The 55,059-nt window shown below is 42.9% G+C and overlaps 3 protein-coding genes and 1 long non-coding RNA gene across 4 annotated transcripts; 2 read left to right on the plus strand and 2 right to left on the minus strand.

Annotated features, from left to right (window-relative positions):
• The first annotated feature begins 10,662 nt into the window (after positions 1 to 10,662).
• Positions 10,663 to 22,305, plus strand: LOC124703676 (probable pre-mRNA-splicing factor ATP-dependent RNA helicase DEAH4). The gene is made up of 16 exons (XM_047235898.1): positions 10,663 to 10,889; positions 11,245 to 11,337; positions 11,418 to 11,522; positions 13,396 to 13,613; positions 14,675 to 14,727; positions 14,820 to 14,936; positions 15,536 to 15,627; positions 16,289 to 16,375; positions 16,503 to 16,717; positions 17,671 to 17,763; positions 18,650 to 18,773; positions 18,859 to 19,000; positions 20,341 to 20,410; positions 20,807 to 20,964; positions 21,559 to 21,734; positions 21,828 to 22,305. Exons 1-16 carry the CDS (start codon positions 10,663 to 10,665, stop codon positions 21,976 to 21,978), a joined length of 2,121 nt encoding a protein of 706 aa, XP_047091854.1. The 3' UTR covers positions 21,979 to 22,305.
• Positions 22,306 to 22,423: 118 nt separating this feature from the next.
• LOC124701326 lies at positions 22,424 to 22,832 on the minus strand. The gene is made up of 3 exons (XR_007001990.1): positions 22,728 to 22,832; positions 22,579 to 22,654; positions 22,424 to 22,476 (listed from the first exon to the last, which is right to left on the minus strand). It is a non-coding gene; the product is annotated as an uncharacterized LOC124701326 (long non-coding RNA).
• Positions 22,833 to 36,119: 13,287 nt separating this feature from the next.
• Positions 36,120 to 40,235, plus strand: LOC124699800 (exosome complex component RRP43-like). The gene is made up of 7 exons (XM_047232044.1): positions 36,120 to 36,323; positions 36,432 to 36,501; positions 36,603 to 36,708; positions 37,217 to 37,283; positions 37,850 to 37,925; positions 39,278 to 39,567; positions 39,972 to 40,235. Exons 1-7 carry the CDS (start codon positions 36,153 to 36,155, stop codon positions 40,065 to 40,067), a joined length of 876 nt encoding a protein of 291 aa, XP_047088000.1. The 5' UTR covers positions 36,120 to 36,152; the 3' UTR covers positions 40,068 to 40,235.
• A 794-nt stretch (positions 40,236 to 41,029) lies between these two features.
• On the minus strand, positions 41,030 to 42,787 carry LOC124699801 (dolichol-phosphate mannose synthase subunit 2-like). The gene is made up of 3 exons (XM_047232045.1): positions 42,656 to 42,787; positions 41,475 to 41,619; positions 41,030 to 41,379 (listed from the first exon to the last, which is right to left on the minus strand). The coding sequence occupies exons 2-3, from the start codon at positions 41,562 to 41,564 to the stop codon at positions 41,221 to 41,223; spliced, it is 249 nt and encodes an 82-aa protein (XP_047088001.1). The 5' UTR covers positions 41,565 to 41,619; positions 42,656 to 42,787; the 3' UTR covers positions 41,030 to 41,220.
• Positions 42,788 to 55,059: the final 12,272 nt, after the last annotated feature.

Raw genomic sequence — 55,059 nt, forward strand, 5'->3', positions numbered from 1 at the left:
CGGCGATACACCCGGCGATTATGTGCCTGGTGCCGGCGCGCCGCCGCAGCCTTCTTCTCCAGCCTCCGCCGCCCTCCGTCCTTTCCGCTCCGCCGTCGATAGCTTCCGACGCGAGGCAATCTTGCTGCCATTCATCTTCGGTCATTCCTTCGGGCTTCTTCTTCGCAGCCGGCGCCTTCCGCGGCTTCGCGAACGGCGCTTTCGCCCCTATCGTCGCATTGCCCGGCGGCTTCTTGGCCGCTTTCTTCGCCATATTTTTGGGGGCTGTCGGCGGCGCCATGGAATGGGGAGAGGGTAGCGGCGGCGGGTGCACGGCGGGAGGGAGAAAGAAATCGGCGGGATAGGAGAAATGAATCGGCGGCGAGATATGTTTTGGGAGGCCCGTGCGCGGCGGTATAGGCGCGATTTGGCGGGGAGCGGCGGGATTTGGCGGGAGTGTGAGACGAATTTTCCCTGTGCCGCTGACGGGTCGGGCCCGCGTCGGTTGGCCTCGCTTTTCGTTGTGTCCGGCGTCCCCGGAGCGTCCCCCTGTGGGACGGGGACGGGCTCGGGGCGCCGGACACCGTATCGGGCGCGCCGGATAAAAATGGGCTTTGGGGAACGCGGCTGGAACGCTTTTTTTGTCCGGCGCGCTCCAAATCGCTTTGGGGGACGGTTTGGGGACGCGACTGAAGATGCTCTAAGACTGGAATATAGCTGTAAAATTTTAGACGGGTTGATCTGATGAGGGTTGCGTTGTTCAGGGTCCACTGCTTTGGTTGGACGTTAGAAAGAGTGTTTGTACTTGTATTTTTCCGCTTGTAGATGCGTGTCAGAGTCTCAGAGAAGGCCCGGCTCTTGTTTCAAAATGCAGCATTGCGTTTTCCCATATGTGCACACGGTATGTATATGACAGCATCTCAGACTTTCAGCTGTACAAGTACAAACAGGTCCGTATGCCACCTCTCTGCACCTGATCGTGGTTGGTGCATCGAAGGCCGTTGGTCTTCATACAAGTTTTAGAATTATCTGCAAATGATTAGGAACAAAGAGTAAGAATATGGGAGCGTCTAGATATCAGGCGATATTTTAGCTATTCAATTTGTATACGTAACTGGAAAAATATAATTTGCAGCCCATGCGCAACTGAAAAAATATAATCACATACGTAACTGAGAAAATATTAGTTACAACTTATGCACAACTGAAAAAAATATCAGTTGTAACTAGTAAGCAACTGATTGCAACCCGTGCGCAACCGGAAAAAAATACAAGTTGCAATATATGTGCAACTGCGAAAAATATCAGTTGCAACCCATACGCAACCGACAAAATATCAGTTGCAACATATATGCAACTGAAAAAAATATTAGTTGCAACCTGTGCGCAACTGAGAAAATATGAGCCGCAACTCGTGCGTAAGGCGTAACTAAGAAATACCAGTTGCAACCCACTTGCATTTCCCATATTAGCACGCACCACGAGACAAATCAAATGGCTAAGAAATTGACATTGACTTATTAAAAATCAGACGCCTGATTTCTAGCAAAATCGTAAGAATATATACCCTACCATTTCTTCTATGAGAACAATTTTAGTTAGCTTTGTCTTGTGTCTACTTATTCCAGCTCATAATTGCCAACATCAAATTTTTTTTTTCCAGTTTGTGGAGCGTGCTAGCTAGAATTCCATATGCATCCATATTTTATGATTTTGCAAAAGGGGAAAAAAATCTTTGTTATGCATGTTGGCTTTGACTGCCAGGTTAGCGTGCCACCTAGACGCCTTGACCTGGGGCCTTGAGCAACACAACCTCGACCTCGACGCTTAGGGGTAATACATTGTGGAAATTATTTTCCATAACGAATCATTTTTGGTTGATCTTTTCGATAAGAGTAAGGTTTGTTAGATTTCACTAAATATTATCCCGCCAGTTCAGAGATCAAACTACACACTATGGTATGTTTCATCCTATGTTTCAATCCATGTTCCATCATGCATGCCATTTCACCAAGTTTTCAGTCAAGTCATGTGTGAAAATATGTGTGAGCACACGTGTTGTGAACAGAGGCATCTCGTACCTTCTGATCTCATGAATTTAAAGCCATTTAACTTTTTTCCCAAACTAAATTACTTGTATTATATATTGAAAATTTATAGGTTTACAACGAAAAAAAGAATCTATGGATATATTAATGTTGGATTTTTAACGGGAAAGGCATAGAAGGGGCACGAAACTGCATTAGTTGAGGGGTACGTGCAATTTACAAAAAGGACCCCAAAAACCATAAAATTCTAGACCAGGTCTTCACTTTTACAAACTGGATCATGAAGAAAATAACAGAAACGCGATCGAGTATGTGGTATGCACCGCAGAAACTAGTCAACCTCTAGGTTCGCGCACCAGTGCCACCGCCGAGGACGCTGCCACCTGGGGTACCGCCACTGTGGTCTCCTTGACCAAGGTTCAAGATGCTCCAGCCAAGGATGAAGAAATCGCTTAAGACAAGCACGAAGAGGCCCCAATGGTCGTAGATAATGTCGTCGTAGAGTTGTTACCATTGAGGAACTCCGCCAGTCGACGTTGCAACATCTGAGGTGCACGAGCAGTCGTGCACCACACCATCTCGTAGAGTGCTCACACCAAAAGCATATGCCAGAATTCTTCCCAGTCGATTCCCCAGGCACCTCACCAATCAAGAAGAAGAGGAAGAAACACTAGATCTTTTGCGAGTAAACGCTCCACGAGCTTATTCAAGCACACTCCCTTAGATCCACCCACCCCCCACCGCGCCATCTACCATGGAAAATCGCTGAGAGGAAATTTCTGCAGGCCATGGTTGCCGCTCAAAAGCTGCCACACCGAGCGAAGGGGAAAGGGAGACTGTATAATGCCATTCCACACACGCACAAACATTACTCTAGTAGACCTACTACTATACACAGGGGCTGGCCTCTCCCCTCCCATCGACTCTGAATAGCAACATTGTCTGCTAGGAGGGAGGGAGGAGCCGGGGCGGTGAGGCGACTCTCAAGGCGATAAGGGAGAGGAGAGCGAGAAAGGGAGAAAGTACTCCTCGTCTAACCCGCCTCTACCCTAGTTGGATTGATAGATCAAGATTTTGACTTAGTTTATACTTGTTTTTTCCTTGTACCGTATCTTCTTCTTTTAAGTATCGCGCTATGTTCGAAGAGTAATTAGGCTAGTTGAGCCAACCATCCCACCCAAGTTTAAGTCCTAGATTTGGCATGAGTACCCTCATTTATCTGGATTTATTCTAGTATTTAACCAACACTAATCTTTTAGTGGTATGTAACGTGTCTGTCAACAACAAGCCGTCTGTGGTAACTTCGTCAACCTCAAGATCTACCGCTCGATACTTTAGAGGTGCTTATAAGGATAGAGTATACGTACGTGTGTGCTTTCTTAACAGCGGGTATATGTGTGTATTTATGAGCGTATGTTTTGTACTGTGTTTTAAAGGAAAGCTCAAGTAACTAGGAGAGTAGTTTTGTTTTTCTTCGGTTGTTGGATTGGGAGGAGTGCAAACGCGCCCGGGATAAATACAAATAGAGAGAGCCCAAACATTTTAAGCTCACATGAGTGTGTGATGTGCTGTTTTTCTTTGCGCCAAGAGACTCTTCCCGCTCCTTTATCCATCCATACAAAAGCGCGAGCATGAGCATCCTTTGTCTTTACGGGACGGTGCGACCGCCTTTCGAGCCATGCGTTCGTCGATCTCAGCTTCTCCTTCTGTCTTGGACAAAAATACGAAATCATAGCGGTCAAACAAATAGCAAGCCATGTGATCGGTGTCTCTCCTCGCTTGCTCTTCCTTATCTCCTTTCTGGGAAAGTTTGCAACTTATTATACGTCACCAAATCCAACAAATCAGCTGTGTGGTAGTACAACTTTCGTTCAGAAATGAGTAATTCAACTTTGTTTACCCCATCCGTTCTTTAAGGGAAGATCTTTGGCTTCTTTCGTGAATGCATGGATGTAACTAGATAATTTTTAGTATGTAGAATTATTTATTTTAGTTTTTATTAGTCTATTTTAAAATATTTAACATGTGCTGCACTTTATATCAAAATAAATCTAGATACAAATTATAGATACTTCCTTAGTGTCGTAAAGGATGTCTCATTTTTTAAAAAAATTTACGTCTAAATTTAGACAAATCTAAGATATTATTTTTAAAACAGAGAAATTACATATTATCTAGACAAATCTAAGTCACTTATTTTGAAAGGGAGAGCTGGCTAAGAGTGATCTTGCACCAATCGCAGTATATATTGCACCAGCGAATTTTGAGCTACTCCAATTAAGCACCTCTCGACGGGATGCATGCACGCGAAACTGATTATGAAGAACCCACCATTGATCATTACAGAGTGGAGTACAAAGCTTGCAGGTTGTGGAGTACAAAGTTGATCATTGGCATATCCGGGGCCGGCCGGGCGACGTGCCGTACACCGGCCGGCAGCTAGCCATGCCACCGGCTTTGCGTGTTGCCTTGCATACACCTCTGTGGAAAGTTCAAACCAAATCGATGATAGATCATTCCATCCGTTTTATGAAAGATGTCTTAACTTTATTTAAAATGATGTATCCACCTGCTATTTAGTATGTAGATATATCTAAATTTAGACAAAATTACGATATATTTTATGGGACGACACGGGAAACAATTACACCCCTAAAATATTGCGCTCCCCAATTATGATAAAAATTTACCAAATAATTAACATATGTAGTCAATATTTCTGAAATTAAGGGTAGAAAAAATTCTCCAATTTTGGGGTGGGCCATGGCCCACCAGGCCCACCATATGCGTCTGCCTGTGGACGGAGGGAATAGCAAATTAGTTTTAGATAAAAGAAAGAGAAGGCGTAGGTGACATATTTTTTATTTACTTTCTAGCTTACCCAAAACTGGTTACCCAAAATTTGCAACATGTAGTATCTGCAAATAGGGCCCATATATATTAGTGGGTTGCTTTTTTTCCTCTTCTTTTATACTTCATTCCCTACATGTTTCCAATTCTTCTTGGTCCCTAGCTCACTCCCATTCATCTGCAGCTGGTGCTCCCACCTGACCGCCCCCAATGGTGATGATAGTGCCCTCCTACCCGCCCCAAGGCTACCAATGCCCCTACCCGTCTCATGGCGCTCTAGTTTTCCTGACCTTAAGCGGCCGCGCCATCGCAAATATTCCTCCATGGTAGAGCTCCGGCGAGAAGGCAGAGGAGGTCAAGTTCCGACTTGAAGAAGGTCGAGCATCGACATGAGGTGATGAGCTCCGCCGTGGCCGAGTTCCTCTCTTCGTTCCACCATGGCCAAGCTTCAACAAAAGGAGGTGAGTGATCGGTACAGGGACGGTGATAAATCAAGCCCAAATTGCACGGGAAGGCGGTGAAGTGAGTCAGGGCCGCGCTTAGTTGGCTAAAATTGGCGAACAAATGTGGCAGAGACGGCGGCGGTGTGGGTGGTTGGGTTCTAGCATCCCTATTTGCTGACATGGCACCTCACCCAAAACTGGGTGGTCACGGGTCATTGGAGCCAAAATATGGTTCTTACCAAAAAAAAAGTGCATGGGCCCACAAATGGGTAAGCCATAGGAGCAATTCTTTTTGCCCCATTACATAAAAGCAATTTTTCGGTAAGGGGAGCATTTTTAGGTAATCTAGTGGATGTAGTATTTTTAGGTAAGGTGTCAGAGCTAGTATCGGAATACCTCTTTTTACAGGAGCAACTTGGGTAAAATCTGGTTTTAGGCAGGACTTATGCGATAGTTTAAAAAAAATACAAAACATGTTCAAATATTCTACTAGAAAACAATGACAACACACATCTATGTCATGTATGCAAACGTTTAAAAGTTGCTGCTTCAAATTTGACCTACTTAGAGAGGCTAAAAAGATAAATTTAGGCGTGAATAGTATGAAACACTATTTACCAAAAGCTGACACACCATTCACAATAGAATTTATTCATTTTATCTCTCTAAATGTAGATCAAATTTCGAGCTGGAATTTCTTGGAGCCGTAGATACAACCCATAGCTAAGTTATACAAAATAAAAACAGAACTTTTTGCATTTTCTAAAAATGATTTCTATGAGCAGATTCCAGGATCTCACCTAATAGAGGGATACTATAGGAGTCTTCCCTCACTTTTACTGGTACTAGATTGGTTGCAATCCAGGACGCCAACACAGCCACGTGCATGCACATACATATCGGGCCACCACCGCCAGAAACGGACACACAAGAGGTGCCGGAAACAGGCCTGTGAAAGAGGGAGAGCGGCTAGTAATCCATGACGACGGAGCAGACAGAGTAACTAGAGAAGGGAGACCACCTGAGAATTCATGGATCGGGAGAATGGGGCCATTGCCATCGCGGATGCATCTACTGCTTCTACCGGGGATCGGAGGGCAAATGAAGCAGACACGACAAGTCAAACAAGGGAACATCGCTGGGCAAGCTCGCCGCTGGACCAGCCGGCGCATCTGTCGCAACCGATCGATGCTTCGGCGTCCAGCCTTCCACACGTAGTACGTGTCCCGTGACCTCGGGGAGAGATGAAAGTGAGTTCGACCTTCTACTGCCAAATCCTGAACCCTATCCAAGCAGCACGTCGTCACCCGGCCGGCGACGGCGGGAATGGCTTAGCCACGGAACACAAAAAGAGCAGCATGCATGCCGCATGCAACAGATGTGAAGATGTGAAGAAGAGGAAGAAGAAAGCAAAGAGGATGAAAATTAGTAGACAAACATTAATTCAAGTATTCAACTCCTATGAAACTGATGAAAAACAACGAGCTCAAGATTATCATATCTGGAAAAAGTTTCATCACGGCAAAATTCATACATCCCTGCCGTGCTAAATCTAGAATACTATGTAGGTTTCCTATTAAAATCGAAAAATCGAGAAGTTGTGCTTATTTCTGATTTAGTTGAGAATTACCTTAGTTCTCAGTCAAATGATATAATATAAGTACTACTTGTAGTAACTGATTTTTTAAGTATAACCTCCTAGAAAAAACTCAGTTGCAAATCTATTTGCATCTACAAAAATCTCGGTTGAAACCACCTCCTAGCAAGAATGACGATGTAGATCCAATGGCTAAGGACCTAACTTGCTCTGCCGGAATTGAAAATAAATATGAGGATTCAAGAAAAAAATGGTTTGAGGCCAGTGGCGGACGCAGAAAAAAATTAGAGGGTGGGCACACTCCTATATTTTTTCTTGCACTAGCCTTTGTGCGATCAAAATTTGCCAAAGGTGACCTTTTCCGATGTATCTCTTTGAACATTATTTTGATCATTTTCATTATTTTTTGAAATAGGTATCTTTCCCCTGGATTATATGGAAGAAATTGAGCAGTATTGGTGTTGAATCAATTGTACTATAGTATCTAGAAAGACTAGAAATTCGTCAAAGTTAAGACATCTTTAGAATTCCCACTCGTATGTAGCCTATCTGAAGCATTTTCCGATTAGTATTACTAATTCTACCATGTCAAATTTATGTGTTAAAAATATACCATTTGACTATTAGCTCATATGTACTAGTGATTTCTGCCGTTAATCAAAATATTTGCCTTGTCTCATGCCGTTCTGTGCATGCAACAGTGTTCAGCGGCATGTGCCTTATGTTTTGCTCTGCTAAATTTCTAGAATTGTTTAGAGCAATAGACACCTGAATTGACACTCACAAACAATGGGAACAAAACGTCCTGCTGGAGTTGGAATGCTGCTCAGTCTGTGCTTAACACCGAGAATCATACCTTCGGAAAAGTCCTGCTGGAGTTGGAACGTTGCTGCACTGTAACTGGATGCTCCGCTGGATTGCTGTTGACGCGTGAAGCGAGCGTTGGCCGTCCAAACTGGCGGCGAGTGGCCGAGCACCGTTGGCCATGGCCGGAAAAAACTCGAGGATGTGCCAATTCGGGCAGCAGAGGAGAGGAGGCCGAGGCCAACAAGAGACCGGATGCCAGTGGGAGGAGCCGGGGAGCTCCGGATTAGGCAGAGAGCGATGGAGATCCGGCTGGTTGGAATGAGTCCGGTGGGTGGAGGGGTCAGCCGCCGGAGCTAGGTCTCCCTTTCCCCATTAGAAGTCCAAATAACCCCTCTAAGTATTTGGGTTGGGACTCTAACCCCCCTAAGTTTAGATTGGGGCATTTAACCCCCTATGTATCAAATACCAGACAGTTTCCGACAATGGGAGCAGCGATTTGGCTCCCGGGAGCATTTGCTCCTGGTTTTTTCAAAAAATCAGAACAAATCAAACACTTATCAAAAAAATCCGCAAACAATGATGCACATACCTGACCATGGCACGCACCATCGTGTAAAATTTCGTTGCAAAATGTCATCATATGCACCCTGGACATTTTTGCCCAGGACGCATACGATGACATTTCGCAGCGAAATTTCACAAGGTGGTGAGTGCCATGGTCAGGTACGTGCATGATTTTTTTCGGAATTTTTTGAAAAGTTTTGAAAAAAAAAATTTGCTCCCCAGAAATCTGGGAGCAAATGCTCCCGGGAGCCAAGACGAATTTCCGACAATTTACCCCCTTGGCTGTTTTGGTAGTTGTTTTGGTCCACGTGGCAGGTGGTTTTAGCCACGCTGGAACTCTGCTTTGGCATCGGCCACAGCACGTTGACGATGGTGGCGTCGGGGAGCGCACATCGCGGACGGTGTGGAGCACCTTCAGGCAGAACTGCTCCGCCATCAGCTCCGCCCTAGGAAGGAAGCAACTGCACGTTGCCCGCTGACGGCCAGTACTTGGGCAAACTGAACAGTCGACTGTCGGACGATTTTGCAAACAATTTGGAAAGCTGCAGCTATAGATCACACGGAGGGCTGATTTCTGTGCTACTAATAGGGAGGCCGAAGACCTCACATCACATCTAACTTGATTAGCTAACGGACAGCAATTCGATTCGAATCTGACCAGAAAAGGGACTCATCAATAATCTGAATTGAATTTTATTTCTGCAAGAATTTCGAGTTCCTATCTGAAATAGGCTAAAGGGCAGAGCACTGACCCAGCAAGGAACACGAGGAACAGCAGGCCGGGCGGCGGATCCGACAAGGGGATGATTCTGCTCTGCAGCAAGGGGCAAGTCCGATCTGGAACCTGTGTGTTGCGGGCAAGAGGCTGGTAGTGACGGCGGCGAGAGCTGGGGGCAGGGGCGGCGGCGACAAGAGCTGGGAGACTGGGAGCGCCGACTTGTGAAAACAGGGCTCGAGGTCGACGGGAGGAACAAGTCCAACTATTCGTGTGAGAGGCGGCGTGGAGCACGTCGAGGACGACGGCGACCTCGGCGTCGAGGTCGCGGAAGCAGGCGGCGAGGTGCGGCCCAGAGCATCGCCCACGCCCGGCCGGCGGCCCGCGTAGAGCTCCCAGAAGCAGAGGTCGGCTGAAACCACTTGCCACGTGGACCAAAACAGCTATCAAAACAACCAAGGGGGTAAATTGACTGGTATTTGATACATAGGGGGGTTAAATGCCCCAATCTAAACTTAGGGGGGGGGGGGTTTAGTGTTCCAACCTCAATACTTAAGGGGGTTATCTGGACTTCTTTCCCCTTCGGGGGAAAAGAAGCTGCGCGTTACTAGCTAATCGGCTGTCAACTAAGCTGTAGATTAGAGGTACTCAACAAAATTCCCAGAATTTAGGGTGGGCCGTGGCCCACCCGGCCCACCCTGTGCGTCCGCCCATGTTTGAGGCATTTACATATAAAATTGATGGGAACACTAGTACAAACCAACCTAGTAGTGGCGTATCCACTAACATAGCGCCACTGGTAATAATATAGTACATAATTTGTGTTGTGCCAGACCGATATGACACCAAAAGCATGCAAAACCACGGCGGCGCCAAAATATTTCCACCATTAAATTAGAATTTCGTGGAAATAAGATAAAGTAATCAGAAATACTCCTATCCTATGCAGCATCAATCCCAATGCATTGCCTCTTAGTGCGCTATATGAGGCAATTGTGTATTTTAAGAGATTGTTACTCCAATATATTATTTCTTCATTTAGTTAATCTAGGGATCATGCATGCGTAAGACCAGGACAGTAATATTTTGTCTATGATCAGCATGCTCCGACCGCGCGCCTTTAAAGAGCCAACCATTGGGAGCGGCCTAAACCTAAAAGATAGCACACCATTTTATACGGTTTCCCTTGAGCTCCCCCTCCCCCACCATATTTGAGGTGGCACCAGACCATGAACGATGAACTCCGCATGAGTCCAATGTCGTGTCATGCAACAAATCCTTTATCCTCTGCTTGGTTCATAGAAATAAGTGGACATGAAACATAGTAACATAAAATAGGAAAATTTGCAGTCCACTTAGATATCCTCGCAGGATAATAGACTTTGACTTGACCAACAATTTTTTTGATTTTTTTAGGATTTAAATTTCCTCTTTTTTTGACATGTTTTAAACTGCATCTTTTTTTTGAGAGAGATTTTAAATTGCGTCTTCGATCTCTGGAGTTATTGAACTGCAGCAGGCTTCTGTTGTTAGCCCAACAGCACGTCGGTTTGAACTTTGAGATGGGCTACGGTGGACGATTTCCCGTTCCCAGCCCAACAGGACGAAACACAAACGAAAAGGAAAAAACTAAACCCTAGCACCCCGCTTCCTCCGGCCATGCCGTCGCCGTCGCGGCCGCCGACGCCGCCGGTGCTGCCGATATCGGAGCACGAGGACGAGATAGTGGCGGCAGTGGAGGCGAACCCGGTGATCGTCGTTATCGGCGAGACCGGCTCCGGTAAGAGCACCCAGCTCTCACAGATCCTCCACCGTCGAGGCTACACCCGCCGCGGCGCAATCGCGGTCACCCAGCCGCGCCGTGTCGCGGCCGTATCCGTCTCAAGGTACCAAACTCTCTCCCTCTCTCTCGTACGCCCATGGTTACATTTGCTAGAGCCTGGGCTAGTTGCGTGAGGTAGGCGCCATGGGGAGCCTATGGTTCTACTTGCTGATGTATCATGCTATCGTTGTTGTCTTCCTTGTCAGTTGTGAGGGCCTCTCAGTTAGAGCAATTGGCTTCCTTGTGAGTTCGTGTCTATATAGCGTGGAGATACCAACCTCTGTTAAATGCAGCATAACGTTCGATAGGAGTATCACTTTATTAGACAACAAAAAAACACTTGAAGAAAATGAACACCTGAAACTGCTCGGTAGGAAATTCACACCAAAACTATTGATAGCAACTTCAATTATTTGCAGGAGGGTGGCACAAGAGCTCGGTGTCCCACTTGGGGAAGAAGTTGGCTATGCAATTAGATTTGAAGACCGAACTTCAGAAAAGACTTCGATTAAGTAAGCTGCAGAAAGCTTGAAATTCGTGTAACATAGATATGCCCTGTGTTTGTGATTGAATGTGTTCTCTCGATTTATAGGTACCTGACAGATGGTGTTCTTCTGCGGGAGAGCCTTTCAAATCCTGAGTTGAGGCAATACTCAGTAATTATCTTGGATGAAGCTCATGAGCGTAGCTTGAACACGTACGGTGATCTTTATGTTAAACAGATGTGCAAGAATCTCTATTAAACTTTAGAGTGTTATCAACTTTTTACATATAATTGTGCAGCATGTCCCTAAACCTTAATCATGTGTTAACTATAACATTTAGTTCATTCGTACTATATAATCTCTCTAGTTAAAAAAAATGTAAGATAATAATCCATAATGGGCCATGCACTGTTCCATAATAGATTATCTTTGTTGCCAGCATATTTTTGTGTACCATTGTATGCCTGTTGTACTTTTCAGTGGCCATTCAATTTTTTTTTGCACTACTGATCACAACTTATATTTGATTGAAGTAGTTTGCCAAGCGCCAGTATAAATGCATAGCATAGTAGAGTAAGAACTTTGGGTCTATCAAACTATTAGGATGACCAAACTCTGTTATTTTGGCAGATCGTGCCATATCGTGTATTGAACATCAGTAACCAGTCTTCAGCTGTACTAGCAATAGAACACTTGGTTATGCCAGTACTCAATCTTTGTGCCATTGAACTTTGATTCTGCATAAATACATTGGGCAATTTATCCTTCTGAGTTTCTTCCAATTTATACAATAAACTTGTGTTGTAAATTTGGGTGACGAACTTTATTTTATATATTGTTGATGCCTTATTTCTCTTTAGTAGGAAAATGCAGTGTGGAGTACATACCAAATAGCTTCCAGAATTTTATAATGAATCTTGTATCTCAAGTGCTTATAGTGGAAACTGGAATTCCATGTCAGCGCACTATTCTCATTGAAAAGGCTTGAGATGCTGGGATCAGCTGTCCCTGTATGGATGTTGAGTGCTATGGGATATTGGGATGGCATACTAGAGCGATCAACAACTGTCAATATTACTGATTTCCCAGTGACACAAGGCACCACCTAATAGAATCCGTGAAATAATATACCAAACTTGCTAAGATGTCTCAAGGGGCTGCAGCATGGAAATATCAGCAATAACCATGAGGGACTCACTTGTGGATGGCATCACTGTATGCGCCTAGGTTTCTGGCGCCCTTGTCATCTGCGATAACTCGTCGCCTAGTTGTCTTCGGGATATCGCTGATGTAGCAGGGTATGGTGTAGTGTGGATGTGTGCTGTGGACGGTATTAGATTGTACCATGGCAGTTACAGCTCAGTTGCACGGCCGTCTTGCCAGCAAGAAAGCCAATGCTATGTGCGTAGTAGCAGGAGGTCACATGTTGGGCAAGGATATGCAGCCTCAAGCAAGCAGAAGTGAGGAGTCTTTAGGGAATAGTACTGTTTAGGAAGTTTAGGATTTCAGTTCATTAGGAGGTTTTATTGTGTTAGGAAATGCCAAGAGGATATAAAGATGCAATGAAGAACCGATTTTTTTCTCTCATCTGAACCTATGTCTACCAAATCCCTCGCAGTCATGCTGTCTGGCTGTCTTCACCATTGTAACTATCTTGTTGCGCATCATGATTTGCAATAGTATGCGCATTTGTTATGGTTGTGGTAGTTATCGGGGCCGTGCTGCTCCCTAGAAGGTGGACATGGTGGGTGAGGACGGGATGCGTGGATCAACTAAGAAGAGAGCTGTGGGGAGGAGGTGGTGGTAGTAGCTGCCGTGTTATCTGTCAGTTTGGTAATGGTCCTTTTTTTTCTGGGTGAGCCTTGTTGGAGTTCTGGCTTTTGTTTTCGTGAGGAGGTATGAAGGATGAAACTTGCTCTTTATATTAGTAGAGAAATGTAGTAGGACCAGTTAGCTGGTTTTGGGAATCTGTGAATATAATGTAGCTACCATAGTTTTGAAATGATAGACTAGTTTTTTTTTTATAGTTTGGTGTTGGTTGTAAACCTGTCTGCAGTGGCTTATTTTTTATTCTTTTTGCTACAGTGATATCCTCTTAGGTTTAATGAAAAGATTGATCAAACATCGAGCTTCAGATTTGAAAGTTCTCATCACTTCGGCGACACTTGATGGTTTGAAAGTGTCGAATTTCTTCTCAGGATGTCCTGTGTTGAACATCCCTGGAACCATATTCCCTGTGGAGAAGTTTTACAGCACAGATCGTCCAACAAATTACGTAGAATCTTCTCTCAGAACAGCTATAGGTACGGATAATTTTTTTCTCGTCTAACTATTACAATCTTAAACTTTGACAATAGACATGCCAGTGTTTTATTATATCAAGATACTTCAAGGCACCCAGTCATAATACAACAATGCGATTAACTCTATTATTCTAGCATAACAACTTGCAAATCCCAGCTGAATTCAAGTGCATCAACAAATGTCTGTGTTGCGTGTTTCTTCAACTCATTCATCACTTTAATAATAAAACAGAAGGGAAGTCATATCACCTGGGAGATTCAGTTTATCAATGCTATTTGAAAAATAAATAGATGCGCATATACTTATCTCTAAGAACAGGTTACCAAAGGCAATCATCTTTCTCAATGGTGCTAGCACATAAAGATAACTAGCTATGTATAGGTGCAATTGAAATGCAGGAACCATCCAACACGAAGGACTGTTCAAAGTCATAACAACGACAAAGCATAAATCTGTAGAAGGAGCACCAAATTACTGCAATAACCACAAAGCAAGAATCAAACAAATACTAGCTAAGGCACCAGTTGCCACATCCCACTCCCTGCCGTTGATTCCGCCACCTTACTGTCCGCAATTTGCCTCCCCTGTTGTCTTGTGCCATCGCGTCTTTGATGAGTAGGGAGGTGGAACTGTGATGGCGTGGTGTTGTGAGCTGCTATTCATATGAAACCTTGGGAGGTTCATGTACTCATGTGGTCTGGTTAGGCTGGGTAATTTTGTTGGCTCTTATCCACTTGACACCATTTAAATTGTGAAGAGCCTTGACAGGAAGACATATACGTAGTAACGCTGGCCTGTTACCCATGTAGCTCGTGCCTTTTTAGTTTTACAACTGTCTTTGTGGAATAAAAGTTGTCTGATTGATCCACAAATATTATCACAGATTAATTTTGATATTTTATGTGATTACTTTTTGGTGGAAACTGACATATAGTTGTAAGGAAACCATATAATTATGTTTTCAGGCTTGTTTACAATTTGGTCTTGATGATTTATATATGCTTAAATTTATTTGAGATCTCCTTTCCCAAAATAATACTAATATGTTTTTCTTTGACAGATATCCATGTTAAGGAAGCTCCAGGGGATGTATTAATATTTATGACAGGAAAGGTCAGTACCTCTTATGGTGCTTTTTGTGTTACATGTGAAACCTGTTCTATTACTTTTTCATGCTTATATAAACTTCTTGGTATATTTTTCAGGATGACATTGATAAGATGGTCTCAAAATTGGAAGAAAGAATTCAAAATCTTGAGGAAGGTTCTTGTATAGATGCTCTTGTCCTCCCACTCCATGGTTCTTTGCCACCTGAACAGCAGGCAATCAGTTAATCTTCCATTGCATATTTTTTCTTGATTTCTTTTGCACCAAAACTTTCATATATCTATCTCATGAATGATAGCTTCCTCTCATTTTTAAGTTTAAAATAATAGGTCCATGTAATTAATTCCTGCACATCTGTAACTCCAAATCACTTAAAAAACTTCAAATTACAAAAATATCCACACATATTCTTTCCTGAGATTTAAGCTCCTGGAACTTAAGTTTGACTCTTTTTCTTATGGTCTACAAGAAGTACTTCGAAATGCACACAGCACTTGTGTAACCTGAAATGGAGCAATATTTGTTGCATCAGTGTTCTCTTTGCTTTGCAAATTACTCTGTATTTGTTTCATTTGAGTATGAGAAGATGTTTTTCCGCACGAATACTGTAATTTTATATCAACTTTTTACTAGTCCTGGCATTTCAATAAAAAATACTGTATTTTACCGGAACCTATGCTGCCAGTCCTTTCATTTCAAAATTACAGGGTCCTGTAAGTAAGGCCTTCTGCAGTTCTTTTTCAACACATCTATGACTCCAGATCACATACAACCCTTATAGAATTGTTGCTGATCTGTTTGCTTTTAATTATAGGTCCGAGTATTTGCTCCAGCACCTCCAGATTGTCGACGATTCATTGTTGCGACAAATGTAGCTGAAACTTCGTTGACTGTGGATGGAGTTGTGTAAGCAGCAATTTAATATCAGTTAAAGTGCACATGCTTTCAGTTTCTTTCTCCAAAGTCCTGTTTTTATATTTAAAATTTTGGTGACAGAAATCTACGTCTGACTTTGGGTTTGTAGAACATATACACAGGCAGATTGCCAGAAATATTCTTTTATGGACATGAATTGTGCTACTCTCCAACGTTAGTTTATTTGAATTATGTTGAATATTGATTTACAAATTGAAGATGGTGTACTTTCGCCTGTTGAGCCATAAATTTTCATATAACTTCCACAACTTTCACAGATTTAGTTATACATGTGAATTTGTGATTCATGCATGGGTTGCCTCCTGAGAAACTAGTGTTATGTTTGATAAACTATACCAATATAAACTTGAAAACTGGCTTATGAATGCCTGCAGGGATTGTGAAAAATTGATGAGATCCACCTTTTAACTTCAGGTTAATGATTATAATTAAAAAATGAATCATCTATATAATCACAATGTTACTTTTGATGAAGGAGATGCTTAGACATGAGCAACTACCCAACTGACGCTGAACTTCTAAAATTTGCAAAATATTTTATATCTAGACGAGTACTCAAAATGTCTGCAATCTTTATGTCCCGAAGATGTGTTTCACTAATAGTACTATATCTAATTTGATATTTCACCAGGTTCGTGATAGATTGTGGTTATGTAAAGCAACGCCAGTATAATCCGTCAACTGGAATGTATTCACTTGATGTAGTTCAGATTAGCAGGTAAATAATATGCAATATGCTCTATGGTTGGCTGTCTGCATTTGATTTATCGTCATATTACTTCCATTCACTGATGTCTAGCTGTAATAATGCACAATATCTACTGAACTTTTTCTTGAATAATTAGAGTGCAGGCTGACCAGCGAGCTGGGCGAGCTGGAAGAACTCGGCCTGGCAAGTGCTATAGGTTATACCCAAGTGCCATCTACCAAAATGAGTTTCTTGAGGCTACAATTCCAGAAATTCAACGAACTTCCCTTGCTGGAAGTGTTCTGTATCTGAAATCATTAAATCTCCCTGATATCGACATCCTGAAGTTTGATTTCCTCGACCCACCATCACGTAAGATAAAAATCCAGAATCGTCCATTCATGATAATCCTTCTGCAAACTTTTGGACACTTATTTTTTCATTTAATTAAGTACTGTGTGATGTAAACTAAGCAGCTATGAGCCTAATCTTTCTTCATGCATGTCATAATATAAAAGTCACCATTCTTGTGCTGGGTCAATCCTTGAGAGAATGAATCCAGTGCACCGGCTATTGTGGTGCAACCGGGTCACCTGAGGTTGCAAACGTACTTATGAAGTTGTCAAAAAATCTGAAAATAATTTATGACATAGACAACATATATATCTATCTATCATGTGACAGATCAAATTCACTTTACATCCATAGTTTGAGAAACAAAGATTATAAATTCAGCACTGATCGTGTTAATGGGCCAGATATATGACCCAATTTGAAATAATCAAATAAGTACTGTTCTTAACATGATTTGACTATATTGTTTCTCGAGTCATGGGTCGAATATGAATCTGATTTTTTGTGACATGGTAAATATACATTGCATATGTGTGCTCAATTATTTTCAGAATTTGTTGACAACTTTTAGAGTGTATTTTAGACCTCGGGTGCACCGGTTGCACCACGAGACGGGGTGCACCGAATACATTCTCCAAGCCGATCTAGAGTGCTGCAGCATGTTTGGCCAGCCCAATATTGTTCATGTCTGGGCCTTAGACGAAGCGCAATATACAAGTTCCAAAAGGTTAATATGTCTAGTTCAGTTATTTGCTGTTTGCGCTTGACATTTTGTGAGTTGTGTAATGTATTTCCAGAACTTGCCTAACACTGTCATAATGTCATTAGCTCCTTGGTATCAGGAATCTGCAACTCCAAAGATCCTCATGGAAACCCCCAATTAGTTTTTGTCTGTAGTGATCTAATGGATAAAATTTAGGATTATGTTATGTTTTTCTTTTTATTAATGGACAAATGCTAATGACCTGCAGGTGAATCATTGGAAGATGCTTTGAGGCAGTTATACCTCATTGATGCAATTGATGAAAGTGGGCAAATAACAGATGTTGGACGCCTCATGTCAGGTATAAACTTGAGCGTGAAATCAAATTTTCATTCAAAGTATCGTGAATGATGTATGTAGGAAAATTGCTATTATATTTATACCAAACTGCAAACAAATCTGATTAAGAATTTCAAATATTATAGTTGAATATGCACGATTAATTGAATAGTGTTGTATCTTTAGTTCAAAATGCATATCGAACATATTCTCCACAGTTGCCATATGTGATGTATTGGTACTACTAGAAAATATTCCAGGTGAATTTAGAAACAGGTCGGGATCTAGCTAGCAGCGAGCACACTCAGTGTAGTGGCACCAGTAGAAAATATTTCAGTTAAATTTTACAACAGTCAGATCATAGCTGCCGCATCCAGCAGGTCCGGTTTGAGAATTGACACCCGGCCCTAAGAAGAGGACCAAATGTATCCCATGTAAGGCAATAGCGCAAGAGGTTGAGTTTAGTCCCACGTTGTTAGTTAAGAGGGCAAACAAACCAACATATAGACTCATGTGTCAAATACATTCGAACTGCTGAGTCAACCCTTTTACATGAAGCGCAAACAGAGATGTATATCGGCTGGTGGTGGAGGCGTGGTCTATCCACAGGTGGAGTTACACCCAAGCCTATTTGAAGCTGGGGAATTAACAGAAGGTCACCTGTAGGATGAAATTGGACAAATGAGTACTCATTGTAAAGTGCCCTTTTTTCCCCCATTTGCACTGTATTACTTGCCATATCTGCGTAACAATCACAAGCTTCAGAAAGCTCAATTCATGACAATTCTGATTTCACCTTGTCTACTTGATATTTATAGAAGGGTTTATGTTGGATTAGTTTATATTGTTCAGGTAAATTCTGATCATCTGATTCAGTTGTCTATATATGCTGTGAAAATTATGTACAGAGCTCCCTCTTGATCCTTCACTTTCAAGGACATTGATTGAAGCAAATGAACTGGGATGTCTGTCTCAGGCATTAACTGTTGCTGCAGTTTTGTCAGCTGAAATCACGCTGCGGCAAACTAGAAGGTGACCTTTTTTTTTTTGTATTTCATGTAGGCTACTATGTCTCATTAACCAATTGTATGATGAACTTGTTGCTTCGTATATACAGCAAGGACATGGAGGGAAAGAGAAAACGGCAAGAGCTTCCTGATGGTTCTGGCTTGGGTGACCATGTGCAATTGCTTCAAATATTTGAAAGCTGGGATCAAGCAGGCTATGATCCAAGATGGTGCTCAGACCATGATTTGCAGGTGAATGAAAATGAAATTGTGATTCAAATATGTTGAGAAGAAAATTTGGAGTGAGCACTTAGCAATCTTAAAATGCAATCATATTGGACTTTCACGGAAGTCAAGCTGTGTCAAGAAGCATATGACAATTAGGGGTCGGCATAAAAACCGAAACCGAATAACCAAGACTAATTTCGGTTTGTACTTATGATTAACCTAATTTAAATAGGTAAATTCGGTTTTGATTTATTGTTAACCAAAAAACCAAAAAAACCGAGATATAAACAACAGAGAGCTGAACCTTTTGTTTCAGGTGTCACGAGTTCATACAAATAGTATTGTGCTCAGTAGAACTGAATCTATATGATGCTCATATAATACCATCTTTCTATGTGAGGCAATGCCTAAACCTGTTAATTAATGTTCAGCGTTCGCTTAACAGTTCATTGTCCTTCATTTGTTTCTCATTTTACCCAAAATTATACTACCTCCGCTCCGAGACGTAAGCCTTTTGAGAAAGCTAATTTAGCTTTCTAAAAAGGCTTACATTTTGGAACGGAGGTAATAGCTTACTATTTACAGCTACATACTACCTCCGTTTCAAGGAATAAGGCGCACGCGTATTCCAAGACAAACTTTGACCATAAAAATTGAGCAACAAAATCTTGATTATATTATACTCCCTCCGTTCCTGTATATAAGTCATATAGTTTTTTGAGAAAAATTCCAGAATATAAGGTTTATTGCGTTGCCCTACTTGTATGGACAATATTTTTGGAGATTTGATTAGGTTTGCTTATCTTATGCAAAGTCCTCTATTAGCTCACAGCAATTACTTACGGTTAACCCTAGCCAAACATGGTGTAATTTTTCCTAAATATGCGTTTCTTAATTTCCGTGCCAGAAATTATATGGCTTATATTTAGGACCGGAGGGAGTATGCAATTAGTATTGTTGGATTCATATTGAAAAGAACTTTTTAATGATACTAATTTCATACAAACAATATTTATCTATTTGAAGTAATTCTTGGTCAAACAAAAGGCACGTAAAACGAGGACGCCTTATTCCTTAAAACGGAGGTAGTATATAACAATAATAAACTTGATGTGGAAATTTACCATGATTATAACATCATGTGACCATCATATGACGATGCTTGCATTTACATAAAGGTAACGGTTTGGCTAAGAATATGATTAAGTTGACATGCATCTAATTAGTATCTTTTGAACACTTTGCAGTTCCACTTTGTTACAAAGGATATTAGACTTCTGTGTTTATCTTGATCACCAGACTGTCACCCACCAGAAATTATCGTTCTGATCCCTTGATCTGTTTAACCTGGCTATCTTTTGCAGGTGCGGGGCATGAAATTTAGCAAAGATGTGAGGAATCAATTAAGTCAGATTATTCAAAAAGTTGCAAAAGGTCAGTTTTCTACTTGTTAAAGTTCATGATGAATATGCTGCCTACCGTTGAAATTTCAGCATGTTCCAAATAAGTATAATTTATAAAGAAACAGGAGATATTATGACAGCTATACTCTGATGTCCATGTTAGTTCTAAATGTTGTGTATGTTTTATATCCTGCTCCCTCCGCGATTTGCTGGAAACTGATTGAAATATTCCTCCTCATTTTCCACTTTCAAGTTTGTGTTTTTCGAATCATCTCCCAAATCCTATATTTTAATAGTACCAGAACTAAAAAATTGAGCGTATTCTGGCTGGTATGTCACAATCCTCTTCTTGGCCCCCTTTCCATTCTTCTGGAAATTGGCTCCATTTGACTGAATTTTGTGTGCAAACTTGCATTTTAAAATTCAGGTCCAACAGATTTGCAAGCAAGGAGAGGACACAAGAGTGACCCTGACTACAGAAAGTTGAGGAGAGCTCTTTGTGTAGGCTATGGCAACCAGTTAGCTGAGAGGATGATCCATCATAATGGTTACCATACTGTTGGATACAGGACGCAACTTGTGCAGGTATGACATTGATAATTTGCCTGTTAGATTTCAGTTAGTTGCAATGCTAGGGACAAATGAAGACTGAAATCTGTGGCAGATGTAGAAGCCCTCTGTGTTCAAATCTTTTATACTTTGCAGACGTTAATATGTAAAGTCAGCAAACCCAAAGCGGGTCTTTGAAAAGCTGTGGTTTTGCCATAGTGTCATTTAAATCCACACCATTTAAATGAACCACTAGGGAATAGTCTTGGTATTAAATTTTAGACTAGAATAATAGATTGGAAGGTAATGATTAGTATTGTCCCTTTTGTGCATGTCTTGACTTTTGTGGACCAGTGAAACTGCCAGTTGCTGCTTCAAATTTTTAATTGTTTCCTGTGAATGCTTAATATGTTTGTTGCTGTGACATTTGGAAACTGTAGTTATGAAATGCCGAATAATATTTTGTGATTAAGACTTGTCATGCAACAAGAATTCTAGTTCAGTGACATATTTAACCTCATATTGTTGAACTGTGCCCTTGTGTTCTTTACCACATTGTTTAGTCTGCTAATTTTATCGCGCAACTCCATCCACATCTTTCTCAGTACACTTTTTTCTTTCTTCATGCAGGTGCATCCATCTTCCGTGCTGGCAGAAGATGAATATGGGAAATTACCTGTGTATGTTGTCTACCATGAACTTATCAATACTACGCGACCTTTCATGAGAAATGTTTGTGGGGTCGAGCAGGATTGGGTTAAACCAATCTTAAAGAAGCTTGAGAAATTGAACATAAATAAATTAAGGTATGGAAGTCATGCATTCGTAAACAAATTGATTATTCTGGTAGCAAAACATTTTGCCAGCTACACAAGTAACCCCCGAGTGTCATGTTGCAGTGGCGGTTCGAGTGCATTGATGGATTCTGAACTTCTAAATGACAAGCAACCAGGCTCGCCGACAAAAGCTACGGGTCCTAAGCAGTCTGATGTGGACAGCAAGATCCAGGCGGCCAGAGAGCGCTACCTCGCACGAAAAGGCAAGAAGTGACAGTTATCGTAGTGATGTTCTATGTGGGACAGTTGTACAATAGTTTTGAAGAGAGTGATGCATACTTTTGTGTGCGTTTGAGATCGACTGATGCATACTTAAGAGTTGAGAGGTCCGCTGAGCATCATGAACACTAGTAAGCGTGCACGTGCAATGCACGTCTTGTCCACACTTACATAAAATTTACAATCACATAAATGTATTTAGAATTAGTTGTAAAAATACTTAAAAACATAAACTAAGCAACAATATGTATTATGTTTCTTCTTGAAGGTCCATCTATGTATTCTTGATACATGGCGAAATATGAGTGACAGATAAAATAACTAAGCAACATTGTATCTTCTATTTATTCGCGGATGACGGTTCTTTCTTGAAGGTCCACTTTTTTATGCGATCAATAAGGCTCCGTGCAATGGCTGGGATATTGCTTAAAGCTTCATTTGCTTCATACTTCAGGATGTGAACCAAAAATCGCTTCCTTAGTTGAAAACCGTCCTATATATCCATTATACAACATTGTTATAAAAAAACATGTGCAAAGTGTATGCAAATGAACATGTGCAAAGTGTATGCAAATGAACATGTGTAAATACTCACCGTGGGTACTGGAAAATGTAGCAATCCATCGTACCATGAATGCATGAACTCAAAAACCAAATAACCCGACAGAGCACTGCATGCATATAATGTTACATTGCGGGTCGAATAAATACGTTAAGATTGTAACACATTGTTAAGATTCTTACTCGTCTAGATTTGTTGGAACTTTGGGAGCCTTGCAACCCCATTTAGTTATGTCATCCTTTGATGCAGGGTTTGCAACTTCGAGGGCAAGATTAAAACTATCAGCGACATTTTTAAGTATAGTCTTCGCCAAATAAGGTATTGGAAGCGGGTCCAAAAAAGAGATAACTTTTTTGTGCCGATCCAAGACGAACAACTGGAATAACCCAACAATATCCCAAGGCAATAAAATCTGCACCGATACATTTAAAAATATAGCAATCATTATAACAGATAATTGACTTTTAAGAATGAAGGATTGAATTCTTACCATATTGCAGCCTCATTGCTCCGCAATGAATGCAGTCATTTACTGGTTTCAACACATGATGCTTGGTTGGTAGATTGTGGTACACGGAGTCATAAGGATCATCATGCTGTTTACTTTGAGGAACATCAGTTGTCACTCTAAAAGAATCGAACACATCGTCTGCACAAATATATATAGGAGTAAAAAAGATGTCTCATATATTAGAATTTATTAGTGAAGTTACCTAGACCACTATAGATCCTGCACTCCTCGTCATCATCATGCATTGTTTGTTTCTCTTGCATGGTGTCCACGTTATCTAGGAGAAATATATAACACATTGGCTTTGAATTTTGGAGATGAAGGAATTATACGAACTTGAATATTTTTTATGCTATTTTTACCTTCAGACCTCGCATGTTGTTCGTCTGGTTGAAAAATGCCTGCAGGATCTGATTCATTACCACTGTTTGGGTCACCTGGATATGCATTAAATAGACTATAATTGGTAGACATGATCCATTAAAAGGACTACCTGAACGCATAGAAAATAGAATGATATGACAGATAATACCTGTAGGGTTTTATGCTCCATCTGTCGTAGGTACATTGTCGTCGTGGCCCTCGCGTGTCCTGGTTTCCCGCCTACATGGCTTGTACTGGCGGTTCTTGCGCAAAAGCGCATCTCTCTGTTCATCTGTCATCAGCGAGTACATTACCCTGCGTTGATGCCGTCTCTTTTCAGGATCTACACTTTTTGATAGGAAGCTCTCTTGCCGCTGCAATTCTGCAGATGTGGACCCATTTTCCATAGTTGACTTGCAGCATGGCGTTTGAAGGCCACTTGTATGTGTGTTGATCATGTTGCTCAGTGGGGTATGAGGTGAACCCAGGACAGAAGCAGTTGACGGTTGAGTCACGTCGACTGCACTTCTTGATGCATCTTTCTTTTGTCTACGGGCTATATGCTGCCTTTGTAGGTACTCAGATTTTTTTTCGTCAGACAGTCGAGCATACCACGATAGACCAGTCCGCTGTTGGCGTTGACGAATTGGACGACCAGGATTGTTTGTTAGGTTTGCCACTGGTCCACACACAGCAGATTGTGAAGATGATGCCCCCATTTCTTCATGTGAAACACTATTACATCTCACAAGAGCATCATCACCTGAACACCTGACACCGACAATAATTCTACATGAGATTATAGAGCATATGTGCTTTTGAATTGGGCGATTGAACATGATAATTGAAGTCTGGATGATATTATACTACGTGATGCATGTTATTATACTACCTGATAATTGGGTGATTGAACCTGTTGCAGTAAGAATAGGTGTAGTTCCTCCTGGTTTTGGTTGCATCTGGTATGCATCATTTGTGTGGAACCAATCGGAATCATCGTCACCGCCCACCTGAGATGCATTATGCTGAACATCCATCGGCAAAGCTGTAAATTCATTGCAGCTTATGAAAGTCAGCCTTTTTATATAATATAGATCCAGAATACATGCTAGAAGTATAGAACACAAGACCTTCAGAAGGCATGTATTGTATCTGGGTGATTCCAGAGTTTCCAATGGCCTGTGTATCAGATGGTATGTTTTCGTCATTCGCAGCGTCCATTGACTCTTTTTTGAGATCACGTAAATGGCGTCGACGTTTTAAAATTTCATCTTTATTATTTGCATACCGATCCCTTTCCCTCCGCCTTTTGACTTCTTTAGGATCTGCATACAGATAGCACTTCAGAATTTTACATAATAATGGGTACTGATCATTGTGTTTGTTGCGAAGTACCTTGACTTAGCCCATTGGTTATATCCTGAAATGGATTGCGCATGTATGATGACATTCGGATTGATGGTTTCTCTATCTGCAAAATTAAGACGATGATAAACAAAACCACCTTGATAAACAATACCACCTCTCTGTAAATTAGTAATAGTAGTAGCAACCAATTGATGGCAGTATTGTCCAGCCAAACTCCAGTATATCCCATCTTGTATATGTAGTAGATTTGTCCAGCTAAACTCCAGTATATAATAATTGCTTTAAGTTGACAATGTTCATATATATGATTCATCTTTTATGGGGAGATCAGTTGGTACTATAAAAATGCCATCCTAGAAGCTATAAAGGTCAACATGTATTTTAGAAAAGTTAGCAGTGTTTTCGTTGCCTATTATTCAGACTACTATTATTCAGAACTACTATTATTATAAAGGTCAACATGTACAACCTTCTGATCAGTTTATTTATGCGCAATCTTTTGTGCTTTCGAAGGATGCATGTGCGTTCATGCTTTGCTAGGATTCAGTTTGTTGGATATGGATCATGAGCTATCGATAAGAATAATTGGTGCTTGAGACTGACTATTGTTCAATCATGTCATTTTTTCAATTAGTGGAGATCAGTTGACTCAAATGCAGATACAGGTAATTATCGCCGCAATCCAACACAGTATGTAGAAACCAGCTATTGTAGATTGTTATAGGAAAAACTTCATTTGTTTGTCCATTCAAAAGCAGGTCGAAATGCTGGTCCGTTGATTGAGAAAAATACTGTGTTGATAATAAAGGCGTCAGAGGTACTTGTGGAGTTGCTTGTCGGACGTCCCAGGAGACCTGCAGGTACTTGTGGAGTTGCTTGTCGGGCGTCCCAGGCAGGACCTGCAGGTACTTGTGGAGTTGCCTGTTGGGCGTCCCAGGCGAGAAATTGTTCTTCCTTGAGGTTAAGATTGAATTTTGGACTGAAAGGTTGAAACTGTTTGACAGGTTTTCAGGTTCAGATTGAACTGGTAAATGTCAATTATGAAGAAACATGAAGAAGCTGCTCTTTGGGCAGCCGGCCGGGTACCGTCAGCGTCGTCGACTCCCATGCGAGGGTGTTGTCGTGGCGGCCGGTGGAGGAGAGAGGAATGCACGGGCTTCCGTAGCGTTGAGGCGACAGGGCGTCGGCGAGGGTGAGACGGACTGCTGTGACGACAGGTGAGGCGACGACGGCGACAACAGCTTGAAGGACTGCTGCGTCGTCAGGTGAGGTGACAACGGCGAGAAATACTGCTGCGGCGGCAGGTGAGGCGACGACGGCGGCAACAGCTTGAAGGACTGCTGCATCGTCAGGTGAGGCGACAACGGCGAGAAATACTGCTGCGGCGGCAGGTGAGGCGACGACGGCGGCAACAGCTTGAAGGACTGCTGCGTCGTCAGGTGAGGCGACAACTGCGAGAAATACTGCTGCGGCGGCAGGTGAGGCGACGACGGCGGCAACAGCTTGAAGGACTGCTGCGTCGTGCAGGAGAGGCGATGATCGTGTGGAGTGGTGCGTTGGTGGTGATGAACGGTTAGTGCTAATGTAAGGAGAGAAACACTGTGCGTGGTGGAGGGTGGATGTTGTCTGCCAATGTAAATCACGGAATAGATGTGGGGCGTTAGATTTTTTTGCTGTACGGCTGAGATGCATTGGATGGGACACTCTGTGCCTTTTTATATTACTAGTAAAAGTGCCCATGCGTTGCACCGGGATAAATAAATATTCAAATCCTCCTGTAAACTATTTATGTTGACACTTGTCTTCTCAGTCACCATCATAATCAATTCTAAAAGTCCATTAGTGGTATGCCATTGTGGCACATTGTGTATGCTTTTCTTGGTATAAGTTTAGCGCATTAATCAATTGCAATTAGGTGTGTCTTCACTGGCTCATCTATCCGCCGATTTGAGCACGCTACAGCGTACATGCGACAGTGCCACATCAATATACTGTTGGCGTTAAGAAGAGAAAAAGAAGACGAATAAATCGTTGGCTGTTGTTACCTTATTATAATATGGTGGTTAAATTAATTCCATTTAATTAGATTATAAAAGTTATCCCAAATAACTCTAATTTGCATGCTACCAAGATATAAAACTACATTCATTGCCATCCTTTTAGTTGTGATATAAAAATATCAAAACAACCACAATGGCTCAGGACAGCCACTCGTTTTCTTCTTATCCTTTCACCTAAGGAGGCAAGACGCTCAAAGCTCTCCGGCCGCTGATTCAGCTTTGCCACAGCTTGCACAGTCCGCTCCCAATTTGTGCAGCTCGGTGCTGCTCCTTCCTCCCTCTTTAATTTTCAGCCCTAGCAATTTCTCTCTTTTAAATCCGCTCTGATATTATATCTTTAGATCATAGAATGATGTTGCTGCTGGTAATTGCTTGTTACAATCCAAAAAACGTACGGTTATAAATTGGTGGGATTTCTTATACGGGAGCGAGGTGGGACTATATGTAGGTGGGATAATTTGTTTCGTGCTAGTAAATCATCCTGATTGTTTCTTTTGCTTTGTTAATTGGGCCGTTCGGTCCGCAGCTATACCAAGAACGACGCCCGCAGCGCCCGCCGCCCGGATGCGCACCACCGCTTGCTTTCTTCCCCAACGATTTTTCCATGCATCTATTCCCAATATCTCCCATTCCAATTTATTGCATGCTGGGGTGGCCGGGTCCTGTTCCTACCGCCTGTGCCTGAGGTGTGCGATGCGGCCGCGCGCTCGCCGTCCTCCTTTCCTTCTGCTGCCACGTGCGCCCTGTCCTTCGCCCGCGCCGCTGAGTTTACCCATGCCCGACCTCCGTAGCGTGCAACGTCCTTCGCTGAGGGAGCTAGGCCACACGCCCTGTGCCGACAACCAGCGCGTGCACTTCGTCGTTGCTGCTGAGATGAGAGCCCGCCGATTTTCGCCGCCGCGCGGAGGGATCTCGTCCGCGGTCCGCGTGCCCGATGTGCTGGTCCACGCGCTGAGCTGGGAAGTCCGCCGATTTCCGCCGCCGCATGGAGGGAGCTCGTCCGCCGTCCGCGCGCCCGATGTGCTGGTCGTCTGCGTGTACCACGCACTGAGCCAGGAAGCACGCCGTTCCGCCGCTGCGCGGAGAGAACTCGTCCGCCGTCCGCGCGCCTGATGTGCTGGTCGTCTGCGTGTACCACGCGCTGAGCCGGAAGCCCGCCGATTTCCGCCACGCCGAGTGAGGTCGTCCTCGTGCGTGCGACACTGTCGCCGCCTGTAGCCTGGCGGCGGGAGACGCGCAGGAAGAACGCTGAGAGAAATTTACGGATCGGATAGAACACACATAGAAATATCAGAGAGAGAGAGGGCATAGCCAAATCTCCCGATTGCGCGTTCGCATACACACATGTGGTTGGAGCACGGATCCGCCGCCCGCAGTCCGGCTGGGCGAGCAAGACGGGCACGGCAGGGGATTTTTCTGTCGGACAAAAACAAAATGAACGAACCGGTATAGATGGCATATTGGGTTATATGTGAATTGGTGGGAGGGCAAAACCGTCCTAAAAAAAGTTGGACGAAAAATTTGGCAGAAACCTTAGCTCCTTTATTATTATATACTAGGACCATACCCGTGCTTCGCTACGGAGCAATCACGAGATACCTGAGCTGGGTCGCTGCCAACCCAATGCTATCATTTGTTCCTCGCTGCCGATTTCCCAATCCGTATCATTTTCATGGGAACACTTCATCGGGGTAAGAAACAACTTGTGAATTGTGTGTTGTGGCACGCTAATGCCTCAATCTTCGTCTCTCTTGGCAGCATCGATGTTGTCGTTCCTAATACGCGCCTCTACAGAACACAAAATTAAGCTTAACATGATTGTTACACAAAATTAAGCTTAACATGATTGTTACAAACGTTGGGCAGGGACGCACGCAGTGCTGCTCCGCGTCCTCTCTCCGTCCCCATCGTCGAGCACGTCTGCCTCCCCGCCTCCTGCATGTCTTGCGCGCACGCCGTCCTCGCCACGAGCCCCCCCCCCCTCGCCTTCTGCTCTGCCCGCCTCGTCCCAACCGTCTACGACGCGCGCGCCTGGGCGGAGCGTCTCGCTGGTGCTCGTCTCCCTCGCCTAGCCACTGCCTGTAGCCCTGTGCCAGGAGGGTGCCTTCCACCCTTCCTATAGGAGGCGGGATGAAAAATTCCAGGTCGCGGGATCCTGCCACTGACACGGCCTCCCGTAGAGCAGCGGCGCGTGGTGGCGCGTGGTGCAGTGGCCCCGGACGGCGCTTGGGTCGGGCAGGAGAGGATTTGGGGCTGCATCTCTGTCCGTCAAAGAACACAGCTCGGTCTCTCGGTAAGGAAGAAAAGAAGCCGACGATCCGGTGAAAGGGTAAATCAGTCTAAAAAATTGACGAAAATTTTGGCAGAAATCGCACGGACCAAACCAAGGAAACGTTAGCTCCTTTATTATTAGGTATAGATAGCAAAAGTGCCCGTGCGTTGCACCGGGTTTAAAATAAAATCAAATATCTTTGGTTTGATGTATACGCCAATTTGTTGCCAATTTGTTGCCAGTATAATACCGAACGAAGGCCGCACTCCACATGAGCAATTGATCGAATCCCTCATCCCCTTATCCTCATTCCACTGCACTCGCTCAACACACACTCACACGCTTCTCTCCGCCACAGGTTAGCGCTCTGCTTCGACGTACCGGCCTCCCGCCACGCCTCGCCGCACCCTCGTCTGCTCCAGTCCTGCACAACCCCCTTCATCGGACGATGCCGAACATCGACAGCTCCTCTATTTCCCGGCGCTGCTCTATCGTCCTCGACGTCTCCATCCCCTGCAACGCACCCTGGCTACCCCTCTTGCACCTCAGAAGATCCATCGGGTGAGCACAAGCCTGCTGGAAAGAGGGACCCAAGTGACCACCACTACCGCCACCGACACTTTTCTCGTTTTGCTACGAACCTCCAAATAAGCTCGTGCGTTGCAGCGAAGAAAAAAAATTTGAATGTAAAATTTGCACATGCCGTTTTGCCCCAAATCGATTGGTCATCATAACCCTACACTTAAATTGTTATTTTCCATTATCCCCTCCATTGGTAGCTCTAACCGTAAGCAAGAGAAAGTAAGCAATGCTCATAGTAATGTGTACCTCGTCACTCGTGAGGCTCCAGCAGCAAAACGACCCTGATGGCTATGAGATGAGGACGACCATCGCACGCCCCTGCAAGATGGCGGCTGCCAGCAGTGGGCAACGCAGCTGTGTCGTCCCGTGGTTAATTTAGTGCACATCAGCCCGGACGGCAGCCTTTTTTATTTTCCCGGGCGGCGCAGATCTTCACCTCATGCCGGCGCTGTTCCAAATCATACGAACCATCTCAGATTCTCCCGGGCCGGCGCTGTCCGAGCGAGGCAAAGGAGTGGAGCACTCGCCGCCGGCTGCCATAAGATCGAATCAGGACGGCGCCGGCGAGCGTGCGCACCGGCAGGGGGAACCGCCTCCACACGGGCGGTTGAAAAATGTTGGTCCGGCCGGCCGCTCGCTGCCTCTGTGGACCGCGGCGCTCTGCCCGGGTCTCCCGCCAATGACCTGGTAACCTGCCGCCGCCGGACAGATCCCTCGCCGCATCCTACTTCTTCTGCCCTTCTCCTCCGTTCTTCTGTTGGAGGCTGGCTTTTGGTGGCATGAGCTATCAGGTCGGGCGCGAAGGAGAACTCATGGCATGAGCTATTGGGTGGGGATTGACCGATTGAGGAACAGGGGGCGTCGGCTGCAAGGGAGGTCTCGATTGGGATTTGGGAGGGGAAAGCGGACAGAAGGACGGACCGGTATGGTGGTAGTTATGCGTTATATGCGATTTGGTGGGAGGGCAAAACGGTCTAAAAAAGCGTTGACGAAACTTTTTGGCAGAAACCAACGGACCAAACCACGGAAATGTTAGCTCCTTTATTATTAGGTATAGACTAGCAAAAGTGCCCGTGCGTTGCACCGGAAAAACACAATGAGCAAATTATTGGACAATACATCTGAATAGATATTCTAATATTTGCTTTTAAAGGTGTACTCATCACTCCCAAGGTATTTTTTTGACAGAAAATGACATAGTTATCTTTTGTTTGGAACATCTGATTGCTTAATTGAACTGCAATTGTACTTTAGAGTTTTATATTTTCTGGGTTTTGAGTTCCTTGTTAGCATGTTGTGATCACATATTATACCAATTACTTTACAATTAATCGGCATGAGGTGGGATTCACGTGGTGTACCTGGTGGTGGTGGAGATGTACAAGCAACGGTAAAGAATAACAGACACTACACACCAATCACTACACACCAATCAGAGGCAGAGCAGAGCAGGATGGACAAAGACCTGTAGTAGTTAGAAGTCAGTAGGGAACAAAGACCCAAAATAGCTGCAATGCCTGGAAACTGATCTCCAAGATAATAAGATGGCGTGTTAGAGGGGAAGCATCTAATAGGATTTTGTGTGGATATAATCTTGATCTGTCGATAGAAAATTGCTATTTTTTAGTCACCATTAACATTCTAGTGTCTTGCTCAGAAAAAATATTCAAGTGTCTCACCACTTGGTTGATGCCAACGATTTAAGTTTGCTCATTATGAATTACCTACAACATTTTAGCCGGCTTTGTTGGCAAAGGATCTTGTGAATATATTTGGCTGCCTCCAGGTCCGGTCGGTCTCTTTTATACTCCACACGTGTTCTGCTAGTAGACATAATGCAATAACCACCGGCTCGACATGGTCACAGCCGATGTCGACAGCATCATCCTGAAGTCAATACTAATTGTCTTGAGATCTCTATCTGTGTATCCCGGGAATACTGCATGTTGATTAAAACTTGATTGGTTTATCCCCCGCCTCCTCTTCCGCCATGATATGTGCTCCTGCATGCCAAAGTCAAGGAAGCAAGAGCCGCACCCAAGAAAATCCTCGCCAGCCTGCGCGTCGTCCCAAGTCTTGGTGAGCTATCTGATGCCGACAACCAGGGACTGAATCTCGCCGGCAGCGGGCAGATCTGGTATGGCCGGTAGGCTAGGTGGTGGAGCCGAGGTCGGTGCATGACTACTCGCGGAGGCTCAGCCGGCCTAATTACACATGACGTTGTCGCAGGACGATGTGCATCGCCACGAGCAGGCCAACAATACTGCAATTGGACGCATCAGTTCCTGAACGGGTCAGGGGTGAGTAGCGTGCGGCCGGCCACGATGTCGTCAACTTTCCCGTAGGAGAAGCTCAGCTATGCCCCTCCCCTCCACCTTAAATAGGATCTGCAGCTTGTCCTCCTTCACTTCGTGGATCTTGCGGATGTCCTGCTTGGTTGCGCTCGGGTTCCGGCCAGGTTGTACGCCGCCCCAAATCCATATGAATCAGATCCTCGATGAAAAAAAATACTCGCAAACTTAGATGGATTTGGCGATCCAGACCAGATTGCACGCAGCCCCAAATTGGTCTGTCGATCCGATCCTCCACGACAAATTGTGACTAATGTAGATCGATTCGTGGCTGGCCGGAGAAGATTATAAATATATAGCAGACTCTACCACACATAGGACGATCCATATCGATCAGATCCTCGATGAAAAAATACTTAGCAAGCTTCGATGGATTTGCGATCCCGACCAGATTGCACGCAGCGCCAAACTGATCTGTCGATCCGATCCTCCACGAGAAATTGTGACTAATGTAGATTGATTCGCGGCTGGAGAAGATTATACTACTAAATATATAGCAGACTTTACCACACATAGGACGGTGAATAAGATTTTGAAAAAATGGAATTCTGGACTGGCCTTAGCCGATGCCCACTAACCTGTCAAGGCCCAGCCGGCCCAAGCCACAGCAATCCAAACCCTATCGCTAATTGCAGCCACACACGCGCGAACTGCTCGCTCTCTGGCTCTCCCATCCTCGCCGCCGGCCATGAGGCAACACACCGGCCGGCCTGCCTCGCTGCTCCTCCCTGTCTACTCTCGTATCTCCTTTGCTGAAGCTCCCTCTCCTTCCTCTCGCGCGCATCCCTGCAGCTTGCCCGCCGCCGTCTTCTGCAATTCTGGCCACCGCCGACCAAACCTGGCGCTGACGCGCGCTGGCAAGGCACCGTTCCGGATATCCTCGATCTCCTTCACGCGTGCCGAAAGGAAGACACGGGGTGCGGCGGCGTGGCCGACCTCGCTGCTCGGGCCGCGGGAGGGACAAAGCCAACACCTTTGAGAAGGAAGTGGCGGCGGATCCGCAGTTCTGCTCGCATAATATAATATTGAACCGGTACGGTGGCATTTGGTGTATTATGTGGTTTGGTGGGAGGGTAAATCCGTCCAATTAAAAGTTGGACGAAAATTTTGGCAGAAACCTTAGCTCCTTTATTATTAGGTATAGATATGTATATGTATAGATAGTGGAGATGGAGATGAGAAAGAGCATACACATTGGGAACTGAGATTGTTTTCTTGTGTATGTATACTTAGGAATCCCACTGAACAAGAAAACAATAGCATTCGTTAGTGGCTATCTGCACTGCTTGCTTCCTAAGCTCTTGAGATCTTTCGAGGATGTTATTTGCTGTTATTTGCCCCGTTCCAATGTACCGTCAAAGAGGGAGAGTTGCTACGGCAATTGTACACACCAATCTGGGCTGTTTTAACCTGTGTAGTGGCATTGAAGTTTCACACCTCTGGTGGCTTAAATATATGAATCTAGTTTCCTTTTTTCAATACGATCCATACGAAGCTTATTAGCTGTGAGTTGCACTATGCACAACGAAATATTTTTTCTAGAACATAAGAAAAGAAAATCAAACAACTGACAATCTTCCTAGATCATCCGCGTCTCGATGCCGCTAGCCCAAAGAGTCTCCGCTCGGCCTACAACTACCCTGTAGAAAAACCCAACCCAAACCATCTCCCTCACGCCGCCACTGTTGTACACACTTCCGGCAGCAATGAAGTTTCTCATTGGGCCGCCGCCTGTTGACAACCTCTGCTACCAACTGGATCGTAAAAATCTGTCGGACGATGCGAAGATCGCTCTGTTTTTTTTTTTTTTTTTTTTTTTTGAGATAAAGATCGCTCTGTTAAGGGCGTTCGTGTGCTCCTTTTTCTTGTCTAATACTCCATCCATTTAGAAATGTAAGATGTTGAAGAACTTTTCTTGGTTTATCCACTTTAGTTTGTATCTAGTTTATTTTTAGTATGTAGATTCACTCACTTTAGTTTGTATCTAGCCTACTTTATGTGCACCTAAAACATCTTACATTTTCAAACGGAGGGAGTACTATATATTAAGTCTTTTCCAATTTAGGATTTCAATTAGCCTCCTAACTTCTGCCACTTCAGATTCTAGTTAATAATATGCATCTGCGGTTCAACGATGATATGGATGACGATGACAATGAGGAGGAAGAGACAAAGAAGGTGTGTTGAAGCGGAGATGTAATAATCTGTCATTTCCTTCTTCGATCGTGATATCAATTTCTTATGATCAAACTTCTTTTTTTGTTTGCTCCCTGACAGAGTTGCTGCTTATATTTCTCACGTATGCTTCTACGGTAGTGATCCTTGCTTCATCCATTGCTAGTTCACGCTTCAACGAACGACATGTATGCATCATGCAAGAAAAGAAAAACGATGCTCCTGTCCACGGAGAAGAATGTCTCCATGGCGCAAAAGAACATGCTTCCATCACGAGAAAAGGCTTCTTAAACAATTTTCCTGAGTAATTTGGTTGATGATTTTGTTGGGGACTCATGATGCACCAAAATTGCTCCCCACGAATGCGTGAATTTTCTGGACCATTATATAGCCCGTTCTTTTAATCTAAAAAATGGTGCACCATTTTGAAGAAGATTGTTACTGTATATGGAATCAAATCTCACCAAAAGAAGCTAGCACACCTGAAGGTGCTGGTCCACCCGATATGCATATAACGTGCACTAGACACAGAAGCAGTACTAGTGCACTAGGTGATTCATTAGCGCCTTTAATAATTACAACATGCATCAATTGTGTCTTAATAATTCAACTACAAATTCAACTCGCAACCAAATAGATAAAAAAGACGAATTTGACTATATATGGTACCAATGTAGTATATTCAATCATTCGGGAAAAAATGTAGTATATTCAATCTACATTTGAATTTTGTCCTATTTTTAGACTGATTTCTCTTTTACGTTTCTTGAGCTTTCAGGAATTTGAATGTAAATAACACATGCTAGATGTGTATTGTGTCTATGTTCTATTGTTTTTCTAATTTTTCACCATGTCTACATGCATTTTTGTTCATCTAGTGCAATAACAAGATGATGGGGTTTCGCTAACATAACATTGGGTGAGGTTGGGTCACTCACATTGGGAACCCACACATCAGTGACCACCGAATCGGAGCCCACCCTGCACTCCATGTGACCTGACCTCCAATTCCATGTTTGTTTGCTTGCCGGTTAGCTGGGACTTATTATTGTGTGGTAAAATGTAGTCCAATAGGGTTGAGTGTGGGGATTTGACTCCTAGGGTATTGTGAACTTGAAAATTCAAAAAAATTCAAAAAAAAATATTTAGAGGTTTTAACAAATACTTTGACTCGGATTTATCTAGATTCACATGTATCTAGACGCATTTTAATGTGCAGATACATGCGGATCTAAACAAGTTTGATTTTCGAACGGTGGAAGTACTATTTTTTTTGCTGTGAATACATATAAATGTGTTCACATATTCATAATTTTATTTTAATAACACGTTAAGTTTTCAGCAACACAAAGAAGGCAATCTAAACATGTAGCTCCCCATATTATTTGTTGCCTGTAAAAAAACACACTACACATTATACTTCCTCCATTCACAATTAACTCACGTTCTGGGTTTAGTCAAAGTCAAAATTTATAAAGTTTGACCAAGATAAAAGAAAAAATATCAAAATTCATAATAGTATAAAATGCATATAATTTGAAAAAAAATATATATGCAATTATAATACTACAATAGATTTTATATTATAGATGTTGATATTTCATCCTATGTATTTGTTCGAACTTTACATAGCGCTCCCGTAATTTTGAATGTATTGAGCATGTGCATTCATAAATTTATTTTCTTCTTAGTAGTTCTCAAATTGAAGTTCTGGATTCTTTCCTTTGAACCTAGTTCTGAGAACGTTTTTGGGATAAAAATAGGCCCAGTTTTGCCGGGGAGGCATAAACCCTAGGAAGCCGCTGCCGTTCCACGCAAAGCCCAAACACCCCTCTCCTCTCCCCACACAGAGCGCGCCGCGACCCTCGCCGACGGTGAGAATGACCGACGCGACGGCGACGGCGGCCGGCGGGCTCGCGGGGGAGATGGAGGTGGAGGCCTACCGCCGCCTCTTCCCCCTCGCGTTCCTCGAGCGCCACCTCCGCGAGTCCGTCCGACCCGACGCCCGCCGCCTCGGCGAGGCCCGCGCCACCACCGTCGCGCTCGGCGCCGTCTCCTCCGCTCACGGCTCCGCCCTCGTCCGCCTCGGCGACACCGTACGCACCCCCTCCTCCCACTTCAGTTCCGCAACTCTCTCGCAGTTCCCACTGCCATGTTAGCGTTGCGCGCCACCTGTTTGACGAAATGCTTTCCTGCTGCCGCAGGCCATGCTCGCGTCGATCAAGCTCGAGGTGATGTCGCCCCCCGCGGAGACCCCAGACGAAGGATCTGTCGGTTCGTGTTTCCCTCCCTCTCCCTCCCTCCCGTAGCTGCTGCTGCCTGCTGGTGGTGATTCTGCTCTGTATAATTTGGTTGACTTAACTGTGCTTCCGCAGCTGTGGAGTTTCACATGCCGCCTATCTGCTCCCCGCTTGTAAGACCAGGACGGCCAGCGGAGGCTGCGCCGGTCATTTCCAAGGCTCTGGAGGACGTCCTCATCAGGTTTTTTTTGCTGTTGTGTCTTACTGTTGGTCTATTTTTTTGCGTACCTTCACCTCTCTGGCACAACACAAGGGATGGATGTATTACTGTACTCCGCTTCCAATAAATCGTACTGGAGTAGCTGTAGACAGTGCTTGTTTGAATTACGTTCACTTGATTCTCTTTTAGCTTGCCTATCACATGAAGTTCGACATATGATTGTTGATGTGAATAGGTCGTTAAAAAACATGTTTGCTCTGTGAATTAAAAACTCGGGGCTGTGCTACATTTGTTCAGAGCATAAAGTTCAGTTGATTATTTGAGTTTTCCGAGTTATAGGCCATGTATTAGTGTGCTTACTGCTCAGGGCTGCAGGTGAATCTTTGTGTTGTTTTGGTCCTAGATTGGAGACGTATGTTTGGTTGATTTAGATGACCCTTAATTTTTCTACTTACCATGCTGTAACATCTCTGTGCTTTCCCATATATAGCATATACTGAAGATTACTTTATTTCATCGTCTTTTGTAGCTCTGGGATGCTAAATTTGAAGGAGCTCTGTTTGATCAGTGGGAAGGCTTCATGGGTAGCGTACCTGGTAATACACTTTTGATTTTGTTACTGTGAGCTTGCCATTGTTCACGGAATCAAAACATGTGCCTGACCAACCATCTTCAGAAATCATTAGGGCAAACCATGGGGTAGTGATAAGTCAAATAAGAACGATAGAGGCCTCCACCATTAACCCTTAATGCATATCCAAACTCCCAAGTCCCAAGTGTCGCTGATGGTCAAAACTAGCGCTCCTAAATGGAGTACTTTCAGCTCTCCGTGGCAACAAACGCGATAAACATAACACATCACAAAGAAACGAAAATAAGAGCTTATGCATGATACCTCTGTCATCTCTTTGTTACTATGCTGCTGGTGTTAGAATTAACATAGTACAAAAGACAGTGGTTAACTTTACCACCTACCTCTACATTACGAGATTTGCTAGATGAATTTGATGTCTCGTCTATTCATATGATAGCACCAGATATTTGTTTATCTAGATTTCTTCACTGGGCAACCCAATGACGAAAACTAAATTTGAGATAGCCCTAAATAAGTTTGCAAAAGAAACATTTACTTCGTTCTTTTCTCAACATCTCAATTTTACAGGATGTCTATTGTTTGAATGCTGATGGATCTCTATTTGACGCTGCATTGATCTCAGTGGTGGCTGCATTTTCACACTGTAAGTTCAATTTATTTTCACTGTCTTAATTTATCTGATATCCTTCTGCTACTTGATTGACCTATAATTGGAAATGTCAGTAGTGGTATTCTGCTAGCGATTACTTTATCTATGAAGTATGAACTTGTACTGATTCATTAGTGACATATAACTTTTCCATATTTTTTCTATATTGTAAATGGCTCATGCTGCGAACGAGGAAGTGTGTATGCATGTTGACGTTTCAATCAGACCTGACCATGATACTGTTGATTGTTTGTACTTTGTACGGGTTGGTTTCTGACCTACAATGTTTATAGAACCTTTTTGAAATTCTGAACAATGAGAACCATATAAAATACAGTACCATAAATCATATTATGTGAGTCTTGAGTTTCTCTTCTAATCTACGTAAGTTGCACTGCCATGACCCATGATTGACTTTGTTTTTAAGCCAAACTGATACAGAAAGTCTAACCAACCTGTGGTTCAGTATATTTTTATGTGGAACTTCTGAATTGAGAATGATTTTCTCAACCCTTTTTTGTGAATGATTTTCTCAACCTTGATTGTTCAATTTTGAGTTCAGAATCTGTGTATATCATGGTAATTTCGTCCTGCTACATTATGCTTATCTGGGTTGTTAAATGTGAGAATGCATTTCATTACCTGAGAGCAACTACATTAAGTTGTGCACACAATTATTTTATGATGCAAATGATGTTGCCAGAGGAAACAATGCTGTGTTATTTAATTTGTTTTCAGTACAAAAACATCTTTCTTGATTTTTGTTAGCTTTGTCGTGTACAAATGAACATTTTTGTTAATACTAATGTCTCCTTTTCATGAGTCACTCTGAACACGCTAGTAAAACATGTAAATTGTGAAAGTGAGCCTAAATGAGTTTGCTTGACAACCTAGATGAGTTCTAGGTGGTGTGCTTGTGTGTCCTGGCTTTGATGCCCAACCACGCACGGTGTGGAAACTTCCTCGTAAACCTTTTGCTTTTTTCCTTTGTAGGGTTTGATTTTTACCTGTCATTGTGGAGGTTGTGTGTCATGCTTCAGCTGTATGTGTAGGTCCATGACTTTTCTTTGTTACTCTTCAGAGTCTTGTCAAAGTTTTTCTAGTCAAGTTCTGTTTTGACATTAAACATTGAGGAAGGCGTTAGTATATTCTTGATCATCCAATTGTTTGTTCTGATTTAGTTTGTGATGTATGCTAGCTCCAGTCTCTGCTTTATGATTCCTTCTTGATTGTCCAATTGTTTGTTCTGATTTATTTTGTGATGTATGCTAGTTTCAGTCTCTGCTTTATGATTCTGTTACAATGCACTCTTGCTTTTCATTATTAATACTATGTTACATCCACAGTGGAAATTCCTCTAGTATCTGTTGGTGACGATGGCAGAGTATTTACTGTTGGAGGCAATGAAGGCAAAACCAAATATGAATTGGTAAACAGAGAAAAGAGGAAGCTTACTCTTGGCGACATTCCATTTCCCCTGACATGTGCACTTCACAAGGATAGTATTCTAGCAGACCCAACTGCTGAAGAAGAATCAATAATAGAGACCTCTGTGACTGTTGTTCTAGATTCTTCAGGCCGCTTAGTATCAATACAAAAACCTGGAGGTGGAGTGGCATCCATGTCAACTATTAAGGTCTGCTTTCCAATCTCTTTCCCCATATATACCAAGGGAAATAGACAGCTCTGTGACTGTTCTAGAATCATGCTTTCTGTGTCATTCACTAAACATGTCGCTTTTGAAGTATTGCAGCAATGTGCCGTTAGCTAGGAAAAATCTCCATATATTCGATAAAAGGAAATGGTTATGCACGTTTGCAGTTAAAATGTGGCTTAGATATTACAAGGGTTGAATATAAAGAGGGGTTCTCCAGTCATGACAAATATCCTATTGGGTTTTTTAGCATTTGAATTCTTGATGCTGTATCCGTCCAAGTATGACAACTATTTTAGCAAATCTTGGTCAACTATCATGCAAACTTGCTATATCCCGTGATCATGGATGGAAGATGGGTTAGCTAATGACCTCTGTTTGTGCAGGCGTGCATTAGCTTGGCGAAAGAAAGGGGACAAAAGTTAAAAGAAATACTCTTGGACTCCGTTGAAGCAACAATGGAAGTCGACCAAACTGAATAAGTCTGCAAATAGTTCTAGTTCAGTGGTTGTACTGCCATGCCACTGGTAGTGACATAGAAATTTTGTTGCTTTTAACTTTGGATATTATTTATCCAGTTAGATGAACCCAAAGATGTAACAATCTGTATCCAACATATGACTAGTTGCATAAGTAGCACCTTAATTTTATTTGGGAATGTTCTTGTTCTTTTAGATAGCATGATTTTTTTAATTTGTGCAACATCAACTCCGGTATTTCTCTTCGCGACTGCATTGTTCAGGAGTTGTAGTTGTCTCTGGTTTTCTGCTTTTCCTTTTATGAGTAATCTTTCTGGATAGCATGATTCCTTTTATGAGTAAACTTTGTGTGCAATGTCATTTCTGGTACTTCTCTGTTGAACGCATGCTTCAGTCTACATCATATCAGCACAAACATGGGGAGAATGTTTAGATATAGCATTTGGCTGTATTCTATATGAGCAACACATATTAGTTTCGTACTGTCCTGGGTATAACTTAGGGTGGCAAGCGGCATCCCGCAAAAGCAAAATCTGTAATTATACTCTGCCCTCCATGGTAATGTGCACTATTTTGTTGGTTTTATATGCTGGGCTCACAAGGCTGGGAATTCTGAAAGCAGCCACTAAATTTGATGCGATTATGACAAGTTCTGCCATTGATCAAATTCGCCTCTTGTTTGTATATCACTTGTGCAATATAGGAATAAATGCATGATCAAGGCATGGTTTGAGAAAACGTCAGTTTCCACCGGATCATCCCATTTTCTTTGTCCTATACTCCTATGGCGCTTGCACAAGACTTGCAGTGACCGTGCTGCCAGATTTGGTTCCTAGCCATAAACCCTATAGCTGCATTGTTATGTTCCAGCTTTTCTATTGGGACCAAAGGAGAACTACACAAAAGTATCAACAGAGGCACAACAATTGCATTTGACCAACGTCATAAACCATATGATCAAGAAATAGCCAAGAACATGCAAATACCTCTTAGATCTAATTGGCGATAGAAGTGTGAAGAGAAAACCTTGAAACTACAAGCAAAGGCAATTCAAAAATTAACCAAATCATCCATGAAACCAAACTTCTACCAAGTTATATATGTAGACTTCTGAACCACTCGGTTACATTAGATCAGCGTAGCAGAGCCTCAACTATCATGTGGTCTTCTTCTTTTTCTTTGACTTCAGCATCACAAGACCGACGAATATGCTCAAGAATGAAAGAAGAACCACACCAGCAAACACCGGGATGAAGATGGCATATTCTTGAGGTAGAAAGTACTTGTGGACAAAGTGATCGTCATCAACAAATGGCTAGGAGGGAAATAGAAACAGAATCACCATTAATACATGAATGCGAAAAAATTTATATGAATTGGAACATGTTAAAAAGTTCAGGAGTTACTAACCAAGATTATGACCCAGAAAGTATAGTAGGTGAAAATGGATAAACTTGTCATGGTCAACACAAGACCAACCGCCTTGTCTCCCATTTCCATTTCTTCAGAAACTTATGGAAATATAATCTTGATTTGAGCTACAAAATTAGGTTTCCTGCATACACGTAAATGGAAAATTGATGAAAGTACCTTCACATTCTAAGGTTCATAAATTGATGTCAATAGTGAAACTACACTGAGACAAATACATGATAATACCAAAAGCCCTGATGTAGTCAGAGGTGCAACATGCTAATCTAACAAACATGAACAGCCACTCCACTGCTAAAAGAGCAAAGCAACAAAATACAGTACAAACAAAATTACGGCCTCACCAACAACGGTCATGCCATATTATACTTTGGCCTGCATTTAGGCATATCAACACGGAAAAATTTCTATAATTGCTATAGTTGTGACTAATCCTCTGGGGAGCTCCAGATCCTCATTTCACAGCTCCCTCTTCCTGATCCTCTGGGGATCTACTCCAGGGATCTGGGTCAGTATCATAAAAGCGTTCGGCTACTGCAAATTTGCTATACATCAAGATTATCACTCTAGCCGAATCTTGTGACATGAAATAAAATGCATTATCCATAGTTGAGTGGCACAAAGAGTTGAAAAAAACAGAAATAATCGCCAGCGTTGGGACCAGCTTCTAGATTCAGCAACTGAGATCATCATGGAACATATCCACCTTCCTGTCACTCGCTTGATGTTGCTGTGTCCGATGCATCCGGACAAATGACATATCCTATATCTCGTTGGTATTGTGTACAGTCTCTGCTAGACCATGCAATGTTCACGGAGAATACAAAGTTATGAATACGGTTGGACAGGTTCTGTAAGATAAATTAATCAAAACATTTAGCAATCAAAAGTTTTCATGCCAAGACAAATCAATCAGATGAGCGGCTAGCGAGAGCCTTTGGCAAACTCTGAATCTATCTCCTCTCCTCAACCAATCTGAGAGAATTCTGCGTCTACACAATTTCTCAAACGGACCACTAACCCAATCGATCGATCTGCGCACGTAGATATGTGTGGTGTGGTGGAATTAGGGATAGGGGCGGAGAAATCTGGACGGAAGGTATGGATGCACGCAGTCTTCAACGAATCTGCACACTAGGGTCTGGGGAGGGGCGGCATACCTTGAGGGGAAGAACAGAAGAAGGGATTCGGGGGTGTAGCAGATCGTCTTTGCTGGCCTTCGGTGCCCGTCTTCGTCGGCGGTGGTCGCAGCCTCGGTGTCAGCCGGCGTGGCCGTCGCCGATCGCCTCCGTGCTCTGTTTATACGAGAGAAAAGCAGAGGAGGAATTTTATACTCCGTCCGTGCATACACAATGTCTAAAATTTGTCAAAATTTTTCCTCAAAATTTGATGATTTGTTTGGCCTTAGTTAGTAGTAGCAATGGATTTTTTTTTAACACTTTCCCCTTTGACAGATTGGGTCGACGAGTGCAATGTCTTCTTTTTTATTTTTTAACTTTTGTAATATCCCCCTCTCCGGCTACCGGCATCATTGACAACTCGTAGTAGCAATCCCGCACCTCCGCTCTCACTTCTCATAGCAAGCACCGGTGGCCGACTTTCAACTATGGGCCGCATTCCATTGTAGCAGCGGGGGGTGGGGGTGGTGAGAGATATAGGATAGAGCCATAGAGGGTGACAAGGAGAAGGAGGAACATACTAGGAATGAACGGAGGAGGAGGGCCAGGTGGAGGGATAATGGAGCATGTGGGGCTCATCGCATGTTTCTCTCATGGTTTTGGGACACATGACGCGCAATGAGAGCGGATGCTCGCTAAACGAGAATCCTCCGGATGGATAGAATCACTTTCCTTCGGATAAATGAGTTTACCGAGTAGGTCAAGCCCATTATAAGATGCAAAGGCTGAGTTGTCATTTCTTAACTAGTCTATTGACCGGCTGGAGAATACCTTTCCAGAGTTTTTAGCCCTGTGGCGGTTGACCCCGTGGTTGTCTTCCTCCTTGAGCCCCACTTCTCCTCACCTATCTAGCCTCTCTTCCTCCCATAGTCGGCGGAAAATGGTGGTTGGCGGTGAGCGGGAGAGAGGTCCGGGTGTAATAGTTAGGTTGTTAAGTCGTTTTTCCTATCCAAATAAGCCAGATCTTGGTGGCATGTTCCCCCTTCTCCCTCTTCTGGTCCTAGCCATGGTGGTTGGGTTTGAAGTTAGAGGAGAAGCTCATGGCCTCAGATCTCATGGTTCTCGGTCTAATCTGTCGTTTCCCTATCCGGTGGAGCTATTTTCCCATGGGCTCAACTACAGCTGCTGAGGGACTTCAATGGAGGAGGTTCTGTTGGTGGAGCTTTGATGACCCACAAGTATAGGGGATCGCAACAGTCTTCGAGGGAAGTATTACCCAATTTATTGATTCGACACAAGGGGAGACAAAGAATACTTGAAAGCCTTAACAGCGGAGTTGTCAATTCAGCTGCACACTGGAAACGGACTTGCTCGCAAGAGTTTATCGATAGTAACGAGTTTTATAGTAGTAGCAGTAGTGAAATAACGACGACAGAGTAACAAAGACAGCGGTAGTGATTTTAGTAAACAAGCAGGATTAAAATACCGTAGGCACGGGGACGGATAACGGGCGTTGCATGGATGAGAGAAACTCATGTAACAATCATAGCAGGGCATTTGCAGATAATAATAAAACGGTGTCCAAGTACTAATCAATCAATAGGCATGTGTTCCAATTATAGTCGTACGTGCTCGCAATGAGAAACTTGCACAACATCTATTGTCCTACTAGCCGGTGGCAGCCGGGCCTCAAGGGAAACTACTGGATATTAAGGTACTCTTTTTAATAGAGTACCGGAGCAAAGCATTAACACTCCGTGAACACATGTGATCCTCACATCGCTATCATCCCCTCCGGTTGTCCCGATTTCTGTCACTTCGGGGCCATTGGTTCCGGACAGCGACATGTGTATACAACTTGCAGGTAAGACCATAAACAATGAATATCATGATGAAACAATAACATGTTCAGATCTGAGATCATGGCACTCGGGCCCTAGTGACAAGCATTAAGCATAACAAGTTGCAACAATATCATAAAAGTACCATCTACGGACACTAGGCACTATGCCCTAACAATCTTATGCTATTACATGACCAATCTCATCCAATCCCTACCATCCCCTTCGGCCTACAGCGGGGGAATTACTCACACATGGATGGGGGAAACATTGCTCGGTTGATGGAGAGGCGTTGGCGGTGATGGCGGTGATGATCTCCTCCAATTCCCCGTCCCGGCGGAGTGCCAGAACGGAGACTTCTGGCTCCCGTGACGGAGTTTCGCGATGTGGCGGCGTTCTGGAGGGTTTCTGGCGACTTCGACTTCTCTGCGTGCGTTTTTAGGTCGAGGCGAATAAGTAGTCCGAAGGAGGGCGTCGGAGGCCAGCCGAGGGGGCCACACCACATGGCCGCGCGGGCCCCCCCTTGGCCGCGCCGCCATATGGTGTGGGGCCCTCGGGCCTCCACTTCAATTGTCCTTCTGGCTCCGTCATTATTCGGGAAAATAGGCCCTTTCGTCAAAATCCCGAGGTTTTTCCCGAAAGTTGGATTTCCGCACAAAAACGAGACACCGAACGGTTCTGCTGAAAACAGCGTTAGTCCGTGTTAGTTGCATCCAAAATACACAAATTAGAGGCAAAACAATAGCAAAAGTGTTCGGGAAAGTAGATACGTTTTGGACGTATCAACTCCCCCAAGCTTAGCTTATTGCTTGTCCTCAAGCAATTCGGTTAACAACCGAGCGATAAAAGAACTTTCACGAACATATTTGTTCATATGATGTATATATTCTCATGATATGGCTAATACTTAAGCAGTTCATAATAAGGTACATGCAAATAAGATCATCTAACAGACTATGTCAATCATGAAGAGGTACCAACAATTAATAATAAGCATCATGAATCATGTATATAAGCGAGGATTGCAATGTTCATAAGAGAGTATGATAAAGTGGTATCTCGCTTGCCTGTATTTGATTGGCAAAACATAAATGCCCGGGCACCTTTGAAGTTCATAGAAAGACTAGAAGTAGTGATTGTCAAAGATAAAAGCATCAAAGTTATACCACAATCAATCATATTTTGAGACAAGCATATTACACTAAGAATGACGAGTTGTGCTCTCAAGAAAGTGCCCAAAGAAAGGATGGAGACACAACATAAAAGTAAAAGATTGACCCTTCGCGAGAGGAAGCGAGGGATTAACATGCGCTAGAGCTTTTCATTTGTAAAGCGAGGAGTAAAATTATTTTGAGAGGTGTTTGTTGTTGTCAACGAATGGTAATGGGTACACCAACTACCTCGCCAACCGGACTTTCAAGAGCGGCTCCCATGAATTATTTGCATTTTTATGTGGCACTCCTTCCAACCTTTCTTACACAAACCATGGCTAACCGAATCCTCGGGTGCCTGCCAACAATCACATACCATGAAGGAGTGCCTTTTTAGTTTAGTTTTATTATGATGATGACACTCCCCCCAACCTTTGCTTACACAAGCCATGGCTAACCGAATCTTCGGGTGCCGTCCAACAATCACAAACCATGGAGGAGTGTCTATTTAAGTTAATTAATTCGGGACTGGGAATCCCATTGCCAACTCTTTTTGCAAAATTATTGGATAAGCGGATGTGCCACTATTCCATATGAGAGTCCGTCAAAAGTAAATGACAAGGTTGAAAGCTAAACACCACATACTTCCTCATGAGCTATGAAACATTAACACAAATTAAGAAGCATTTTGAAGGTTTTAAAGGTAGCGCATGAGAATTTACTTGGAATGGTTTGAAATGCCATGCATAGGTATTTATGGTGGACACTCTGGAATAACTCGGTTTTCATGTGTTTGGAGGCACGAGCAGCGTTCCCGCTCAGTACAAGTGAAGGCTAGCAAAAGACTAGGGAGCGACAAATCAAGAGAGCGATGAATCGTCATAATCATGCTTGCGGCAAAATAAATTAACTGAGGCATAAAAGTGATACAAGAACTCCGAAGCAATGTAAATCATTGAGGCTTAATTGACTTTTGTTCAGTCATATGCATGCGTGAGCATGTGCCAAGTCGATATAAATGAATTATTCAGAGGAGGATACCACAATGCCATACTTACTTATGAATAAAACAATGCAAGCAAACATCCATGACATGCTACTCATATTAATAGATTGGAGCTAATCATGAGAGATCATGAACTACTAGACTTTCTTAAATGACATATACCTCACATGAACCAACTAAGCATGCTCACATGGATGAGTATATGTACAAAAATGAAAACAAATAGAGTTCATACCAGCCTCTCACCACAATCAGATTATCGTAGATCGTCATTATTGCCTTTTCACTTGTGTAGCTTGGATAATATGAAATGAAAACCACGCTCCAGCCACCGAAGACCATTGAACTCATAAAGAACTTTACAAACCAAAGAAGAACAGCAAATATTTTTGGTGTTTTCGAATTTGAGAACAAGAACAAAAGGAAACAAGCAAACAAAGCAAAATCTTTTTGGGTTTTCTTATAGCAAACTAGCAATAGCAAATAAAGCGAAACAAATGCAAGAAACCAAGATAAACAAATGGTGAAGAGAAACAACAGAAATATTTTTGGTCTTTTTGTGTTTTGGGAAAGAAACAAAGTGAAAGCAAGAAATAGTAAACTAAAAGAAACACAAAAAAACGAGATGGCAGAAATCTGCCAAAACCTGACAGCAGTACAGAAATCGATTTTTACAAAAATCTTACGTTGCTCAGTTCAAAAAGTGTTCAACTAATGAAAGTTAGATAACAACCTGTGGAACATGCACAAAAATTGGCTTCGCAAAATACTGTTCTGGCTGTGCGCACGAATTTTTACGGTAACAGCCCAGAATCTGTTTTCAGGCAGCACTTCCCCAAATATCATCTTCCTCTCATTAGAAAACCACTCAAACAAACTAAACAAGTATATACAAGTATCCAGCAATCATAATATGCAAAGAATGAGTGATGCCGGTATACCTCCCCCCAAGTTTAGGCTTTTGGCCTAAGTGGAGTTCAATCCCATCGATCCCATGAAGTAGTGTCTCCGTAGTATGACGAAGATGGATCGTATTCCGGGTATGTGCTAGAAGACGCACCGGGATGTGTGACGGTGTAATCATAGGAAGGCTCGACATCCTCGGAGTCATGCTGCTGGTGGAAATCTTGTATCTTCATATGTTCATCCACCTCCTCCTTAGTGCACGACCATGATTGCTCGTCAATACGGAACAAACCTGGTTGGGGAAGAGGAATTTCTTTCTCATCCCCGTCAGAAAACAACATTCTATAGACCATATTATCTAAAGTAGAATCAGTAGTCACAAAATGATGACTCTTCATAGCAGCAATATCAAGTTTCCTAGGGGCCAATGGCACATCATTAGGATCAATAGGAAGATTTAGATATGTTAAAACGCGCAGTGCAATAGTTCCTCCAAAAATAGGTCCCCTGGTAGTCGGGCGGCGAGCAATAAGAGCACCAAGGTGATAGGATGTTTGACCGAGTAAGTGCAATATTCAGGAAAGCAAGATGGTAGCTAGAAATATTACTAGTGTTCTCCCTACCAAGAATGCTAGTAGCAATGTAATATGCAAAATACTTAATAGCGGGGAGTTGAATGTTCCTTATCTTGCCCCGCTGAATGGTGCGACAATCATCATCGGTAATCCCTCGATAGAGCTCCAACAAGTCCCGGGGTTGTCATCAATCCTACTTGCTTGTACCTACGGGGACAATATCCAACGCACGACAAAAATCCTTCAATTGCATAGTAACGGGATTACCATAGATCCTGAATGCAACCGTTGGCTCATATTGTTTGTTGTTGAGCTGAAACTCTCGACGAAGATTTTGGTGAGCATATAGTATTGCTCCCTTTCATCTCCCATATAGGTGGTTAACCCTGCCCTGTTGACAAGGGTTAAGAAATCCTCCAATATCCCTGCATTCCTTAGAAAATCATAGCATGGAAAAGTCGAAGCATTAGGAGGCCCGTTGTCCTCTTCGGGCGTGAAGCTAGGCGCGATGATGTCCTCATTGTACGACCGCCTAATTTGGGTGGCGGTCCTAGAAGGCCTCCCGGTGCTGGTTGTTCCTTTCTTAAACAATTCTCCAAATTTGAACTTCTTCATTTTCTGAAATTTTCAACAAACAATATAAAACTTGATTTGGTGACATATAATTGAGGGAAACTACCATAGGAACTTGCTAGAGTACTAATCATGCATCAAAACTAGTTTCTACCACTTAGAAAAAAACATGCAAGCTCACTAAACATGTTACCTACAGCAGCAAAATATTCAAGATATACTCAACCAAACAAAATTCTATTTGGATAATCGAAGGAGTCACATACCGGAGAGCAAATGTGCCAAATTTCAAACAGAAATCTGGGCCGAGCAAAGAGATCGAAAAATCCTGAGCTCTTGAGCAAAAACGCGAGTGAGAGAAAGTTGGTTCGAGTTTTTTCGGGAGAGAGAAGATGCTGGGAGAAAGAGATGATGTAGTGGGGCAAGGAGGGGCCCACACCACATGGTGGCGCGCCCACCTCCTTGGCCGCGCCGGCCTGTGGTGTGGCACCCTGTGGTGCCCCACAGGTCATCCTCCGGTGCTCCCAGGTGCCTCGTCGAAAAATAGGACCAACGGTGTAATTTTCGCGAATTTTTGAAAACTTTGAAAAATGCATATTTTCTGGGTATTAAGTTTATTATTACTGACCAGGAAAATTTTTGAAATCTCAAATCAACTAAGAAACTTTGCAAATTAAAAATGCTACAGCAACTAAAGCAAGTGGAGGAAGAAAGAGATGTTGTTTACCTCCTCTATGCATATAAAAGGTATTTGTTAACAAGGTTGATCAAGTCTTGCCACCAAATAAATTTTACATAGCATATGAAGAAATAAACCTCAAATCAATCATGTTACCTTGAATTGTATTGATATGGATCCAATCACAAGAGTTTGATATTCTTCTTTAGGATCATATATAGGACAATCGATGGTTCCCACTTTGATAGTTCTCACATGAGAAATAGTATTAACTCCGCACGCTTTTTCAATCCTCTTGGGGAAATAGACGGTGTGTTCCTTATCATCAACATTGAAAGTAACCTTTCCTTTATTGCAATCAATAACAGCCCTCGCGGTGTTTAGAAAAGGTCTCCCAAGAATAATAGACATATTATCATCTTCGGGCATTTCCAACACAACAAAATCGGTTAATATCAAGCGGTTATTAGTAACTTGAACAGGAACATCCTCACATATACCAACAGGAATAGCAGTAGATTTATCAGCCATTTGCAAAGATATATCGGTAGGTATCAACTTATCTAAGTAAAGTCTCTTATAAAGAGAAAAAGGCATAACACTAACACCGGCTCCCAAGTCACATAGAGCAGTTTTAACATAATTATTCTTAATAGAACAAGGAATAGTAGGTATACACGGGTCGCCCAACTTCTTTGGAACTTTGCCATTGAAAGAGTAATTAGCAAGCATAGTGGAAATTTCCTCATCAGGGATTTTCCTTTTGTTAGTAACAATATCTTTCATATACTTTGAATACGGAGGCAATTTAATAGCATCAGTCAAAGGGATTTGCAAGAATAAAGGTTTCATCCAATCACAAAATTTATTATAGTGTTCTTCTTCCTTTGATTTTAGTTTCTTAGGAGGAAAAGGCATTTGCTTTTGCACCCAAGGTTCTCTTTCATTACCATGTTTCTCAGTAATAAAATCTTCTTTAGTACACTTTTTATTTTTAGCATGCTTTTCAGGTTCTTTTTCAACCTCTTCTTTATCAGGAGTATCATTCTTATCATTATCTTTATCATGTTCATTACCACTTTCAGTTTCAGCATCGAAATAGAAATACTATTAGGATCATTAGCGAGGTTCGAGAGGATTCTACAACATTTTTATGTTTCTTCTTCTTTTTCTTAGATGGAGCTCTAGGTTCAATGCGTTGAGAATCTTGTTCAATTCTTTTGGGATGCCCTTCGGGATATAGAGGATCCTGGGTAGAGACACCACCTCTAGTTGTTACTTCATAAGCATGTTTTTCTTTAGCATTATTTCCTAACAAGTCATTTTGCACTTTAGTGAGTTGATCAATTTGAGTTTGAACCATATGAAAATGTTTAACAAGCATCTTAACATCATTGGAGGTTCTCTCCACAATATCATGCAATTCACTAATAGCTTGAGAATTTTCCATTAGATGATTCTCTATTCTCATATTAAAATTTTCTTGCTTAACAATATAATTATCAAACTCATCTAAGCATTGCGCGAGGAGGTTTTGAATACGGAATATCTTCCCTAGTAAAGCGTTGAAGGGAGTTTACCTCAATCATTGATGAAGGGGGAATTATCTCACATATATCTTCTATGGGAGGTAGATTCTTGACATCTTCGGATTTAATACCTTTCTCCTTGAGAGACTTCTTGGCTTCCCTCATATCTTCATCATTCAATTTAATTAAACCCCTCTTCTTCACTATTGGCGTTGGAGTTGGTTCGGGCGTATTCCAATCATCATAATTCCGGCCTATTTTAGCCAATAATTCTTCGAGCGTCGTCCGGAGTTCTTTTCCTAAAAACACAACCAGGCACAACTATCCGGGTATGCCCTAGACTCAATGGTTAGTCCACTATAAAATATATCAAGTAAATCATGCTTTTCTAAATCATGGTCGGGCAAAGCTCTAATAAGAGAGCAAAATCTCGCCCAAGCCTCGAGCAATTTCTCTTCATCTCCACGATCAAAATTATAAACTCTCACGCAAGCAGACATGTTGAGCACTAGCGAGAAAGTATTTCCGAAAGAAAACAGACAAGCAATTCTTTTGGACTTTTAATAGAACTAGGTGGCAAACTATTATACCAAGTTTTAGCGTCATCCTTTAATGAGAATGGAAAGATTTTAGCAACAAAGTAAGTACGCTTCTTAACATCATCGAGAAAACAAGCTACTCAAAGTAGATAACTCAGTCATGTGTTCAACGGCACTTTCTTTTTCAGGTACCACAAAAAGGTGTTTTCTCAACAATAGCTATATGAGATAGATCGAGAGAAAAATCATAATCTTTATCCCTAATGTTTATAGGAGATGTGGCAAATTTAGGATTAGGAGACAGTTTATATCTAACGGTATGTTACGCAAGCAACTTTTTAATTTTTCTTGCATCGGTAGTAGCATGGCATTTTTCAATAAAATCATCATCAAGTTCCACATAATCTTCATCAAGATCATCACTAGAGTATTCAAGTTCGGGTGAATTAACGAGTGTAGTAACATCGGGAGTTTCGGCATTTTCTATTTGTCTAGATCTAGCAATTGAAGCATCTAGAAAAGTTCCCAATGAACCACTATCATCAAGCACAGCAGACATATTATCAGTATTATGAGAGTTTTCAGATTCAGCGAAGTACCAGCATTTGAAGCATGTGGCGGTGAAACAAGTTTATCAATCACAGATGGTGAATCAAGAGCAGCAGAGGTACTCAGAGTTGTACATTTTCTTGTAGTGGATGGTAATATGGCGACCTTAGTATCGCGAGGTTTACCCATGATGGAAAATTTGCAGCGAACAATATCAATCCAAGTGAACTTCCAAATAAAGCTATGCTCCCCGGCAACGGCGCACGGAAAATAGTCTTGATGACCCACAAGTATAGGGGATCGCAACGAGTCTTCGAGGGAAGTATTACCCAATTTATTGATTCGACACAAGGAGAGACAAAGAATACTTGAAAGCCTTAACGAGCGGAGTTGTCAATTCAGCTGCACACTGGAAACGAGACTTGCTCGCAAGAGTTTATCGAGTAGTAACGGTTTTATAGTAGTAGCGGTAGTGAAATAACAACGAGCGAGTAACAAAGACAGCAGTAGTGATTTTAGTAAACAGCAGGATTAAAATACTGTAGGCACGGGGACGGATAACGGGCGTTGCATGGATGAGAGAAACTCATATAACAATCATAGCAGGGCATTTGCAGATAATAATAAAACGGTGTCCAAGTACTAATCAATCAATAGACATGTGTTCCAATTATAGTCGTACGTGCTCGCAATGAGAAACTTGCACAACATCTATTGTCCTACCAGCCGGTGGTAGCCGGGCCTCAAGGGAAACTACTGGATATTAAGGTACTCCTTTTAATAGAGTACCGGAGCAAAGCATTAACACTCCGTGAACACATGTGATCCTCACATCGCTACCATCCCCTCCGGTTGTCCCGATTTCTGTCACTTCGGGGCCATTGGTTCCGGACAGTGACATGTGTATACAACTTGCAGGTAAGACCATAAACAATGAATATCATGATGAAACAATAACATGTTCAGATCTGAGATCATGGCACTCGGGCCCTAGTGACAAGCATTAAGCATAACAAGTTGCAACAATATCATAAAAGTACCATCTACGGACACTAGGCACTATGCCCTAAAATTCTTATGCTATTACATGACCAATCTCATCCAATCCCTACCATCCCCTTCGGCCTACAGCGGGGGAATTACTCACACATGGATGGGGGAAACATTGCTGGTTGATGGAGAGGCGTTGGCGGTGATGGCGGTGATGATCTCCTCCAATTCCCCGTCCGGGCGGAGTGCCAGAACGGAGACTTCTGGCTCCCGCGACGGAGTTTCGCGATGTGGCGGCGTTCTGGAGGGTTTCTGGCGACTTCGACTTCTCTGCGTGCATTTTTAGGTCGAGGCGAATAAGTAGTCCGAAGGAGGGCGTCGGAGGCCAGCCGAGGGGGCCACACCACATGGCCGCGCGGGCCCCCCCTAGGCCGCGCCGCCATATGGTGTGGGGCCCTCGGGCCTCCACTTCAATTGTCCTTCTGGCTCCGTCATTATTACGGGAAAATAGGCCCTTTCGTCAAAATCCCGAGGTTTTTCTCGAAAGTTGGATTTCGCACAAAAACGAGACACCGAAACGGTTCTGCTGAAAACAGCGTTAGTCCGTGTTAGTTGCATCCAAAATACACAAATTAGAGGCAAAACAATAGCAAAAGTGTTCGGGAAAGTAGATACGTTTTGGACGTATCAAGCTTCACGATGAGGATTGCACCAACTCTGAACGCTCTTCTTTCTGCGAACAGTGAACAACTGCGGCACTGCAGGGGCCATGCTTCTCTACCGCAAGCCTTGGATTCTTCCTTTGATGCCTTTCAAGTTGCCATACAGTGCCTCGACTCCAACCAGTTTGCCGAGGATGAATCTAAGAGAAGTTAAAGAAGCTGCAAACCCCATGCATCCATATCATTGCATTTTTCGGTGTTGGCCATGCTAGACTCTAATGGAAATATTTGGGCAATGTCCTGATTAATTCTATCAATGGACAGAGCTCCTTGCAGGTGATCTTGTACCTGCACACGAGGGTGGGTTGTAGCACTTGTGGTGCTTCCCAAGCGTATCTTTTTTTCGCTCAATTCACTGCAATGATGCACGGACACTGGAGGATCTCGGGTGTTGTTGGTTGCAACCTTTTTAAGATGGCAGGTGAGGATATGAGATTGTTGACCCGGTTCTGTTTTAGGTCGACGTTGATGCTTCTTCATATCAAATGACGTCCTCGTGCTCTTCGATTGATGAATGCAAATGAGTTGCCTATGCTTCAAATGGTTCAGACTAGTTGTTACACATTGGACTTAATGCAAGCTGAGGTTCGTGTTTCCTATTCAATCTTCGTGTCGCTCGAGTTGATTCGCTAGAAATGGGTGAGAACGTTTCTGTTGTCACTCCCCTGTTTTGGTGGGAAGATATCTCGATTTTGAGCAAGGTGTTGCTTCTATTTGATCTACAGGTCAACCCTTTACCTCGGCCGAGTGATCCAACATGATTGCTGATTGAGCTGTTGACTCTATGGTTGGAGTCTTCGTAGAAGGCTCCTGAAGAATGTGATCACAGGTTCTTCATGTCCGAGTTCTCATCGGACCACCTGGTAGTCTCCTATTGCATTCTTTTGCGTAGGCAGCCTAGTTCAGAAGCTTGTCTTCTATGTGTGCTTGTAGACACAATTTGTTTAGGATCTAGTTTGCAGAGCACAAAACTTTGGTTTGAGCTATGTTGTAATCTTGTTCAATGTTAATATAAGCAATGGGTCCATCAGGACCCTCCTGTTTTTTTTAAAAAAACTTGGCATTTCTTAGTCTTAATCAATGATGTCATGCGCTTAGACATGAGGTCCTCACACAATCTGGGTTGTGGATCGACTTACTTAAGGTCTATCAGATGTTACTCCTTAACTAGGTAGTTATATATGTAGATTTCAAGTTGATGATGGCAACAAAACTACACGTGTTTTCCACTTTACTATGGACTTAAAGTGCAGAGTGATGCAACAAGAGTGATTTTCCCCATAAGAACGACTCAATGGTTTATATCAAACTCTCAGAGAATAGTCATCATGTAGTGAATAGAACAAAGCTATTGGATGTGAAACAATGTGTAAAGTACTAACAATG

Source organism: Lolium rigidum, chromosome 3 (assembly GCF_022539505.1).
Source record: "Lolium rigidum isolate FL_2022 chromosome 3, APGP_CSIRO_Lrig_0.1, whole genome shotgun sequence".
In the NCBI taxonomy this organism is placed as follows: Eukaryota; Viridiplantae; Streptophyta; class Magnoliopsida; order Poales; family Poaceae; genus Lolium; species Lolium rigidum.

Coding starts and splice junctions, on each gene's coding strand:
- LOC124703676 (XM_047235898.1), top strand. CDS start 10,663: ATGCCGTCGCCGTCGCGGCCGCCGACGCCGCCGGTGCTGCCGATATCG. Junction 14,728..14,819: donor TAATATTTATGACAGGAAAG/GTCAGTACCTCT, acceptor TATATTTTTCAG/GATGACATTGATAAGATGGT. Junction 14,937..15,535: donor CTTTGCCACCTGAACAGCAG/GCAATCAGTTAA, acceptor TTTTAATTATAG/GTCCGAGTATTTGCTCCAGC.
- LOC124699800 (XM_047232044.1), top strand. CDS start 36,153: ATGGAGGTGGAGGCCTACCGCCGCCTCTTCCCCCTCGCGTTCCTCGAG. Junction 36,502..36,602: donor CCCAGACGAAGGATCTGTCG/GTTCGTGTTTCC, acceptor GTGCTTCCGCAG/CTGTGGAGTTTCACATGCCG. Junction 36,709..37,216: donor CTGGAGGACGTCCTCATCAG/GTTTTTTTTGCT, acceptor CGTCTTTTGTAG/CTCTGGGATGCTAAATTTGA.
- LOC124699801 (XM_047232045.1), bottom strand. CDS start 41,564: ATGGAAATGGGAGACAAGGCGGTTGGTCTTGTGTTGACCATGACAAGT. Junction 41,380..41,474: donor CTTTCTGGGTCATAATCTTG/GTTAGTAACTCC, acceptor TTTCCCTCCTAG/CCATTTGTTGATGACGATCA.